This window comes from Gadus chalcogrammus, chromosome 3 (assembly GCF_026213295.1).
Source record: "Gadus chalcogrammus isolate NIFS_2021 chromosome 3, NIFS_Gcha_1.0, whole genome shotgun sequence".
NCBI lineage: Eukaryota > Metazoa > Chordata > Actinopteri > Gadiformes > Gadidae > Gadus > Gadus chalcogrammus.
The window spans coordinates 11,216,942-11,289,030 of NC_079414.1; the positions used below are offsets into that span (position 1 = coordinate 11,216,942).

The following is a 72,089-nucleotide window of genomic DNA, read 5'->3' on the forward strand; positions in this document are numbered from 1 at the left end:
ACCAAGGCGAAAAATTGCAGTTGGTTCAGACTGGGGGTGGAGCTGTGGAGAATATATGGAAACACAGAGAGACTGCGAGGCGCCAAGGCCAAACTACAAGGTGCGAAAGGTGAGGGGGTGGGGGGGGGGGTCTGCCTCTCTGACCCATGGGGAGAGCTGGTTCCACAGTAAAGGAGCCCAGTAACTGAATGCTCTACTTCTCAGTCTGTTTTTAGAGATACTGGGAGTCACTAACAGACCTGCATTCTGGGAGCCAATAAAAATCTTTGATAAGTCATAATAAAAATAATGACTCATTATTGTGCATTTAAAGATGTATATTATTACATTGCAGCATTATTTGGGGATGACAATACAAGACTTCCATGAATGTGCATTTGAAGGAGAGTTTGCTTTGTATTCCAGCTGGCAAATTTCTATAGGCTACTATAGATCCATTTCAAAACACGTTCCAAGTAGGCTATATGACAAAGCATAATACATCCTGGAATGAGTGAAGCTTGCCTGCCGACATGTTAAAATGACAACTGCCATGAGCAAAGAGCAAAACCATTTGTGCATAGTGTAGGCTATAGCCTATTCAATATTGAATGAAGTAGGTTACTGTACACTCTTTGTCACTGTACAGAGTAGTCAATATGATTTGCTTGTACAGCACCTTAAAAAACTCACTGTAGCCTATATTCATAGGCACACCCAGCCTCGCTTTCAATATAACACACACTTGCATTCTGTAATCACTGTCAGTAAATAATAATATGAAAACAATATAAAATATCTTCCAGCAAGAAAATATTATCGGTTTACTGTAAATGGATAAAGGTCAACAGATGCGCAATGCAGGGCTCTCCATTTTTGAACTGAGTTCAGAGTGAGATCTGGTCGGCGGGGGGGGGGGGGGGGGGGGGGGGGGGGGGGGGGATATATTAATATGTGACTGCATAGAAATTTGTCCACAGACATGGTGACTAATGTATGATAGTAGGCATTATTGGCCCTTAACACTAATATTCAGAAACAACACTGCCTCAAAAGGATATTGGCCTAAGCAACACCAGTAGAGGCATATACCTTTCCCTGAACTTTTAAACGTTGCAAACGTGCAAAACATATTTATGTGGCATTCAGTCCAATGCTTAAAAATATATCTGTGGCATTCAGTAGGCCAATGCTGTGGTAAAGTGTGCAAAGTATGAGTATGAATATTTGATGGAGTATGAGTAAGTGTTTCCTTCTGTTACATAGATAGAACTTTATCAATCCCCTGCAGGAGAATGGAGAAATGTGTTAATGTTTGTCCCTATAAAACAATAATGGTAAAAAAATAATACAAAACATGACGGTAACTCTAAAGTCAAACCGTCTGAAGGCTTTACTTAACCACTCCCCCTACTCACTTCCACCAATGCAAAGCGAACATAACTGAGTGAGTAGGGGAGGGCGTAGCCCAACTAGTTTGTGACAGACCCAGAGGAACGCAACGCAAATTAAATGTGAACATGTATTGAGGCTTTAATAAAATCCCGGACGATTTTGAAATTTCACCCGGACGCATTTGATTCCTACCCTTTCACTGTTAAATAGCGGCGCAAGTTGTGTGGCGTGTGAATGGGTTGAATTGCGTGCGTCTCACGGAGAGCCCTGCGCAATGTTCAGCTGTCAGAAATGTGTTGTAATCACTTGTATTCCTCATAGCTCTCAGGCTGTGAGGAAATCAGCAGCCCGCGATCGCAGCTCCTTTGATGTGAACGCGCACAGAGCGCATAGTTCAGAGCCGGACAATGATGTCGTAGTAAAGCCCTCAGGTCTATTAACTGTGGCTAAACATCAACTGAACTGAAGTCATCATAACTTCATAAGTTCTCATTTTCAAATGATTATGAATACTATTATTGTTATTTGAAGCCGTGTCCGTCTTGACTGTGGGTGGTGTGGTCCTCTGTGTCTGCTAGTGTCTATAATACAGTAATATTTTTGTCGACATTATCAAACGGAAGAACTTTTATTATGAAGAGCACAGGCCAATGAAGCACGCTAGCCAATAAGAGGACCCGCCCACCGGCGGAAACCAGATATTGAGTGGCAAATTCGTTTCGCTCAGTAAGAACCAAAAAACGAATAAACGAACTGAAATTTCGATTTTCGTTTTCTTGTCAAAACGAAAAAAACGAAAAAACGGCTTGTTTTCTGGTTTCTGCTTGCGTCAATTATTCCCAGAAAACAGAGTAATAAAACGTACCTTGCTCCATCAATGACCTAAAACAAAGAAAAGCAGTAGTTCAATATTACATTATATCATCTTTCAGCTCGGTCTCTGCTGATTGGACTACTGAAGGCTACCAGAATACCAGACATTGGAATGCAGTCTTACTGCACTGAATTGAGTTATGCTCTAAGATCAGGTGTTTTGAGAGCATAACGTTAACAACTCTGTCGGAGGGAAGAGCGTGAATTTTGCATACGGATAGGCCTATGTCTTGGCAAGTTTATTCATATTTGAAAAAGGGCATTTCGAAATATATATTGCGATAGGACACATTTGTTTGGCATCCACAATTAGCCTACCGGATTGATAAGGTAAGCATAATTATTTCCATTAAATAAAGTGTTATGTTCTACACTGTAGGCCTATGTGTTTGTATTTCATGGGATATCAATGTTTCAAAGGAAAGAATGTTTAAACGGCATACATTATCGAAATAAAGCCCGAATTACACGTCAGTAGCCTATGCACATTGCCTGTATCTGGGCCTTTATGGTAGGCCTATTAAGTCCATTCGACTTAAAAGTCTCAAAGTTGTATTTGTTGATGAATTATCATATGTGGAAGACAAAAATGCCTTCGCTCAGGGTAATTCAGTGAGCAATTGCAGATGTCAAGATAGAGCTGGCTAGACCAAGCAGAGCCGGTAGCCTACGTGTCAGCCTTCATCTTCTCTTTTGTCTGACCTTTGGCTTTTCGTTTTGAGTCTCTCTATGAAACCATGTTTAAAATGTACGTAATATAACATTTCAATGTATAGTAAGTAGGCTGCTGTATGCGTTGACTCCAATGGCATTCAGCGTGGAAGAGAAGGAGATTGGAACGCACCTGACACTGTCCTCGTCTCTTATCCCAAACTAACATGGACCGGCCGACGGTTGAAGGCTGTGCGCACTACAAATCATTGCGCTACATTCAGACTAGTAAGCCTATAGGCCAGTGGTTTTCAAACTGTGGGGCGCGCCCCCCCTGGGGGGCGCCAGAGTTCGTCGATGATTCAAATCATCAATCGTACTTCAACTGTAGAAGTAACCTAACTAAATCAATTTTCAACCGTTTATCTTCGTGCAAACCATTTAACAAATCTACACAATTGTATCTTCAATAATATCCAAACAGAATTTCGATATCATTTACAATTTCTTCAGAACCACCGTTTTAGTTTCATACCGCTTCGTTTTCAGCTGTTTTCATTTTTCAACCGTTTAAAATCGTTCAAACCATTGAACAAATCTACACACTTGTATCTTCAATACTATCCAAACGGAATTTTGATAGCATTTATACTTTTTTCAGAATCACAGTTTTAGTTTCAAACCGGCATCGTTTTCAGTTGCTTATAATAATTTAGGTCACCATAGCAACGCCGGTAAACAAACCACGCCGAATAGTCGAATCTCTGGACTGAAAAAGCAGATCTGATTCGACTCATTTAGAGTCGGGGACCCTGAAGGAATCTGTGTAAACTGGCAGTTTACACAGATTAAGATGTTCAAATGTATTTAAAAAAGGTTAAGCTAAAATATGCTTAGATAAAGTTGTTAAGAAATGTGTTTAAAAACGCAAAAAGATGTTGTAATGTTCAGAAATATGTTTAAAATGTTTAAAAAATATGTTTCAAATGTTTAAAAAATATGTTTAAAATGTTTTAAAATTATGATCAGTGATGTTTAAAATGTGTAAAATAATTAAGATAGCTTTCAAAACACAGGTCTTTAGAAAAAAGCTGAATTTTTTTCTCTGAGGGGGGGCTCACTCTCTCACACTTTGAAAACCCCTGCTATAGGCTATGTCAAATGTCTGACTAACGTCAATGAATTCAGTGTAATTTCAAAATGTTTGGGTTTCGTGTAGTAGGCTAGACAGACAGCTGCGATCGAACCTGAATTCGTTAAAGTGAATAAATGCGTGTGGTAACACGCCTGTGTTTAATGTACGAAATTAGAACAAATTAGTTCCAAATTAAAACCAAAAGCAATATAATCGAAAATGCAACACTTTTAAGGGTTTCCCAATATCGATAGTGCATTGCATTGTGTTCTGCTTAGATTAGGGAAGGCAATTATAATACATTATTTATGTAGCACTTTTCATACTTGAGGCAGACTCAAATTGCTTCATATACAATACAAAGGAAATAAAAGAAAAAAGATAAGTAAAAGAAAACAAAGTCAAATTAAAAGAAAACTGCATGCAATAAATTAAAAAATATCGTAAAATAGCAAAGTTAAGAAAGGCATTATAGAAAGTGATTTTTTTTTAAGATTTAGCAGAAAATTAAAGCAAACAGAAAAGTCTTCAGTCTTGTTTTAAAAGTGGTCAGATTTAGGGCAAGTCTTGATTAATCTTCAATGTGCCTACTTGTTTTGAATTAAAGATCGGCCTAATATTTAATGCAGTTATATAGGTTATTTTAATGCATCAATGACCTAAAACATAGAAAAGCAGTTGTCAAATATTATATCATCTTTCAGCTCGGTCCCTGCTGATTGGAAGAATACCAGACATTGGAATGTAGTCTTACTGCACTGCATTGAGTAATGCGTGATGCTCTAAAGATCAGGTATTTTGAGAGCGTAACGTTAACAACTCTGTCGGAGGGAAGAGCGTGAATTTTACATTCGGATATGTCTTGGCAAGTTTATTCATATTTGAAAAAGGGCATTTCGAAATATATATTGTGATAGGACACATTTGTTTGATAGGCTAAACCGACTGCTGCGATCGAACCTGAATTCGTTAAAGTGAATAAATGCGTGTGGTAACACGCCTCTGTTTAATGTACGAAATTAGAACAAATTAGTTCCAAATTAAAACCAAAAGCAATATAATCGAAAATGCACCACTTTTAAGGGTTTCCCAATATTGATAGTGCATTCCATTATGTTCTGCTTGGATTAGGGAAGGCAAGGAATCTTTATTTATGGAGCACTTTCCATACTTGAGGCAGACTCAAATTGCTTCACATACAATACAAAGAAAATAATAAAAGAAAAAGGATAAGTAAAAGAAAACAAAGTCAAATTAAAAGAAAACTGCATACAATAAATTAAAAAATATCATAAAATAGCACAGTTAAGCAAGGCATTATAGAAAGTGCAATGTTTTTAAGATTTAGCAGAAAATTAAGGCAAACATAAAAGTCTTCAGTCTTGTTTTAAAAGTGGTCAGATTTAGGGCAAATTTTGATTAATCTTCAATATGCCTTCTTGTTTTGAATTAAAGATAGGCCTAATATTTAATGCAATTGTATGTTATTTTAATGCATCACTGACCTAAAACATAGAAAAGCAGTAGTAAAATATTACGATATATCATCATTCAGCTCGGTCCCGGCTGATTGGACGAATACCAGACCTTGGAATGCAGTCTTACTGCACTGCATTGAGTTATGCGTGATGCTCTAAGATCAGGTATTTTGAGAGCGTAACGTTAACAACTCTGTCGGAGGGAAGAGCGTGATTTTTTTTATGCGGATATGCCTTGGCAAGTTTATTCATATTTGAAAAAGGGCATTTTGAAATATATATTGTGATAGGACACATTTGTTTGGCATCCTATACACAATTACTGGGCTGATAAGGTAAGCCTAATGATTTTCATGAAATAGGCCTACAATTTTATGTTATAGGCTACACTGTAGGCCAATGCGTTTGTATTCCATGGGGTACGGGAAGAATGTTTAAACGGCATACAAAATCGAAATAAAGCCCTAATTTCACGCTAGTAGACACAGTTCCTGTATCTGGGCCTTTATGATAGGCCTATTCACTCCATACGACTTAAAATGAATCTCAAAGTTGCATTTGTTGATTAATTATCAAATGTGGAAGAAATCAATGCCTTCGCTCAGGGTAATTCAGTGAGCCATTGCAGATGTCAAGATAGAGCTGGCTACACCAAGCAGAGCGGTTACGTGTCAGTAGCCTTCATCTTCTCTTTTGTCTGACCTCTATCCATTTTCTAGGCTTTTCGTTTTGAGTGTCTTTATAAAACCATGTTTAAAATATGCGTAATATAACACTTCAATGTATAGTAAGTAGGCTGCTGTATGTGTTTTGTTCATTTATTTAAAACTGACTTCAATGGCATTCAGCGTGGAGGAGAGGGAGATTGGAACGCACAAACGCGTCAAATGTCTGACTAACCAGTGAATTCAGTGTAATTTCAAAATGTTTGGGTTTCGTGTAGCAGGCTAGACAGACAGCTGCGATGGAACCTGAATTCGTTAAAGTGAATAAATGCGTGTGGTAACACGCCTGTGTTTAATGTACGAAATTAGAACAAATTAGTTCAAAATTAAAACCAAAAGCAATATAATCGAAAATGTACCACTTTTAAGGGTTTCCCAATATCGATTAGTGCATTGCATTGTGTTCTGCTTAGAATAGGCAAGGCAAGGACACTTTATTTATGTAGCACTTTTCATACTTGAGGCAGACTCAAATTGCTTCACATACAATACAAAGAAAATAATAAAAGAAAAAGGATAAGTAAAAGAAAACAAAGTCAAATTAAAAGAAAACTGCATACAATAAATTAAAAAATATCATAAAATAGCACAGTTAAGCAAGGCATTATAGAAAGTGCAATGTTTTTAAGATTTAGCAAAAAATTAAGGCAAACATAAAAGTCTTCAGTCTTGTTTTAAAAGTGGTCAGATTTAGGGCAAGTTTTGATTAATCTTCAATATGCCTTCTTGTTTTGAATTAAAGATAGGCCTAATATTTAATGCAATTGTATGTTATTTTAATGCATCACTGACCTAAAACATAGAAAAGCAGTAGTAAAATATTACGATATATCATCATTCAGCTCGGTCCCGGCTGATTGGACGAATACCAGACCTTGGAATGCAGTCTTACTGCACTGCATTGAGTTATGCGTGATGCTCTAAGATCAGGTATTTTGAGAGCGTAACGTTAACAACTCTGTCGGAGGGAAGAGCGTGATTTTTTTTATGCGGATATGCCTTGGCAAGTTTATTCATATTTGAAAAAGGGCATTTTGAAATATATATTGTGATAGGACACATTTGTTTGGCATCCTATACACAATTACTGGGCTGATAAGGTAAGCCTAATGATTTTCATGAAATAGGCCTACAATTTTATGTTATAGGCTACACTGTAGGCCAATGCGTTTGTATTCCATGGGGTACGGGAAGAATGTTTAAACGGCATACAAAATCGAAATAAAGCCCTAATTTCACGCTAGTAGACACAGTTCCTGTATCTGGGCCTTTATGATAGGCCTATTCACTCCATACGACTTAAAATGAATCTCAAAGTTGCATTTGTTGATTAATTATCAAATGTGGAAGAAATCAATGCCTTCGCTCAGGGTAATTCAGTGAGCCATTGCAGATGTCAAGATAGAGCTGGCTACACCAAGCAGAGCGGTTACGTGTCAGTAGCCTTCATCTTCTCTTTTGTCTGACCTCTATCCATTTTCTAGGCTTTTCGTTTTGAGTGTCTTTATAAAACCATGTTTAAAATATGCGTAATATAACACTTCAATGTATAGTAAGTAGGCTGCTGTATGTGTTTTGTTCATTTATTTAAAACTGACTTCAATGGCATTCAGCGTGGAGGAGAGGGAGATTGGAACGCACAAACGCGTCAAATGTCTGACTAACCAGTGAATTCAGTGTAATTTCAAAATGTTTGGGTTTCGTGTAGCAGGCTAGACAGACAGCTGCGATGGAACCTGAATTCGTTAAAGTGAATAAATGCGTGTGGTAACACGCCTGTGTTTAATGTACGAAATTAGAACAAATTAGTTCAAAATTAAAACCAAAAGCAATATAATCGAAAATGTACCACTTTTAAGGGTTTCCCAATATCGATTAGTGCATTGCATTGTGTTCTGCTTAGAATAGGCAAGGCAAGGACACTTTATTTATGTAGCACTTTTCATACTTGAGGCAGACTCAAAGTGCTTCACATACAATACAATTAAATAATAAAATAAAAAAGATAAGCAAAAGAAAACAAATTCAAATTAAAAGAAAACTGAATGCAATAAAGTTAAAAAAAATATCATTAAATAGCAAAGTTAAGAAAGGCATTATAGAAAAAACAATGTTGTTAAGATTTAGCAGAAAGTTAAAGCAAACAGAAAAGTCTTCAGTCTTGTTTTAAAAATGGTCAGAGTTAGGGCAAGTCTTGATTAATCTTCAATATGCCTACATGTTTTGAATTAAAGATAGGCCTAATATTTAAGGCAGTAACGCCTCGCTTCCACATACGTACATTCTCGTATGCGATCCAACCGCCTCCGACCGAAAGTCCATTCATTCCTATGTGATTCTCCGTAATGTCAGTTTTTCCTCCGAGACTCCTCCCCTCCGTAAAATTTCTGTCCGGTATGTCCGTAATATACGTTCAAAAAATTTAACTTTCGGCGTCGTTTTACGGAGATACCGTATGAAAGTTTTTATGTTTTTCACAAAATATGTAAGTACCTGGCAGGCCAAACTCCTCGCTGATCTCTTTCCAAGCCTGGTTGGTTTTGTTTTTATCTCTGTTGTCGATCCTCATGTTCCAAAGTACCGGTCTCCTAAAAACGGCCATTATCATACGTTCCCCCATCTTTTTGGCTGTCCGTAAATAAATTCATGTCCATACATAAAACACTAGCGACCCCTTACGTAAATCTACGGAAGCACGGATACGAAAAAACTACGTATGTGGAAACGAGGTGTTATAGCCAGTAGCGGTTCCTGGCCGAGCTCACCAGGGAGGCAAACATGAACGCGCATTCATGAACACACGCATTCATGAACACGCGCAGTGTACCCGCACATGCATGTCTTTTCTAACTGTGTGTTCACACCAAACGCAAATTTTTTTTTCCCGTTTGCGTTGTTGCCGAAGTTTTGTCGCGCCACACATCATAATCTGTCGCTGTGCAAGTTTTGTTGAATTTGTCGCGCCACAACAAGATAACCACCATTGCATGTCTTTACCTTTTGTGGAAGAGGGAGAGACGTTGGAGGACCCGACGCAGTATATTCATAATATTGTAATGATCACGGAAGAGGCAGTGAATGAAGTAATGAATAGACAGAGATTTATTGGATAGGCCTACCTAATAAACCGTTGGAACACACAAGACCGGAAACATAGCAACGTCGGTAAACAAACCCCGAGAAGCCCAATCCCTATGAGAGCTCCCCGCGCTACGGCCATCCGGAGGCGCACAGAGCTTTTGGCCGTGATATTATGCATACAAATATTATATTATATACTATTATATTATATATTGAGCTCCAGGAGTCGCAAACGGCAACATTCACTTTCTCCTCCATGCTGCAGTACACCCCGGACTGCACTGCACTGAGTTTGACGGTTGAACGCTGATTGGCTGTTACGTTACACATGTGACTCAGTGGTCACGCTTTTGAACGCTGATTGGCTATCATCACGCGAAATTCGCGTCAAAGTTCAAATATTTCAACTTGCGCGAAATTGTCGCGCCACAAATCCTCGTGAACGCACTCGCCTGTGCACTGTGAAAGTGTGGCGCGACAAATCAAAACTTGTCGCCGGTTCTATTTCATGTAGGCTACGCCGTCTAGGCTTCGCCTTATGGGCTTGTCCCGTGCGCGCGCCACTCGCTGAAAATTTCAAACTATGCACCAATCAGCGTGGGCACCGCCCACATTTCCCACGGTATCGTGTCGATATTACGCGGTGTATACCGTCGCTCATCCTCCCTTTTCTTTCAGCACTTGTGCTTATCAGCGGAAAATCGAGAATACATTAAGATGACTTAGACAAAACGGATCTCCCAAGCCGGTGGCAGCGGCTCAGGCGAGGCCTTGGACAAACGGCCCTCTTCAGGGCCACCTGAGAGCGCTCCTGGAGCTAGGTCCTTTTCAGGACCCCTATGCGCCTCCTGTCCCGCCTCCCTGGCACCGGGTGACGGGCACTTGGCGTGTTTTCGGTGCCTCGGCGCCGACCACGCCGCAGCTGCTATGGCGGCCCCCGTCTCCTGTGTCGCCTGCCGGGAGCTGCCTGAAGAGGGGATCCTCTCCAGGCATCTCTTCTTTTCTCCTGCGGTGGACCTCGCTGACGCCATCGACTGGACGGTGATGACGGCATCATCGACGCCGACAACGACGCCTCCTTGGACGACGTCTTCGGTGACTCGGCCACCGTCGTCCAACGTGGGAAACCGCGCCGGATGGCCGATCTCTTCTGGAGATCATGGGTGAGGCGGCGGCCATCAAGGGAATTCCCATGCCGGCCCCGCCTCTCGTCCCCCTATATGATGATATGCAGGGCGAGTGCTTTCGCGCCCCATCTTCTTCCCGGCAGGCTACCCAGTGCCCCCGGTTCCCGCCTGTGCAGCACCTGTTCAATGCTGCTGGTGGGGACCCTTCGACCCTGAAGGCCCCGGTGAAAATCCTTCACGGATTTCACCAACGTGGAGGGGTGGGCCGATACTCAGGCGAGGGTGATCCCTCGCCTGGAGCCTCCCCTGGCAGCGCTTCTCTGTCCGGGCGCCGGATGGCACCCTAACGAAAAGCCGCTGCCCCCCGACCGCCTCCAGAGACAGATTGTCGGCGGTGCGTTCTACCATCATGGTTGGACAACACGTTGAGATGGGGCCATCCCATACAGTTCAAGCGTCTTCCCCCACCCTTTATGGGGTTGGTGGAGACCACGCTACGGGACCCGGCTGCGAGCACGGCTCTGGCAGCAGAGGTGGCACGTCTCTTGGTGAAGGGGGCCATCACTGTCGTTCCCCCCCACGAGTCTCACCTAGGGTTTTATTCCCGCTACTTCCTGGTTTCCAAGAAGTCAGGGGAAAAGAGACCTATTCTGGATCTTCGCGTGTTCAACAGATTCGTTGCCGCGAGGAAATTCAGAATGCTCACTGTCTGAGCGTTGCTCCGGTGTGTGAGAGAGGGCGATTGGTTCACATCCCTGGATCTCAAGGATGCTTACTTCCACGTCCCTATTCAGCGTACTGATCATGGAGGCGGCCGCCCGGAACACTGGGACCTGCATGGACCCCGCATCCTCCCGGCCTGCTGGTGGGAGGAGCCCGTGAGAATCGCCCCGAACCGGGAACGATTCTCACGGACAGACTGTTATTCCTTAGGCCACCTGCGTCCTACGCTTGTGGTGCGTTCCTCCATGTTGCCTATTTCCCCCCCTCAGCCCGGTGGCTGCAGGGTGGCGGTCGGACGGCGTGTTCATATGGCCTCTGGTTCACCTGCTTCTAAGAAGCGGCATCCCTTGGAGCCTTGTGGACGGATCAGAGACTCGTTGCACGAGCCCGTGGACACGGCCGCTTGTACCGGTCTCCTGGTTCCCCACATTATCCCCTCTACCTTCCTTCAACACTTTGTGGGAGGTGAGGAGACGGGTCCGCGCGCTGTGGTTACAGCCTGCGGACCGCGCATGCGCACAGGTGCGGCGGCCGCACGGCTCGCTCCCTGTTCAGCGGGCACGAGCGCGACGTCTAGACAGCTCGTTGTTTTTACAGCCGCTGGTTCTGGTACGTCTCCTACGCTCGCTGAGCCTCCTCCCTTTCATGGGAAGCACCCCTTGGTTCACACGCAGTGTGGAGACGGCAGGGGCCGAGGAATATGGGTTATTCCTGAATGGTCTTCCTCAGCTGTCGGCTCGCCCTCTCTCCGACCGCTATGCGTGTTGGCAAGAGCGGTGCGTTCTGTCATCGTGGTTGGACACCATGTGAGATGGGGCCCTCCCATACAGTTTAACGCTTCGTCCCCGACCCTTTATAGGGTTGGTCGAGACCACGCTACGGGACCCGGCTGCGAGCACGGCTCTGGCAGCAGAGGTGGCACGTCTCTTGGTGAAGGGGGCCATCACTGTCGTTCCCCCCCACGAGTCTCACCTAGGGTTTTATTCCCGCTACTTCCTGGTTTCCAAGAAGTCAGGGGAAAAGAGACCTATTCTGGATCTTCGCGTGTTCAACAGATTCGTTGCCGCAAGGAAGTTCAGAATGCTCACTGTCGGAGCGTTGTTCCGGTGTGTGAGAGAGGGCGATTGGTTCACATCCCTGGATCAAAAGGATGCTTACCTCCACGTCCCTGTTCGGCAGGCGCACAGGAAGTTTCTCTGCTTTGCCTTTATGGGGATGGCGTACGAGTACCAGTGTCTGCCGTTCGGCTACTCCCTGGCTCCGCGCACCTTCTCAAAGTGTGCGGAGACGGCGTTGGAACCCCTCAGGCGTCAGGGAAAGAGGATTCTCTTCTACCTAGACGACCTGCTTATTCTTAGCAACTCAGAGGAGACCGCGAGAAGGGCCACCATGTTGGTGATAAACCATCTCCCCTTCCTGGGTTTTGCCATCAACTGGGAGAAGAGCTCCCCGCTCCCCAGCCGGCAGACAGTTTACTCTGGGCTTTGCCTAGACTCAGCCACCATGACTGCGATGTTTTCGCCTCCTCGGCGAGACGCCATCCTGTCGGCGCTCTCCCGTTTTCGCGTTCGCAGAAACGTGACCGCACTGTCCACCATGCGCCTGTTAGGGCTGATGGCAGCTGCCTACCCCGTGGTCCCCCTGGGTCTGCCTTTTATGCGCAGACTCCAGCTGTGTTTTGCTCGCCAACGGTTGGACCCCAGGCAACATAAGCTCAGGGTGCTCCTCGTTCCCTGTTCGGTGTTGCCAGATCTGGAATATTGGAAAAGACCCTCCGCCCTTCTCAGGGGTGTTCCCCTGGGCAGGTTGGCGTCCTACGTAATGGTCTTCAAGGACGCCTCGTTGACAGGTTGGGGAGGAACGTGCCTCTCTCACTTGGTCGGAGACCAAGTGAGAGACACATAAATGTAACACACATAAATGTGTTGGAGCTCGACGCTGTGAGGAAAGTGCTGTTGCATTTCTTTCACCTGGTGCGCGGCCGCCACGTTCTGATCAGGACAGACAGCGAATCGGCGGCGGCGTACATCAACAGACAGGGGGGAGTCCGCTCCCCTGCTCTCCTGCTCTCCACCGAAAGGCGGTCGAGCTCTGGCTTTGGGCTCATCAGTATCTCCTCAGTCTGAGAGCCCTGCATATCGCGGGTGCCCAGAACTTTGGGGCGGACCTCATGTCTCGAGGCGGTCCCCGCCGAGACGAGTGGCAGTTACATCCCGACATTGTCAGACTGATCTGGCAGAGGTTCGGGACGGCGCAGGTAGACCTCTTCGCGTCCAGGGAGAACACGCACTGCAGATGGTGGTTCTCCCTCAGCTCTCGGGATCTCCCTCCGTTGGGGGTAGATGCGTTGGCACACACACCTTGGCCGCAGGCTCTCTTGTATGCGTTTCCCACGCTCCAGGTGATCCTTCCTCTTCTGGAACGGTTCAGACAGGAGAGACTGTCCCTGATATTAGTGGCCCCGGAGAACCGATCAGCTCTGTGCTTTCCAGAGCTGGCCGCACTCTCGCGGTCGGCGCCCTGGCCGGTACCGTTCAGGCCGGATGCGCTTTCACAGGCCCACGGGACGGTGCACCACCCGCCCGATGTCTTGGGACGGCTGTTGGTTTGGAGAGGTTGATCCTGCAGGGCAAAGGTTTGCCTGAGACGGTTATCAACACTATTCAGAGTGCTCGTGCGCCTTCTACTTCTTCCCTCTATGCGGCGAAGTGGTGTGCCTTCTCTAATTGGTGTGAGAGGAACCACGCTGTCCCATCTCAATGCGAAGTGGGAAGCGTGCTTTTGTTTCTGCAAAACTTATTGGAGAAAGGTTAGGCCTTCTCCACTATCAAGGTCTATGCGACAGCCGTTTCGGCTGGCCATGCAGGCTCTGATGGTGGACCGATCTTCAGCCATCCACTGGTCAAGAGATTCTTGCGTGGGGCTAGACGGGTTGGGCCTGTTTTCACGCGTGCTTATTACACCACGCTGGGATCTCCCCACCGTGTTGCGCGGATTGTCCAGGGATCCTTTCGAGCCTCTTTCTCACGCCCCTTTGGATGCCCTGTCCTTTAAGACGGCGCTCTTATTGGCCTTGGTTTCTGCCAAGCGGGCCGGTGAGCTAACCGCTCTGTCTGTCAGCCCGAGTTGCTTGTTGCTAAACGAGGACAGCTCCTTCGCGTTGCTCAGACCTAATCCTGCGTTCCTCCAGAAGAACATCAATAGTTATTTTCGGTCGAGGGATATTGTGCTTAAGGCTTTTCGCCCCCCGCCTCATTCTAGTGAGGCGGAGGCGGAATTGCATCTCTAATGCAATTGCATTGGCTATGTACGTGAATCGCTCGGCCGCGTTCCGCTCCACACAACAGTTGTTTGTGTGTTATAGCGACGCTAGCAGGGGCCGCGCTCTCTCTAAGCAGCGGTTTTCTCGCTGGATATGTGAGGGTGTTTGCTTAGCCTACACACCGTTGGGTGTTAAAGCTCACTCCACACGGAGCGTGGCCGCTTCAACGGGTCTACTCAAGGGCGTTTCGGTGGAAGACATCTGCGCGGCTGCGTCTTGGTCTTCCCCCGGCCCCTTTGTCCGTTTTAACATGTTAGACATGTCCAGGGGTTCACTCGGCAACTCTGTGCTGGAGTCCGGGACATCTTTTACGGCTTAAGAATATAGACATGTTCTTTAAAGCGGCGTGGTTGGATTTCCTCTCGCCGGCTGGCGAGTTGGACTTGACTACCAGTCTAAAGGTGCGGCCACACCAGACGCGTATCTCGCGTACTTCGCGTCTCAAATCGCCATTTTTTCCATAGGGAACCATTGGTTTAATACGCGTATTACGCGTTTCACGCGTATTAAGCGTATAAGCAACATTGTACGCGCGTATAGCGCGTATGTGGCGCGTATATTTACGCGCAATACGCGCTATACGCGCGTATATCGCGTATATCGCGTACATTTCAAGAGTTCAAAAAATTGAACTTTTTACGCGAAGTACGCGAGATACGCGTCTGACGATAGCCGCGTTGCCCAATCAGCGTTGAGCTTGACCCGACGTCACTGGCAGAGAGTAGTGAGCTTGGACAGAAGCATACGGCCGACATCTTTCTTTATTCTGTGTGGAAATAGTAACATAGTTACGCCATTAAATGCTTTTATGGAAACATTTCTAGCGAGAAATGTGCATTTTACTTCCATAATGTTCGCTCGGTGAATGTGAAGGAAGTTTGGTTTGATAGTTATGACGAAGAGGGAACGCTCCGTTCACTTGCATGGACAGAGTCTCTGGTTACTAAGCAACCTCAACGTCTTGGCGGACTATATATCTGCTGATCAACACTACGAATGCTGGAAACACACCAGACACACCATGTGAAGTTATTTAACCCGATTATTGTTATTTATATCCGAGATTATTTAATCTAACCCGATCTAAACTCTATCACCCAAACACGGCGGCGTTTGGGTTTCCTACCTCGGACTCCAGCGCAGCTTATCCTGGGGCAACACACACACACACACACATACACACACACACACACACACACACACACACACACCCACACACACACCCAAGTGTTGGAGCCTTTACCGTGAGGAGCCTCATCCTGGGGCAAGACACACACACACACACACACACACACACACACACACACACAGCCACGGCCGACAACTTTCTTTATTCTGGGTGGAAATAGTAACATAGTTACGCCATTAAATGCGTTTATGGAAACATTTTTAGCGAGAAATGTGCATTTTACTTTCGTAATGTTTGCTCGGTGAATGTGAAGGATGTTTGGTTTGATAGTTATGAGGAAGAGGGAACGCTCCGTTCACTTGCATGGACATGGACTGGACTCATCTAGGCGAGTGACGTATGCGCGTATGGCGCGTATTGCGCGTATGTGACCATTTTTGACACAAAATGGTCAAGCAACATTTTACGCGCGTATCTCGCGTAAAAAGTACGCGAGATACGCGTCTGGTGTGGCCGCACCTTAACGCCCCGTGCCCACTACCTCCGTCAGTTGTCCGTTGCCCATTGACTTTGAATGGGGACGGTCGCGCAATGCATTGTGGATCCGTCCGTTGACTTGGAGCGTTCGCCACCGTCAAAAAGTTGAAAAATGTTCAACTTTTTCGGCAGCGACGGTTCCGTCATCCAATCAGATCGCGTATGCAAATTTAAGCACTGTGACGCGACTCGGGCTCTGACGATACTGGAAAGCGGGAAAGCGGGTCTTCTTGCCTCGCAACAAGCAGGAAGAAGCGGGAAGAACCCGGCGAAGCGATTTGATTGGCTGACGGTTGCCTCTGCAAAGACTACTCCCCCATCCGTCAGCCACGCCTTCCCACGTCCGTTGACTGACGGTGCACTGCACCGGATGGGTGAGTAGTCTTTGCAGAGGCATCCGTCAGCCAATCAAATCGCTTCGCCGGGTTCTTCCCGCTTCTTCCTGCTTGTTGCGAGGCAAGATGACCCGCTTTCCCGCTTTCCAGTATCGTCAGAGCCCGTGTCGCGTCACAGTGCCTACATTTGCATACGCGATCTGATTGGATGACGGAACCGTCGCTGCCGAAAAAGTTGAACATTTTTCAACTTTCTGACGGTGGCGAACGCTCCAACTGAACGGACGGATCCACAATGCATTGCGCGCCCGTCCCCATTCAAAGTCAATGGGCAACGGTCAACTGACGGAGGTAGTGGGCACGGGGCGTTACTCTCCCACCGTTTTCAAATGAAAAACAGGCTAGGGTTTTTTTTCTATTGGCCCGCCAATTGTCAGGTGGTTTTGTTTGCCAGTATGTTACTCCTGCCGTTTCTTTCAAATAAGAAACGGCCGAGAGAGACCCCTTATTGGAGAGCCGGATTCCGTAGCTCCGCCCCCGGTGGTAGCGGACCTAATGGAAACCGTGTTGCTCTGGTTTTTCTTTTCCTTTTCATGGGTTCCATGAAGAACGGATTAGAGCCGGAGTCTTTATAGACTCACTTTTTTCTCTGTTGATCATTGCCTTGCTTGATCTAGGAGGAATTCGTTTTTTATTAAGCTGTTGTGTTTTACACTTCCTTGGCTTTTTGAGTCTTAATGTGCTCTGGTGACTTAAGTCGTTTTGACTGGGGTCCAGCAGGAGTAGGCTCCATTGATCGGGCTCCGCTCGCAGCTTCACCTTAGCCCATAAGGCGAAGCCTAGACGGCGTAGCCTACATGAAATAGAACAAGAGTTATAATAACATAACTATCGTTTTCTCTTGCGAAAAATTCGCCCTATACGCGTCTATACGTTCACTTTGTATGAGATCCTGTCGCCCCGTCGCGGTTGGTGTGAACACACAAGCGTAGGCCTAAACAACTTTAAAAAAACATACTCGCGTGACGCGTCGTTTGGAGGCGCCGTTAGAGAGGATAATAACTAAAATAAACTAGACACTTAACAGTGTATCAGCAGAGTGCAATGCTTCTAAACTTTTAATCAAACGAGCAAACAAAGTTCAACTTCATGAAGTTAAGTGCATTCATGGTGCGTGCATGCTGCTTAAATGCAATGCATGGCATGGCAGCGTACAGGGTCAACGACACGTAGCCTATCTTCCAATCATATAAATATAATATTGTGGAAATTGCATTAAATCATCTTGATGTTGGTTCTGTTTGTCTTGTTTTTGTCCCTATTTTAATAATAATAATTAATAATAATTCATTTTATTTATATAGCGCTTTTCAATGACACAAAGACGCTTACAGAAGGGGGGGACCTAACTCACCACCACCAGTGTGTAGCACCCACTTGGGTGATGCACGGCAGCCAATCTGCGCCAGAACGCTCACCACACACCAGTTTAAGGTGGAGAGTGAGGGAATTGATGAGTCAGCCAATTGTACAGGAGGATTATTAGGGGGCCAGATTGAATGAGCCTGGTTGGGCCAGGACTATGGAAGCATATATGTAGCAAAATTCAAATGGCAATGCAATTTGGAATTACATTATGCATTTGACAATTCATTATGCAATTTTATAATGTAATTTGTAAATACGTTATTCAAAGTGTATTTTAACATGCAAAGTGACAATGCAATCCTCAATTAAATTTGCAAAAGTTATAACAATACAAATAGAATAACATTTTGTCAAATTCTTTGAGTTCCTTTATACAAATTGAAAAGCTATAGCGCCCCCTTGATTGCAATCCACTTCGCCACGCTCTGTGTGTTGCGATATTCAAATGACATTTCAATCCGCAAAACGGAATCCAAAGAGGAATCCAAAAAGTCAATATGCAAAGTGGCAAACGTATCAGCCAATCCGCGTCTGGGCGGGAACTACGTCACTTGCTCGTAATTTCCTTGTTCACTTCTAGTTCGTATGTATGGAAGCCCGTTTCCGCCACGTAAAAGAAAAAAAATGCAGGTCACAACTCATTATTTTGAGATAGTATCTCATTATTTTGAGATAGTATCTCGTTATTTTGAGATAGTATCTCGTTATTTTGACATAGTATCTCGTTATTTTGAGATACTATCTCGTTATTTTGAGATAGTATCTCATTATAATGAGATACTATCTCATTATAATGAGATAACTTCTCAACAGGACCAGACCAGTCATTGTAGCCTAATTGTAGCTTATCCATAGGTGCTACATATAGCCTATTATTACAGTAGATTAGCTGGAGATGATGAACTCGATTATTAAAGATTATTTCAGACGGAGGTATACAAATGCTGAAATTTTGGCTCGATTATCTATGGAGCACAACATAAACATTAGTAAAAGAACTCTAGAAAGAGTGCTTCATAGAAATCAGCCGTACACCACCAGCGTTCAATACGTTGGTTCCCCGTGCTTGGACCTAGAGGGACAGTCTGGGGAAATGCCGTTTTCACTGCTGTGAATAAAACTTTGCATTGCGGCAATGTGTGTGTTCGCCGTCCCGCGATCCAATCTCACTTTCAATGGGCGACCATGCTGCATCACTGAATCAATGAAATACCCCGCTATAAGACGTAGGTCGCTGTTAGTTGAGTGGGTGTTTAGCCAGATCATCTTTGGCGAGAACCCATCAATGCAACCACTGATGCATATCCCATACGGCTTCAATTTGTCATATCCATCTATGTGCCACACATAATTCGGGCCACGACTGACATAGACTCTACGTCTCAGACGGTGCCGTGCACGGAGATCCACGCCACCACCATCCATTTGACGCAGCAAGAGACGAACGGTCTCTCTGTCCGTGATGATCCCTGCCATCCAACACTTATGTTGCATCCACCTGTAGCCATGTTGTTGGCCAGAGGACTGTAATTGGCGATGTATGAAATCGGCTACTTCTCCGATGTCCGCCTTATTGCGTCTTCGCCACAGCTGATTCCTATGAAGCACTCTTTCTAGAGTTCTTTTACTAATGTTTATGTTGTGCTCCATAGATAATCGAAATTCCCATCACTACTCCCACCCCCCACACATAAAACAGTCAGACACAATAGAAAGTGAAGTAGTTCCCGCTCAGACGCTGATTGGCTGATACGTTTGCCACTTTGCATATTGACTTTTTGGATTCCTCTTTGGATTCCGTTTTGGATTCCGTTTTGCGGATTGAAATGTCATTTGAATATCGCAACACACAGAGCGTGGCGAAGTGGATTGCAATCACGGGGACGCTATAGCTTTTCAATTTGAATAAAGGAACTCAAAAGAATTTGACAAAATGTTATTGTATTTTTATTGTTATAACTTTTGCAAATTTAATTGAGGATTGCATTGTCACTTTGCATATTAAAATACAGTTTGAATAACGTATTTACAAATTACATTATGAAATTGCATAATGCATTGTCAATTGCATAACGTAATTACTTATTGAATTGCAAATTGCATTGCCATTTGAATTTTGCTACATATATGCTTCCATACAGGACACCGGGGAAACCCCTACTCTATAAGCTTCTACTTATGCATTAGCACTTTGTATTTATTGCATTGTTATTTTATCCTGTGTCCTTCCACTGCTGCTGGGCTGTTCTGCAACAAACACATTTCTCCTACGGGGGATTAATAAAGTTGTATATTATCTTATCTTAAATGGAAAGAGACAATTCCTCACGTTGGGCACACGAATGCGTGACTCGTTTATTTCGTTAGAAAACCAAAACATTAAACTAAGATTTAATGGGACAGCCAGCCCTGAACAACCAAGACAGAGTAAACGATATGCATACAACAGTGTAGATGATATTATTTTCATTCTTAATGTTCCCGCCGTTACAACTTCAGTTAAAGCCGTGGCATCTCTTTCTGCACAGACGTCCTCAAATCCTATCGTTTGCACACATTCCCTTTCTCATTCACATATCTAAGGATGACAGAGAACTGACACTGGCAGGACACATCAGTTGTATCGTGAGCTTGCACGGCGATGAATGGAGCTGCACTAATTTCGCGATCGATGTCTGCCTTATCACTATGCTATGCTATGAATGAAGTCGTTCTGTATGGCTTTTGATGTCCCTTTGAAAACTGTGGCTGATTCTAGATGTTGAGCTTGCAGGATCTACCTTACAGTAATACTCCCCCAATTCAACGTAATTGCCCTTAAGGCTATCCAGCTGACTCATTGTGCCCACGGAAGGCCTGCTCTTGCTTCCCAAGATATACCACTGCAATAATCATTTTACGTAGTATCTCCCGATTTCTTCTCACAAGTCCATTGTGGCGCTGGGTAGCGATGCTAGCTGCCTGGCTGAGGGCTTCATCAATCCGCACACGTCCAAACAGTTTAAACTTTAAGTTGGAATTAATGTGGCTACTGAATTATATTCTCCTGCATGGTGATATCGTTGTTAGTCGTTATCTTTGTTAGCCGCGGCAACTGACTAGAAAGAACGAATTTGCTCAGAACATTATTGAAAAAAATGCTGATTTGTGATTGGTTGCAATGAGTAGATGAGGCTGGCCTCCCTTCCTATGTTTAACATGGTATAGATGATTTACCTCGCGTCAGTGAAACTGAATTGTGATTGGTTATTTTTTATTCTCAAAGGCGGCAAAAGTGAGTTTTGGCCTCTTTGCCTCCGCTCCCTTCAGTGGCCATCCCTGGGCACAACATGCTGAGAGCAACGTCGGCCAGCCTCCGCGCTGGCAAAGGCACTTCGCAGTTGTTGTTTTTTTACATTTTCAACATTTTCATGTAATTATTCAGTAATAAACACACATTGCACATAGATCATTTGGAAAAATAAATATCTTTTAATAATAATTTATTTTATTGCTTTTACGAAAATCACGAGGAGGCGTTGCCTCCGTTGCCTCCTCTAAGGAACCGCCACTGGTTATAGCTATAGCCTATGTTATATTGCATCAATGACCTAAAACATAGAAAAGCAGGAGTAAAATATTACATTATATCATCTTTTAGCTCGGTCCCTGCTGATTGGACGAATACCAGACATTGGAATGCAGTCTTACTGCACTGAGTTATGCGTGATGCTCTATGATCAGGTATTTTGAGAGCGTAACGGTAACCAACCCAGCCTCACCAATATGCGTACAGATCGCACGGTTTGACACTTTCAAAATGCGTGCACTACGTACGCCAAATGACAATTTCTCGTGCATATGATGCTCAAAACGCAGCATTTACTTCTGTGGAGGGCAGATGCGTCTGCATAGCCTACCACGCATCACTTTATACGCATACCGACGTCACCAGCGAGAATTTCCGACGAAAGATGGGTACCTTTTTCGTCGTTTTTCAACGCAGGGGTCCGTCAGATAGACATTCATTTTATAGCCTACCTTTTGCTTCGTTTTTCAACGCGGGGGACAATCAGAATAGACATTCATGTTAATCCCTCACCGTCGGATATAGACGAATGGATATCATCAACGGTGATGCCGTCACGTTATGCAACTATTGATTTGTTTGACATGATCTAAAAAAAAAGCAACGCAGACCATCGGAGCAAACCTTTCTCATCAAAATTACGTTCCCAGAGAACTATTCGGCATTATCAATTACGTTTGACGAAAAACGTATTTGTGATTAGGCCTACGTTTTATTGAACGTATCGAAAATACGTTCGTTCTCAGCCTATTTTTTGCCATTTATTTACTTCTAGGAATATGTTTGGTTGAAACGTACCCCAGATATGTTAAATGTCAACGTATAGCACATTATTGCCATTAAAGGGACTCTCACCTTCGTTGCATTTTTACACTTTTTTTGGATAAGGTTAAATTGGTATTAATAAGGTAATAACACTCTAATATGCAAGACAGACCCACCAGGAGTAAAAACAAACAATTATTTCACTCTCATAATATTTAGTGAAAACTTCAACCAATAAAATTCTTCGGACCGAAGGACCTTATTGGCCGACAGACCTGTCTGTTTGCTGCATGGATATATAAGGTTTTCTGTCTGCTTCTTGTGGCGCATTCGGGCCCGCGTCATCAAGGCGCGTCCTCAACTAGAGGGTTAGTTTTGATTCCACGGCAGACAGTAGCGAGTAGCGACCGTAGCGACCGTAACGACCGTAGCGACTGCCGATGGCAGACCAAAGTGGTCCACGGCGTACTGAAACTGCACCATTCAGTCCGATTAGGGGACTCATCCTGGACTCAGACTCACAGAGTTACCCTCCTCTGGAGCCTCAGGAAGACCTCCAGACTGTTGGCCACCAACTGCACCATTCAGTCCGATTAGGGGACTCATCTCGGACTCGGACTCACAGAGTTACCCTCCTCTGGAGCCTCAGGAAGACCTCCAGACTGTTGGCCACCAACTGCACCATTCAGTCCGATTAGGGGACTCATCTCGGACTCAGACTCACAGAGTTACCCTCCTCTGGAGCCTCAGGAAGACCTCCAGACTGTTGGCCACCAACTGCACCATTCAGTCCGACAGGGGGACCCGATTCGGCCTCAGAAGCCAAGTGGTCCCGCTCCCCTGGATGATTCTCAGGACCTCCAGACCGTTTGCAACCAACCGCACCACTCAGTCCGATTAGGGGACCCGTTTCGGACTCAGACGCGAAGTTGTCCCGCTACTCTGGAGCTCCAGGAAGACCTCCAGACCGTTGGCACCCAACCGCACCACTCAGTCCGATTACGGGACCTATTTCGGACTCAGACGCGACGTTGTCCCGCTACTCTGGAGCTCCAGGAAGACCTCCAGACCGTTGGCACCTGTAATGAGTGTGCGACTGACTCCATTGATTGCTAAAACGTAATGCTTTAATGAAACGAAGAGTATACATCTTCCAGCTACTAGTGTGATCATTCATTATACAACAGCGCCCCCTTGTGTCCCGGGGGGCCTTATGATATCATTACATCTCTCCTTTTCTATGGTGACTTAACTGGAATAAAAAAGTAGCAGTATTGTGCAAAGTTTAAATTAAACAATAGCAGCATGTAAACAATCAGGATATTCTCTGTAACTTAGGAAATAACCATTCATAAAAATTGTAACATTCAGTAAGGCAGTATTTTTAAGTAATCACGTTCCCGGGTAACCTGTAAAGGAATAACAAAAGTTAAACTGTTCTCAGGTATCTGTAATAACATTCATAACAAATGTAATATTCAGTAAGGCCGTATTTGAGTAAGAACATTTCCGGGTAACCTGTAGAGGAATAACAAAGTTATGAGTTAAACTGTCATCGGGTATTTTATATTGTGTAAAATTTAACTTAAACATAGCAGTATTTAAACAATCAGGATGTTCTCTGTAACCTAGGGAACAACCATTCATACAAATGTTAACATTTAGTAAGGCAGTATTTAATTAAGAACGTTTCCGGGTAACCTGTAAAGGAATAACAAAGTTATGAGTTAAACTGTTCTCGGGTATCTGTAATAAGTTCAGTCTCTCTGTTACAAATTCAGTCTTTCATTGGGTTTGGGTTTTCTGGATGTGTGTCGTCTTTCTATTATCTCAGTGTTCTCTCCTTTCCACTGCTTGCCCTCCCTTAACCTCACTGTGTCTCCTGGGCTGAGGGCTGGCAGCATGCGTGATACTTTGTCGTAGTAGTGTCTTGGTTGACCCTCATTCTATCCTGCACCCCTTCCATTGTTCCTGGTTGGAGCAGTTTTTTTGTTGTGGGCAGTCTTGTCTTTGTTCTGCAGCCCATAAGCAGCTTTGCAGGTGAGGGTAGTCCATCCAGGGGTGTATTTCGATAGTCCAGGAGGGCGAGGTGAGGGTCTTGTTTGTCAGCTTTGGCTTTCTTGAGGTTCTTTGCTATCTGTACTCCCTTTTCAGCTTTCCCGTTGGATTGGGGGTATGTTGGAGATGATGTTGTATGTTTGAATCCGTATTCTTCACTGAATTAACTGAATTCAGCAGAGGAATACTGTTTGCCATTGTCAGAGCGGACTTAATCAGGTATGCCATGTCGGGCGAATTGCTGTTTGCAGATATTGATGACTGCCTGGCTTGTTGTGGTGTTAAGTTTGCTTACCTCGATGAAGTTCGAATAGTAGTCCACCAGGACGAGGTAGTGTTCTCCATCGAGTTCGAAAATATCGGTAGCTACCTTTTGCCATGGCCTTTCCGGTAGGTCATGTCCAATCATGGGCTCCTTTCTATTCTGCCTTCTGTATGTGTTGCATATGGCACATCTTGAGACTGTGTCAGCTATCTGGGCTTGCATCCCCGGCCAGAATATGACATCTCTTGCTAGCCTCTTCGTTTTTTCGATCCCTTGATGGCTGGAGTGCACTTTTTTCAGCATCATTCTTCTCAGGGTGTTTGGTATCACTAGTTTGTTGCCTTTGAATATCAGCCCATCTTCAACTGTCATTTCACTATTGTAGTCCTGTCCCAGTACACTTTGGCCTCGTCCGGTGTTTCTGATCTTTTATCTGGCCATCCCTGGAGGATGAATTTTTTTACTTCTGTGAGGGTTGGATCCTTCTCGGTTTCTGTGAGTATCTCCTGGAGTCTGGCGGGTGCTATGGGTAAGCACATCACTGCACACACTTGTATATCATCCTTATTTTCATTTTCATCTGTATCCTTTAGATAGTTCCTGCTCAGGGCATCAGCCACGTAAAGTTCCTTTCCTCTTTTGTATTTCACAGTCATGTTGTATTTCTGGATCCTGAGGAGCATTTTCTGAAGTCTTAGTGGGGTCTCGGCCAAGGGTTTTTTCATTATGGTTTCCAAAGGTTTGTGATCTGTTTCAACTTCGAACGCCCGTCCGAACAGATACTGGTAGAACTTGTCACAGCCAAACATGATGGCGTCAACTCCTTTTCTATTTGTGCATATCTTTTTTGTGCGTCGGTAAAAGCTTTTGATGCGTAAGCTATGGGACATTCATCTTGAAAAAGCACAGCTCCTATTCCACAACTAGAGGCGTCCACGCTCAGTTTGACTGGCTTTGATGCATCATAATATTTTAGTACTGGAGCCTCTACCAAACCTTTTCAGTGTACATACTGTAGATAGTTCTCTGTAAACATGGTGGCATCAGGCCTTCAGCTGCATATTGTATATAGTCCTCTGTAAACCTATTCAGTGTACATACTGTATATAGTTCTCTGCAAACTTATGGTTGCTTCAGGCCTTCAGTGTTCATATTGTATATAGTCCTTTGCAAACCTATTCAGTGTACATACTGTATGTAGTCCTCTGAAAACCTATGGTGGCATCAGGCCTTTGGTGTGCATATTGTACTGTATGTAGTCCTCTGCAAACCTATGTTGGTATCATGCCTTAAGTGTGTCCTCAACAACCACACACAAAAGCACATTTACAAGAATTTTGTGGAATTCATATTTCATTGTATTTGTCTAAATGTATAATAATGCAGACTTATATATTTATGAGTGACGTTTACCAACACAATGGCTTGGCCGTAACACACTCACCCATTATCTCTATCTCTCTCTCTCTCACTCACACAGAGAGAGAGAGAGAGAATGTTACCTTGTGTGTAATTCAAAGTTATTGTTGATGTATCTGCAGTCTTAATGTTGCTGATTTCTACAAGGCAAAAAATAACTTAAAACTTAGTTCCCTGGCCCCATTCGTCTTTGCAAGTAAATGTTTTTTTTTTTGCCGTTACTATTTTGTCAGAATGCACCAGAATGCTACGTTTGTTTGTAAAAATCACAAAAAAATCTTGTGGGGGAGGATGCCCCCAGACCCCCCCACAGGGGTTTGGAATGCAAACGCTCAGCCGCCCCTCAAATAAATTCCACCAGCCACAATTGGTTGGTCGACATCGCAAGGCGTGTTCAGGGTCACGCTTTGCCGGACCAAAGCGTGAGGAGCACACGCTTTCTTCTCCATTCTAAATTAATGGAGGAATAGCACCAACAGAGATGTTCTCCTAGCATTTGGTGAAATTGTTACGTAGCCTATATTAATCTTTATTATCTGAATGGGAAATGCAATATTTTAGGACAGATACACCATTAAACGTGTTTCTAATAACATTTCTAGAGAGAAATATACCTTTTCCTTGCATAATCTCCAGTAAGTGAATGTGTATGATCTTTATTAATCTTAATTATCTGAATGGGAAATGCAATATTTTAGGACCGATTCACCGTTAAACGTGTTTCTAATAACATTTCTAGCGAGAAATATACTTTTTTACTTGCTACTTTACTTCAGTCAGTGATTGTGTCTGATCTTTAGTTTTATAGTTATTGAGAAGATTTTATCGGCTCGCTCGCATGTTTCAACAACGTCAGGTTGCTAGGGACGCTGCTTTTGCTAAACTAGAAGCTCACGTGTTTCCTGCGTTTGTGTTTTAAACCGTTACTTTATGTAACTTTTAATGATATCATCTTGCTAGAAGCACGTATATCTGACCCAGCCAACCCAGTCGCCAAAAGCATACGTTGACAACGTTTTCGTGAACACTGGATTACGTCGCATTTCAACATAAAATAGCGTGTTACACACACACACACACACACACACACACACACACACACACACACACACACACACACACACACACACACACACACACACACACACACACACACACACACACACACACAATGCATTTCGCTGCTAAAACAAACAAAATAACAAAAATAAAACACAAAATATATTCCCTCAAATATTATTACTGTCAAAACATTGGCCAAAATGGAATATCTTTTTTATTTGGGCTGCTAAAAGACTGGCCAAAAGACTTGTATGCTATGGCAGAATAAAGAATAAATTCATGCATTATCATTCAAGAACATGTGTTTTTACAGTAGGCCTATAGAGTGGTGGAGGGATGACGTATGTTGACACTTAAGTGAGTGTCGTCCTGGGTTCCCTTGACACAGAGCCAACGGGTTTTTCCATTGGATTTTGGATTATTGCAGAAAAATTAGCATCTTTGAAGCACCTCCTCAAAAACTAAAAATAAATAAAAATAACCGTGCTCCGAAGAACGAAATGTAAACCCATGCAAATAAAGGCTCCATGGTCATAATAATTTAAATATAATTAATCTCCTGAGTGTGCAGGGTGGTATTCTATTTTTTTCAACGGGGCTGCATCCAGTCACTTGACTGTCATGGTTGCTATGGTGGATGCTATCGACTGCCCCCTCTAATATGGCTGTAAAAACCACGCGGCAAAGGAGCTGCCGTCAATTGTGTTGTTTTGTCGTAAACCAGGATCCGATGGTTTAAAAATAGACAGATATTCCAAGGTATCCTTAACAGGCAGCTTGGATGTTTTTATTTTCTGCAGTTTAGACTTCTTCCATAACCTATTTTTGAAAGCAAAACACCAAGCTCATTGATATAACGAGGCAGGGTTATTTGAAACAATTTATTAAATAATTATTTATGAGAGGTCATTCCTTCTCCTGAGTTTGCTTCCTATTTATGTCTAGTGTACACCCCTACAGTCCACAAGCATACGTCCCCCCCTCCCCCTATGGATTTGGAGAATTGTTGCCACGTCCCAGTGGTGGAGGTATCATATATATAAAAGAGGGCATTCAATTATACTGCAATGATCAATTAGGAGGCCGAAGCCCTAAAGGAAGTGATGCAATACGTGACTGAGTCGAGAAGATTTTCAAGTAAGCTATACCTTAGGGTCTCTTATATATCAAAGGGGGTCACAAAGGACGCATATATGCTTCAACCTGTGGCTCCAGCCATACAGGAAATAACTCAGCAAGTGCTCCATTTCGTTGCACCTCACCCAGCGGCTCGCTTGCAAGATTTTGGCCTGAAGTTCTTCCCAGACCTACACCGTAGCCATCCAACATGTATATCTGTGAATCAGGCCTCTCTTTAATAATGACAAAAAGTTACGGGAGAAATAACCATTAACTTTTTTATCTCATAAGCGGCGTGGTGCCGGCTCCTTTTGACCTTTTGACCCCAGACTTCTAGAATGTGGACACAGGCCACAGTTCAAGTTGAATGACAGCTGTGTCTACACACCTTAAGCCACAAATGTACACCTCCATCCCACAAAAAATGGGGACTAGAAACAAACCTCTGTCTTATGTACATTTACCCTACTGTTGGAGGTCACGCCCCCTTCCCGGCCTTTTCGAGATAGCTTAGAATGCTCAAATGTTTACAGAAATCAGAAATTTGGAGTTCTAGCCCTTAGAGTTTTCCCAAATGGACTGTTATTTGGACAAAGCCCCTCAGAAGTGTTGCCTGCAAGACTTAGTAGTTCAGAATGTGATGGAAAAACATTTTTTGAGATAAGGAGGTCCTACCCCCCTGAAATTTGAATACCTTATTCTAGGGCCTACCTGGGACCCTCACACCGAAACTTGGCCCGGTCGGACCCCGAGGGCAGAAATTCTATGGCCTAACTGGGACCCCCGCACCAAAACTTGGCCCGGTCAGACCCCGAGGGCAGGAATTCTATGACCTAACTGGGAGCCCCGCACCAAAACTTGGCCCAGTCGGACCCAGAGTGCAGGAAGGGGGGGCCTGCCCTCGGGGTCCGACCGAGGGCAGGACTTTCATAATCTTCGCTCGGTGAATGTGAAGGATGTTTGGTTAGATAGTTATGACGAAGAATCATAATGTGAATGGGAATATTCTATAAATGTCTTGATATCATCTTTCGTCTCAACACTTCTGCTGCAGCCGCTTAAAGTCTCACTCCGAGAACCTTAAAATATGAATCAATCCATTAGAAGTATGAAAATATCTTCCCGGTGGCGTAACGGGGCAAACAAGGTGTCCTTTGACATCTATGTTTTGAGGCGATTGCACCACACATGATCATATTTGAATATGTTTCGGGGTTGTAATTAGCTGTCGATTTTGGAGGCCTTTATCAATAATGACCAGCTATAGATTTGCTTCCCGATGGAGATTTTTGACAAATTACATGTTATTTAGCATCTACACGTAAGCTGAGTCCAATGAGATCAAGCTTGCCCTCTTGCCACACCGAGATCATGTCCTAGACCATAGGTGTACCATGTAAAATACATGTTACCATTTGCTAGAGTGTCATGCTTGGTGTCATTGGACTCATCTCAACGTGTAGATGCTAAATAACATGTAATTTGTCACAAATTTCTATCGGGAAGCAAATCAATAGCTGCTCATTATTGATTAAGGCCTCCAATTTCGACAGCTAATTACTACCTTTAAACATGTTCGAATATGCTCATGTGTGGCACGGTTGCAATTTACATTTACATTTAGGGCATTTAGCAGACACTTTTATCCGTAGCGACTTACAATAAGTAAATTTTTCATAAGAAGTGCATCAATATATCGCTGTCGGTACCAATCGCCTGGAAGCGTAGATGTTGAAGGACACCTTGTTCGCCCTCTTACGCCACCGGGAAGATATTTACATACTTCTGATTGACTAATTAATTGATTCAGCTATTCCCCCAGAAGTCTGGGGTCAAAAGGTCAAAAGGAGCCGCCACCACGCCGCTTATGAGATAACAAAAGTTAATGTGTATTTCTCTCATAGCTTTTTGTCATTATTAAAGAGAGGCCTGATTCTCAGATATGCAGGTTGGATGGCTACGGTGTAGGTCTGGGAAGAACTTCAGGCCAAAATCTTGCAAGCGAGCCGCTGGGTGTGGTGCAACGAGATGGAGCACTTGCTGAGTCATTTCCTGCAGGGCTGGAGCCACAGGTTGATGGGTATGCGTCCTTTGTGACCCCCTTTGATATATATGAGACCCTAAGGTATAGCTTACTTGAAACCATCAGGCAGTAGGGGTGTACACTAGACATAAATAGGAAGCAAACTCAGGAGAGGGAATGACCTCTAACAAGTATTTATTTAATAAATTGTTTCAAATAACCCTGCCTCGTTAAATCAATGAGTTTGGTGTTTTGTGTTCAAAAATAGGTTACAGAAGAAGTCTAAACTGCAGAAAATAAAAACATCCAAGGTGCCTTTTAAGGATACCTTTGAATATCTGTCTATTTTTATAACCATCGGACCCTAGTTTACAACAAAAATAACACAATTGACGGCAGCTCCTTTGCCGCGTGGTTTTTAGAGCCATGTAAGGATTAGAGGGGGCTGTTACACCTTTCCTGTTCCTTGGCTCTCAGACCGTGTTCGGGGAGCACAGGCGAGACGTTCCCTCCAGGGCCGATGTACTTTGGGGGGGTAACACCCTTCACTATAACTGTCAGTGGGTCTGCTTATAGGTCGGAAGACACGGGCACGGATTCTTGGCGTTTGGTACTTTATTTAACAGTACACGTTATTCGAAAAATAAACAACCGGACTTGTTTAATTCCTCCTAGACCAGCCATCTCCAAACGGCGGACCGCGGTCCGGGTCCGGACCAAGTGACGGTCCTATCCGGACCCATGACCAATTTAAAATTATTAAAAAAATAATAATAATATATATATATATATATATATATTTTTTTTTTAATGAATTCTCTATACAAAGCATGATTATGTTAGTAAAATCATTTCTCACTGAAATACAAATTGAAAGGCAGAATAGTCTGTAGTGCAGCGTAAAAACAGCAAAAAGCAATGATCTTCACAGAGCGAAGATCATGCACTCACCGAACTCCCCCCCTCCCTCCGTCTGTCACATGGGCGTAAAAGCGTCACTCAGAAAATAGCCAATCAAATTTTTTGTTTACCGGAAGAGCGATTTGGAAGGAGAAAATGGCTTGCTCGAAAATAAGGAAAGTTTAACCCGAAAACAGACATTTCAAAGATGAATGGACTGACCAATGCATGTTCATTCTCCCGCAAGGCAGTACAAAACCTTTGTTGTGTCTTTTATGTGTTGAAACCGTGGCGCTGATAAAAAGCGGGAATATTAAGCTGCATTACGAATCCAAACACAGATCCTTAGAGGAAAAGTATCCCCAGAAGTCAGAAGTAAGAGAGTGGAAAATATCCGAGCTGAGAGCTCAGTATGAGAGGTCTACGCGTGTCTTCACACACTCATTTACAGGCCAGCAACGTGCAAATGAATGCTCACTTAAGATTGCATGGATTTTGGGGCAACATAAAAAGAAATTCTGTGACACGACTGTTGTGAATGAGCTTCATGCGGCTGTTCAGAGTGCCCCATCCTTAGCCATTGATGAGTCTTCAGATGTAACGGATAATGCCCAGCTTTTGGTTTAGGTGCGATTGTTTCATCAAGACAAGAAAGAGATCTGTGAGAACCTGTTGGGTCTAACACCACTTGAGACAGTTTTGCTTACTTGAAATGAAGGCCTAATGCACTTTGTGTTTATTTGAAGTGTAGGCCTAGTGTTCCTGTTCTGCTTACTTCACATGTAGGCCTTATGCACTTTTTATGTTTACTTGTATTGCAGGCCTAATGTACCTGTTTTGTTTACTTGAAATGTTAATATGCGTTACTTTGTCTTACTAGTTTTTCATGGTTAAAAGTAAGCTATTTGGAAATTGAAAATAAATACATCTGAAATGATAAGGTAATATGCCGTGTTGATTGTATTTGACAAAAGAAGGCTATTAGGACGTGGTTGGTTCGGACCTTTCTTGGAAGGAATTTTTAGTATCTGGACCTTGTTCAATTTTAATTGAAGACCCCTGTCCTAGACTGATGCTGCGTTTTAATATCCATCCGTCTCGGAGGTCCGAGGACGTTGCCTAGCGACACTCACAAACACGCCCCTTTTCCTCGGACGGCGAACTCGCCATCTCAGTTGAACTCAGCGGTGACCGAGCAAAATTCCGAGACAGAATTCAAGATGGCTGCGCCCATTGTGACTTGAAGTATGAACTGTTTTCATTGTGCTTCGACCACTTTGGTGGTTTAAATGGCAATTTCAATCACTCGTATTACTGCAATACCTTACTGCGTCCGTATCTCTGCCTATGTAGACAAATATATGGTATTTGTGTGCAGCACTTTAGTAAGTAAGTAAAATGTATTTATAAGGCACATTTAAAAACAGTTTTCACTGGCCAAAGTGCCGTACATGGTGCAAAGAGGCATATAAAGGAACACATACCACATACATAGACATAGATAAAAACATATAAAATAAACGAGATATCACAAAAGGGGAGGAAAGGCCAGGGAGAAAAGGTGTGTTTTAAGCCTAGATTTAAAAATGGTGATGGAAGGAGCGTTTCTGACTGCAGGCGGCAGCTCGTTCCAAAGGCGGGGGGCAGCCACAGCAAAAGCCCTGTCACCCCTCTGTTTTAGCCTAGTGCGTGGAACGTGTAAGAGACCCAAGCTACCTGATCTTAGGGACCTGGGTGCTGAGTGGTGGTGGATGAGCTCTGTGATGTAGGGTGGGGCCAGGCCATTTAGGGCTTTAAAAACCATAAGTACGGTTTTAAAATGAATTCTGTGCTGGATGGGCAACCAGTGAAGGGATGCTAGGATGGGGGTTATATGATCCCGCTTTCTGGATCCAGTCAGCAGCCTTGCTGTGGAGCTCTGGACCAACTGAAGGCGAGAGAGGAGTGATTGAGGGAGTCCTAGGTAAAGGGAGTTGCAGTAATCCAGCCGTGATGTGATGAAGGCGTGTATTACTATTTCCAGATTGTGAAGTGATAAATGGGGTTTCATCTTGGCAATGACTCTGAGCTGGTAAAACTGCTCTTGACCACAGCAGCAATTTGCTTGTCAAAGCAGAAATTAGAATCAAAGATGTCACCCAGGTTTCTGGAGTGGGATTTGACGTAGGGGGAGAGAATACCTAAGTCGGCCGTGCGAGGGGTTTTGGATTTGGAAGGCCCAAAAATAATGACTTCCTTTTTGTCATTATTAATTTGGAGGAAGTTACTACCCAGCCAAACTTTTACCTCCTCAAGGCAGTCAAGGAGGGTCTGGAGCGAGTCTGCAGATTTGAGAGGGAGATATAATTGCGAGTCATCAGCATAAAAGTGAAATGCAATGTTATGCTTCCTGATTATATTCCCTAGAGGGAGCATTTATAGGCAGAAGAGGACAGGGCCTAAAATGGACCCCTGGGGAACCCCACAGGACACAGGGGCAGAGGGTGAGGAGAACTGTCCGATAGACACTGTGAAAGATCTATTGGTGAGATAGGAGGAAACCATTGAAGAGCTGTGCTACTAATACCAACCCACTGCTCTAGGCGCGACAAGAGGGTGTTGTGGTCGACAGTGTCGAAGGCGGCACAGAGGTCTAGTAAGATCAAAATGGCATTTTCTCCAGAGTCTAGAGTGAGGAGCAGGTCATTTGTTACTTTCAATAAGGCTGTCTCAGTGCTGTGACGTGATCTAAAACCTGATTGGAAGGGTTCTAAAATCTCGGCATGGTTTAAAAAGGGCAATAGTTGTGATAAAACCACCTTTTCCAGGATTTTTTAAATAAAAGGTAATTTAGAGATTGGACGGTAGTTTCTTGGACATTTTGCATCCATGTTATGTTTTTTAAGCAGTGGCTGGACAACCGCCTGCTTAAAACTTGCAGGAACAAAACCCCTGGTCAGGCAAGAGTTGAGGATGCCCTGAATACTTGGGCCGATTGAGTCAAAGACGTCTTTTATTATTTTGGAGGGGACAGCATCGTTAGGAGAAGTTGAGGGCTTCATGACCCTAACAATGTCCCTTAGTTCCTCTAGTGACACTGGTAGGAAATTGTCAAAAAGAGCTGAAGGCCTAACGCCTAAGTGATGCAGGGAAGTGACTGGTGATGAGGGGGTGAAAGACTGCCTAATGTGATTGATTTTGTCAATAAAACATTTCATAAATGTCGTGCAGGATGTCAGTGGATGGCTCGACTTGTGAGGGGGCTTGTGGATTGATGATTGAGTTTAAAGTGCTAAAAAGGATTTTGGGACGATGGACGTGTTCACTGATAATATTGGAAAAGTGTATAACTCTAGCTGCTTTAGCTGCTGTTTGGAATGTTGCTAGAGAGTTCTTGAAAATTTGGAAAGAAACAGTGAGGTGATCTTTCTTCCACTTTCGCTCAGCTGTCCGACAGGCTCGCCTGAGAGAGCGGGTAGTGTCATCCAGCCATGGTTGTGATATGAGTTTGGGGCGTTTGAGCTTAAAGGGGGCAATGGAATCTAAGATTGCTGAGCATGAGGAGTTGAAAATACTCAGTAGTTCATCTGCACAAGGGGGGGGATCAGTAGTAGTCATCTACTGTTGTTTTAAATGTGCTATATAAATAAACTTGACTTGACTTGGCTATGGCCTATAGCCTACTTATTTTGGAGCGCCTGGTCCTCTGCCAATGCTACCGCGACAAGAGCTTTCCGGGTGGCGTCCATGTTTTCCTCCAACGACCGAGCGAATTAATGCTGCTATCCATTTGGATGGTACGCTGGTACGAACGACCAGCTTCAGCGAGAACGTGACGTATTTCCCTTGCTCCAGCCTTCCTGTTTGTCATTTGTGTTTCTGTCAAACCACGAGGGGGAGTAGTAGCAGGCTATTCATCATTAGAAACCTCTTTAGCAAACCAGCTTGAAAACACAACTTTACATTGAATTGCACGCAAAGCATGACCGTGCAATGCATAAATTGGTGACCGGATTAAAGCAGCAATGAAATCAAGTGTGTAAGAGGATTTAAAAACGACATTAAAACCTCTAACGTGGTACAAATACAAAGAAAATACATCTCAACCCCCATTAACTATGGGCGCAGCCATCTTCTTTACAAGTTGTACAGCTCTGCTTGCTGTACTTTGAAAGCGACGAGATACTACGACCAAAGGGGGGCGTGCCTCAGTGAAATGCCGCAAGAAAGCTGGGAGATTTGCGACTTTACCACTTCGTACATCCAAATGGATAGCAGCATAATAATACGCTTGAAGTGTGGGCGTGGCGTCAGATCTCGAACGCAGCATGACACTCGCTCAATCGGTCGTTCACTCTTTCGTCGACTCATTCGCTGACGTCACACACACACACACACACAGACATTCTCGCGCACACACATACACCACTCGTAACAGGGCGGTCGATAGCAACATCCATAGCAACCATGACAGTCAAGTGACGTGGACGCAGCCCTGTTGAAAAAAATAGAATACCACCCTACACACTCAGGAGATCAATTATATTACAATTATTATGAACATGGAGCCTTTATTTGCATGGGTTTACATTACGTTCTGTGTAGCATGGAAATATTGGAGAAACACTCCCATTCAGAATGCTTTGGTTTACATTTCGTCCTTTGGAGCACGGTTATTTTTATTTATTTATTTTCAGTTTTTGAGTAGGTGCTTCAAAAATGCAAAATCTTCTGCAATAATCCAAAATCCAATGGAAATACCCGTTGGCTTGTTGTCAAGGGAACCCAGGGCGATGCTCACTTCCGGGTTGGCCAACATATGTCATCCCTCCGCCATATATACTGTAAAAACACATGTTCAAGTAGAATGATAATGCATGAATTTATTCTTTATTCTGCCGTAGTATTTATTGAAGGGGGGGGGGGGGGCATACAAGTCTTTGGGCCAAGGATCCAGATCTGTTCCGGAGCATTTCAGCTCCTCGGGCAACCGCGCAGGGTTGCCAGGTCCTGCAAAAAACGTCCTGCCCACATACCTTTCAAAATCCACCCAAAATGTCCTAGAAGCAGCCCAAATTAAAATGGGAATATTTGTTGTTGTTGTTTTAGCAGCAAAATGCATTGTGTGTATGTGTGCGCGTGCGTGCGTGCGCGCGCGTGTGTGTGTGTGTATGTGTGTCCACTGCACAACCCCGCCCATACTCTGGTGTTTAATAGTTCTGACTGTTTTCATCAGAGGTGTTAAAAGTATTCACATTCATTACTCAAGTAGAAGTATAGATACTAGCGTTTAAAAATACTTTTGTAGAAGTTGAAGTATCAACTCAAGCTTTTTACTTAAGTAAAAGTATAAAAGTACTGGTTTCAAAACTACTTAAAATATTAAAGTAAAAGTAATGCAAGGGGAAAAAAAATGCCATTAAGGACAAAAGCTTAGGCCGTGCCACAGGGGCCTATAGAATTACAATCAGTGTTTTTGCCAAGTATGCTCACACATACAAGGAATTTGGTCTCTGCATTTATCCCATCCGTGAATTTGTGACACACACACACAGCACACCTCTATAGCACACTGCTCCACTTCCCCCCCAAAAACCTTTTTCTAAAGGCCACCTAATGACTATAATGTTAATGTCAAAAAAATTGGGATGCACCTGTTTCAGACACATTTATGCCCATTGAAAATGAACGCATATTAGTACAATGCAAATACAATAAAGAACCATATGTGCACTACTGAGCATTAACATGTGTTTCATGGAGCGGATGATATGATGACTATTTCCCTGTAAGTATTGGAATGGTGCAAAAAGTCAAACTTCAGAGGCATGTTATCAAAAGCCTTTATTGGGAACGTAAATGTATGTATCCAAGCTTAGCTGCAGGAAATTAAGATAACGAGTAAGAACTTGGCGAACAGGGACGCACCATAAAAAATTGACTAAACATTTCCTGAAAAAAACCCACAATATCTACACCAGGATCTACATCAGTTAAGCACAGACTATGAAACAAAGAATTACCAATAGGCTTTGTTCAGCTGCAAAAGCAACTGGTTCTCAAAGTTCTTCAAGCCAATGCATGCTCTTTTTGGGCTGAAGATCAGCCTTGCAACACTAAACAGTCTTTCAAAGGCTGCTGAGGCAGGGAGTGCTGTATTAAGCTTGAGTGATAGCTGGTACACAGCTGGGAAGGTCTTCAGTACCTCTACTGTGTCTCCTTGGCACCCCTGGTATGCATCCAACTGCTGGGACGTTTCAAGAGGGCCAGTCTTCTTCAAGGAGGAAAATAAGTCCTCTTCCTCAGATGATTGGGAGCCCTCACTGCCTGACAGTCCAAGTGGCTTCTGATATAGTCAAGACCTGTGGAATAAAAAACAAAAATCAGGACAATTTAGACCATGTCAGTATTGTGTGTGTGTGTGTGTGTGTGTGTGTGTGTGTGTGTGTGTGTGTGTGTGTGTGTGTGTGTGTGTGTGTGTGTGTGTGTGTGTGTGTGTGTGTGTGTGTGTGTGTGTGTGTGTCCCAGACCTAGTACTGAAGGGAAATTTAAATTGAGCGGAAGTACTAAGAAATGACACGTATTAAGGGGAAGTTGAGAAGTGAGACACTTACCACATTTGAGGATATTTTCCTCACTTGTCCAGCAGGTCTTAAATTTCGGAACCAGAATGGCTGCGGCGATCAGCTCTGGATCGGCAAGCATCTCTCCGAAGCGTTTGTTCAGGCCTATGAGAAGTGCTGCAATCAAAGGCTCACAAAACTTGGAGGCGACGCGAAGGTGATGGAGCTTGGATCCAAGTAGTGTCAGGGCTGTACGCTTACTTTTTAAAATGGTAGCACTGGTGGTAGCAAGCAAAATTCAATAGCACAAAAATAATTTTGGTAGCACACATACTATAGTGAAAGTAGTATGTAGCCCCTATAGCCAAAGCAGTCAAAACTAAGCCTTCCTCGAGGCAATATTTACAAAACATAGACTTCTTGGATTGGTCGTAGACCAGCCAATTGAACGTTTTTAACCACTGGGGGTTAAACCTGTACGTTTTCCCGTTTGCCGAGACATGTCATGGGTGGAGTCGGCTTCGTCCGAAGGTGCCGGTTGCGTGCTTGTGGTCGCCTAGTCAATCTCTTCCATACGTGGATTTTTTTCCAAGTTTCCATCTTTATTTAATGAAGAAGAACTTACGAATACAGAGAATACCTTTCCATTTTTCTGTTTTGCTTAAAAAGTGAATTTCACGCGACCGTTACAAAGCCTCTTCCTCAACATGCGAATCTTCGGGAAATGTAGTTCTTTAGTAGTTGAGCGGAACTGGCGAGCCTATAATTCAAAATACATTTCCCTAAATGCATCGCTCCCATCATGCTCCCACACACTCGCACTTAGCAATGCGAAAGCCGTACAGAAAGACGTATTTTTTTTCCTTCTCACCCTTTCGCTGCGGTGCAAGTGGACTTGTATTTATCTTTGCACGTTATATATTTTAATAGCAAATGCGATCAAAACTGTCGCACTGTACAGCCCTGAGTGTAATAGTGGGGACCAACCATCCCATCTGCACACTTGTTTCTCCTTGGAGAACGTCAAGTGCCTTCGCAACTGGAGACATTGTCTTGGCATATTCTGCAAGAAATGCGAGTTCCACTGGAGTAAACCTGTACAAAGAAGAAAAGAAAAACACAACATGCAACATTCAGCCTACTTGATGTAGCACCTTCAACTGGAGGAACTGAGAAATTAAAGAGGAAAAATAGTAATCTGAGACCTTTAGAAATGAAATTGTGTTGCTTGATACAAATCACATCCATAGTAAATAGGGAGACTGCATATTGGCATAGTGTTGTACGGTATTCAAAGTATAAAACTGACTTAATCTATTGTTAATCACTTCATTAACTGAAAGGCAGAAAAACAAGCACTTACTTATGTGTATCTAATTCAGTGCAGACAGCTGCAAGGGCTCCTTCTCCTTGTTCTCTTGTGATTCTCACTATTCTTTCTACAGCTGAAAAGAGTGAATTCCACCTTGTCGGCACAGGCCTTACGAGTTGTAGTTTACAGTGGTCTTCAATTACTTCAGCTGCAGTGCTTGATCTTGAACTTTTGATCCATAAGCTAGAGCATTTGGAAAATGTGGACCTTGCCACACACTTGTACAATGGGTTGCTCTCTGCTTTAGAAGCATCAACTGTTGACACAAAATTGAGCAGGTGGCAGGCGCAGCGATGGTGCTTGGGTAGCTGGTATTCCAAGTAGTCATCTTCTTTTAACAGGGTTCCGGCATCAACAAATTCAACACCCTCAACGCTTTCCTCTTCATTGGAATCATAATTTTGGCCACCGTCATCCTCTTCTCCATCACCCTCTCCTACAGGTTCAGGATTGTTGTTCTCGTCAGACTGCCCATAAACTCTGAAGGCTTTCAGGAAGTTCGATCCGTTGTCGGTTGTAGTGTGAACGATCTTCTCTCTGTTATTGAATTCTGTGTGAATATCATTTAGGGCACCAGCCAGGGCATAAAAGGTGCGTGACCCTTTGAGTTGCTTGCATGCCAGGGCAGCACAGGATCTCTGCATGGTCTGGGGGTTAAACCAGTGCGCAGTGACACCAATGAAACCGCGACGGTGTGCCGTCCAGCAGTCTGTTGTTGTTGCTATGAACTCAATTTCACTTAGGGCAGGTTTCTTTTCATTTCAACAGAGGCCTTTGTTTACAACCGTATTGCGCGTCATGACATTTGTATTTGGCTGAAGATGTTGCACAAGCTCAATGAAGCCCTGTTTATTTTATTTTATTTTATTTTATTAAAGGATCCCCATTAGCTTATGCCATAGCAGTTTGCTAATCTTCCTGGGGTCCACATAAAATCCACATTACAAGTAATACTATTAAGTGTATTCAAATACAGTTCATACATACACAACTATAATAACAGTATACATAATACATCACAAAAGTTCAGCAATTATTAATACAGTATAATAAATAACTAAAACAGTACAGTTTAAACCAGAATACTTGATAGTAATCCTAGGCAACATGAATGAAAGCATACATTGTTCCTACAAAAAGCAGCGTCCATATAACCACAAAGAAAAGTGCACCTTTATTCTCCTTTTGAAGGATATTTTGCTTTTTTCTTGACGGATATCTTGAGGCAATTCATTCCAAATTTTACTTGCTCTGTAAAGCACTGTTCTTTTCCGAAAATTGGTTTTTGGATGAGCTTGCACAATATCACCATTGCTAGCCTTTCTTGTATTGTGTTTAAGCACAGTATTACAAAGAACAATTTGCTCTTTCAAGAACTCAGGTCTGTGTGTCCGCAATGTGTTGCCAAGAAATGTCACTGTGCTTGAGGCAAGCCTATTTTCAACACTAAGCCATGATAAACTAGACTGCATCTTACGAACGCTAGTTCTTGACGAGCAACCTAGAACAAGCCTAGCAGCCCTGTTCTGGGCAACTTTTTGTGGCTGAGGCCCATACCACTGAACAGTAGTCCAGGTGGGATAGTATTAAAGATCGACACACTTGTTCAAGAATATGAGATGGTACATATGGTTCACATCGTCTAGTCATATGAATGCCAACACCCATTTTTCTAATGACGTTATCAATCTGTTTTGACCATGTCAGATGGTTATCAATGACCATGCCAAGTAATTGTACCTTCTCCACTTCAATTGGTACTTTGTCCACATACAAGTCTAATTTTGGCCTAACAGACAACCTGTGTCTAGACCCAAAAATAATGCCCTTTGTTTTAGATATGTTTCAGACAAGCTTGTTTGATGTAATCCAATCATGCACAGTTTCTAGTTCTTGTGATAAAACTTGATTGAGTTCATTATGAGTGTTAGCTGCATAATACATTGTAGAATCATCAGCATACATCACAATACTAGCATTTTTTACAGCGGAAGACAAGTCATTAGTGAAAATAGAAAAGAGGAGAGGTCCCAGACAACTTCCTTGAGGCACACCATAAGTTAAATGGCTGCTACTCTGAGATAAGCTGCCATTTTAATAGACTCTCTGTGTTCTAGAAGAGATATAGCTCTTAATCAAGGTAACGGCAGTGGGTGTAAACTCATAAGAGATACGTTTTTTAATCAACAGCTCATGATCGATAACATCGAAAGCAGCGCTAAAGTCTAGCATAACTGCAGCCACTACCTTTGAGTCGTCAATTTCCCTTAACCAATCATCGGTCATCTGTGTTAGGGCAGTGCTAGTTACTGATGCTGAACAATGTGTGGTGGGTGCAAGCCTTGGACAACGAATTTGAGGACTACTTTATCCACACTTGCCTGGGACACTCTTCGAGTCTCCCACAGCTTGGTTTGTTTGGAGGGTGGTGTCAAAGAATCTTCGGTGGATGGCTTCCTTTTGAGGGTTGATGGAGAAAGTTGTGTGTACCTCTCTAGACGGGTGGGGTGTATCTTCTGTGGAGAAAATTAATGCAGAGGCACATATTGAGATTCATATAATTTCTCTCAAACCACAAGCTCAGACTATCTAGGACTTCCGTTGTATTCCATTTCATGGGGAATCATGCCCCATGTCCAAAATTCCAAACTACCCCTTTAACTTACAAATATATAGGGATGGGCATGATTAATCGACGATCGATTAATTTATCATTAAGAATTTCGTCTGACGTAGATTTTTAATCGATACAACTTTTTTTTTATTTTACCTTTATTTAACCAGGCAGATCATTACGAACACGTTCTTATTTAGAGTGCTAATTCTAAAAAATATCTTCACACGGTGTGGCTTTTACAATTAGCATTCGTAGTGTTGTTCAGCAGAGAAATAGTCCGCCCAACCCCGTCAACCCCAGCGTGTCCGGTTACTTAGCAACCGGACACGCTGGGGTTGACAAGTTACGGTACTTGCGGAGTGAAACCAAAGACGTCATTAGAGGCAAAAAAATCCTTTGTTTTCCTTGTCAATTATACTCATGATTATACTTAGCAACGGTGAATTATCAAATATATTTCACCGCTGGAAGTTGTGAAGGGCCCATGCAAGTGAACGGCGCGTTCCATGGCATTGAGAAGACCTGTGTAATAAAGCGCACTACTACACCACCTTCTATTCCGCATGGAATTCTATTCCGATTGAGCTGTTCTTCCACTTCTAATTGGACCAGAATTGTCCATAAACGCGGGAGAATGAACGATCAATTGTCATTGGATTTTGAATATAGCATATAAATAGTTAATTTTAATATAAAAATATTAACGATTAATCGATTAATTGATTGTTAATTCTCCCGACGATCGACTAAGGCAATTTCATCGAATGCCCATATAAACTCATAACATTTTGCTAAAGTTGAATTTCAAATCTCACAGAGCCCACCAAATAAACATGCAACATTGAATCATTGCCTTGCTACTGCTAGAAAGCAAACCATGACATGGCTTGGCATGTTCCTAGCCATAGCATTGGCAAACATTGCAAATGTACCATTAGTACATTACTAGGTTACTACAATATTTTGTCAATAATCGACAGATAATAACAAACTCTCTGCTTACCTCAATATGCTTTTTCAAATTAGATGGCGAGTTTTTGAAAGCCATTAGCTCGTGGAACTTGGGTGCACAGAGCTTGCAGCGCATTCGAAATGAGTTATTTTTGCATCCAACCATTTCAAACAGTTCTTCCAGGTACGGCCAGGGATGTAGAAGGGTTGGCTGGTCTTCTTGGCCACCAACTGCCTCACTGGTGCTAGGTTGGGACATTTTGCTCGTCTACATCTGCTATTTCGTAGCTGGAATGTGGCGCAATTTATGTCATGTCAGAGAATGTAGACGGGCTCTGGTCATGCGCAGGTGCCATGGATCGCGTATAAACCAATAGGGTGTCAGAATGGTACATGTTTATATTCTCATCCAACCAATTAAATTCACTCTATGACGCGAATTATCTGGATAGGTTTTTTTGTTTGTGTTTTTTGAACGCCAGCGGAATAAAAACAAGCCGAAATTAAATAGGAGTAACGAGGCCATTTTTAAATAGTAAGGAGTCGAAAGTACAGATAAGTGCGTGAAAATGTAAGAAGTAAAAGTAAAAAGTAGTCTGAAAAATAATTACTCCAGTAAAGTATAGATACCCAAAATTTCTACTTAAGTAAGGTAACGAAGTATTTGTACTTTGTTACTTGACACCTCTGGTTTTCATAAAGATTAAACAATACATATTACCATAGGCGCCGGAACCTATGTGGCCGCGGGGCCAATGGCCACCCCCCTTTTCGTGAAAAAAAAATATATATATATTTATTTTCTTTTTCTTTGGCCAGAAAAAAAAACAATATTTGGCCAAAACATTACTAAGAAACGAAATAGTTAATCAATACAGGCAAAGAAAAAAAAATATATATATTTTTGCCTGTATTGATGAACTATTTCGTTTCTTAGTAATGTTTTGGCCAAATATTGTTACTATACACTAATCCGGCGAAACAGGAAGTAAAGCAGCCCCGACATTGCTGAGTTGCTGGAATCACCAGACTTTCCGTGTTTTGCTACAGAAGTAGTGTGTTGGTCCCCGTAGGCGGTTGTTGCTAATGCGAAATGTTCTCCCTTTTCTTTAGTTTTTTTTTAGTACATAAGCTGTTCAATTATGCTGGGAATAGGGGTGTAACGATATGACATTTTTAGTACGATACGATACGATATCAAAATTAGTATCGCGATATTACGATACGATATTAACTTTTAGCTGTCAATTAGATGTAGCATTGCTGATTAAAATAAGACAGAAAAATGTATTTGCTCTGAAGAAAATATTTATTAACAACTTAAACATTTAACAACATTGAGAATAATTATTCAAACAACTAATTACCAAAAAAGATACTGCTTCTCTACTGCTTTTTTACCTGAGAAAAAAAAAGCAGCAACTGAAGTGACACTCACTGTAGTCTGCCCTCAGCTTAAAGCCCACTGCTCTCTTTCCCTCTGAACTACTGACACTGTAAAGTATCTGGTTAATGGCCAGTCATGTATTTATTAAAGTTAAAGGTCCAATGAATTGATTGCTCTGAGGAGTCTTTCGACAGGTTGTTGTGCAGGAAGGACAGCATGTTTACATTTGAAACTGTGAGTCCGGACCTTTTGGGGAGAGAGAATGTGCCCACTTGTGCTGAAGGCCCTCTCAGATGGCACGCTTGTTGCAGGGATACAGAAGAACCTTTTCACCACATTAGCTAGGAGTGGAAGCTGCCGTTGGTTGTAGTTCCACCACTGCAAGGGATCAGCAGCTTCGTCTATGGATGGCATGGACAAGTACAGGGTTATTTCATTCCTCAGCGTCTGCTCAGGTGTCATGGGTCCCCTCTCATCGATGTTGTCATCCTGTCTAGCTCTAATTGGCTTTATGTGCTTCAGGATCCCAGACAAGGTTTTCTTGCTGCCTCTTCCCTCACCGTTTGTAGCTCCTTCTGATTGTGCTGCTGGAGCAAGCAAGCAAAGCAAGAAAGATTAATTTATACAGCAGCAGCACATTTTCACATATTGATTGCAATAAAAGTGCTCTACATAAAAGCAGCAAAGATACAATGTGGTACATACAAGATGGTGTAGGAGGCAGCAGAACAGATGTTTCTTCTGTCCCTGGAGGTGCGGCTGTTGGAGGAAGAAGCTTCATGGCTTCTCCAATGCAGGCCTTCTTTGTTTCGTCAATGTTGGCACAGAAGCTTTCCTTAAATCTGGGATCTAAGAAACAGCACATTTCCATCATTTGTTTTGCCTTCTCTGAGTACCTTGCCACCAAGTTGCCTCTAATTGCCTGCTTCATTGCCTTGGTGTCAGCTGAATTTGCACCATCAATGAGAAGGATCTCGCCAATGACGTGCTCCATTATTGGTTTCACAGCTGACATGGTGACCCTTTTCTCCGGGGCAAGGGCATCTGTGAAATCGTTAAGGGGGGAGAGGAGCTGCCTAAGATTCTCCAAAATGGTGACGTGGTGTTCCTTTGGCATCAGAGCCCATGAGCTCCGGTCGTCAGCTAAAACACTGCTAACAGGTTGCTGCTGCTCCAGGAATCGGGATACCATTTTGAAGGTGGAACCCCACCTGGTTACCACATCATGTATGAGGGCATGGTTTGGGAGCTCTAGGTCATTTTGCTTCTTTTTGAGTGCGCGTTTCTTCTTCCAGCTTCGTGAAAAGGCTTCCACCAGGTGCCTGCATGCATTGACTGCCAGTTGCACTTTCTGTATGCCCAAGGCTTTTGAGATGGCTAAAGTTAGATTGTGCCCAAAACACCCTAACCACACCCAAGGATGTTGGTCATCTTCAAATGCCTTCCTCATGTTGGAGGCATTATCTGTTGTGAAACAGACAATCTTCTCTCTCTGTATTTTCCAAGCCTAGAGAATACTGTAGATAATTTCTAAAATGTGGGCGTGGGTGTGGTCTTCCGGGAAATACATTGTTTCCAAGCAGTGGGACATCAGCTTCCAATCCGGGGAGATGTAGTGGATGGTTAAACTGATGTAGGGTTCACTTCCACCACTGCTGCTCGTCCACAGGTCTGTGGTTGCTGAAAACCACTCTCCCTCAGACACCATTTTCTGAACAGTCACACGCACCTTTTCAAACATCCGGGGAATCTCTGATTCCGAAAAGTAAACCTGAGATGGCAGCTTGTAGTGTGGGGCCGTCTTCTGCATCAAATGCTTGAATCCAGGCTTTTCAACCAATTGGAAAGGCATCATCTCATCTCATCTAATTTTCGTCCGCTTATCCGGGGTCGGGTCGCGGGGGGAGCAGCTCAAGCAGGGGGCCCCAGACTTCCCTTTCCCGGGCCACATACACCAGCTCTGACGGGGGGATCCCGAGGCGTTCCCAGGCCAGTGTTCGAGATATAATCTCTCCACTTAGTCCTGGGTCTTCCCCGAGGTCTCCTCCCCACTGGACGTGCCTGAAACACCTCCCAAGGAAGGCGCCCAGTGGGCATCCTTACCAGATGCCCGAACCACCTCAGCTGACTCCTTTCTAATGCCTTTCCAACCTATTGGTTGGAAAGGCATCATGTCCTTTGAAATAAAAAATGCCACTGCTTCATCTAATTCCTTTGCCTCTTGATTTGGGAGCATATTTTGCTCCTTTGGCAAAGGATTATTTTATATTAGGTTGGCTGCTTGATGGCGCACTTGAAGGACTTGCTTTCTCCTAATAGAAACACAAAACAGAAGCCCATATTACAGATACAATTTCAACAAGGTACACACAACTTGGTTATGCAACTTAATTTAGGCACTTTTAGGTCTGCATTTTAAAATTATCTTTAAAATTAAAATCACTTAACAATAGTGTGATATATGTTGGCCTATTACCCTATCAAATCTATTTTTATTTAACGCTGTTTTTATCTTAATACATTCTGAATTAATGAAATAAAAAAAGGATTACGATATTTTTATTTGTTTATTATTATTAAAACAATTCTGTCCCAAAATGTATGTTTTTACAGCGCACTCTTCTCACGCCTCCCTCCCTCTCATTATCGGAGGTGGGCAACGTCACCTAAGTGTGACCTAGTAATGATTCCATACTTTTGCGCAACATGCCGTAGTACACAAGCTAACGTAAAGTTATGGTGAACATTTTAAGGATCATTGGACATATTTATATCATCTGTCATGGATGTTTGCCAACCTTACCGTGGATTTGATGATTTTTGAATGGTCTTGTGGATGTTTCTCACGGAGATGATATGCCATGTTGGACGTGTTTGCCGCTTTGCAAGGCACTATCCTCTTGCAGCGTTTGCAAGTCGGCCTTCCATCTAGAAGAATTTTGCCGTCTTCATCCTTTGGATAGACGAAAAATTCCCACACTGCTGACCTGGGCCCCGTTTCCCGAAAGCATCTTTAGCCTAAGTGGATCGCAGAGTGGGTCGTACGAGCATCGTACAGTTTTCACACCGTTTCCCGAAAGCATCTTTGGTAACGAACGTCTTGAAAACGCTCGTAGCTAACGAGTGCTCCAGGGTACTCGTAGGACGCTAAGAGCCTCGTTAGCCTACTATACCCTCAGCGGCGGAACCAGCGGACATTCCTAGTATTGGATGCGTTTTATTATAACACATTGGTAATGGTGTATCACGTGCGTCTGAGCCTAATGTGGGCCATTATGTACTTAGTTTTGAGAGAGACAGTCCAGGAAATGTTTGAGCAGGCAGGGCACTTAAAATGTGTGAGAGAAAGTGGGGGGGATTTGTGCAGACTGACATAGGCTACTCATAAAACGTAGCTCATAAAAATATTAATTATAAAAAAAAAAATAATAATGCAAAGGAGCAGGCAAAAGGCTGGGATATGGTGGGGATTGGTCACGTTGACGGGAATGTTTAGTGACATGTGGGAGGGTGGAGGGTGTTAAAAAAAAGTCTATTAATTTACAGAACAAATCCCAAAAATGATATGTTTTTTAAGATTTAACGTAATTTGAAATCAACAACCCACGCCCCCGTCACTATTACAGAAAAAAAATTAAACATTTGAAATTCGCCGCATCTCAGGAGAAGGAAGAGAGAAAAAAACGTTAGGCAAACATGTCAAAGAGACAGTTGAATTTACTGTCCTTTTTCAAGAAAAAAGAAGAGTTGCATGTCTCAAAACGAGTCAGAAAAGCCGGCGACGAGGGCAGCTGCAGCGGTCACGTTGAAGGTAAAAACCGGCTGCAGCAGGAGGCTAGCGCCGCTAGCCGGGTTCACACACAGCTAGCCAAGCCGGGGCAGGAGGCTGGCACCGTGGCAGCAGCTGGTCAGGTTCACCGCCAGCCGGAGCAGGAGCCAGCTACAGCGCTAGCAGTCAGCCAGGTGGACCACCAACAGCCGGAGCAACAGGCGGGTACCCTGGCATCAGCTAGCCCGGTACAACAGCCGGAGAAAGGGGCGGGAACCGCCGCCATGACATCAGCTGGTTCACAGGAGGAAGATTCGGAAGGAGAGGGGAGCGCACTGAGCGGAGATGGGACGTCCGGGATGGGATGCACAGTTTGGACAGCTACTCAGTTCAAAGTTAAGCAGAGCTACTACCCCTGGCTTCTTATGAAAAATACAGGTTTTGGCTGCACAACGTGTAAGGCGGTGGGGACTTTGGGAGCAGAGAAGACAGGGGGGATGAAACTCGCAAAAGAGTGGGTTTCATGCACAGTAACCTCATCTGCTCCAGATATTAAAAACAGCAACGCGCAATCAGAATAAAAGTATTTGAACATGCCCGTACCAAGGCTCACCTAGCAGCAGCAAGCATTCTTGAAAAGGCAAAAGTGGATACTTTAGGACAGTCTATAATTAATAGTCAGTCTGAACAGATAGCCACTACAGCTCGCGTATTTCGCACAGCGTACAAGGAGGCTAAACGCCACCGTCCCGCATATGGGTTCGAACATGAGATTGATTGCCAAGAATTAAATGGACTCGATATGGGGAGGATTTTACATTCCAATGTTGCGTGTGTAAACATACAGAAACATATTTCTCAAGAAATAGGATTTTCTCTCTAAAACCCTCATTGGAGTAACTTGTGATGGTGCTTCTGTTATGTTAGGGCGTAAAAGCGGAGTGGCGAGTCGGCTCCAGGCCATTTTCCCTAACATTACTGTGTGGCACTGCTCAGCCCACAGGCTTGAACTTGCAGTCGCAGACGTAGTGAAAGAGATGGGCGCCATAAATCACTTTAAAATATTGATGGACGGATGGAAGTTATACGCAATGTATAGCACATCTAACAAAAACCTAATGGAGCTGAGAGAGTCTGCTGAGAGCCTGGATGTCCGGCTATGCAAAATAGGTTGTATTTTAGACACTAGATGGGTGGCATCGAGTTTTAGAACCGTTGAAGCAGTGTGGAAGAATTATCCAGCACTTTACAAGCATTTCAAAACTGCATCAGAAGATCCCTCCCGTGATAGTGTCACAAAGCAAACATACAGTGGGCTTGCTATGCATATATCATCGCATGCATTTGTTAACAACTTAGGCATAATGTGCGATGCATTGCAAGAATTATCCGAGCTCTCAGTCGAGCTTCAAAAACGAGACATTACCATCATTTCAGCACACAAGACAATTTGTCGGAAAATCAGGGTACTTGAGGCCATGTCGGATCGGCCAGGGCGCTACACTGAACTGAGCCAAAGGGGAATTGGGGAAAACTCTTTCCATGGCATCACGCTGAATGGAGGAAAATCAAGCGACAAAACACTCGACCCCAAGCAGTTTTTCCTAACTGTGGCCAAAAAACTTGGAGGATCGCATGTTATCTCAAGGAGGCCGGATGCCAGATAAAACTGGATATAACAAGTTCATTGAGGAGTTGAAGGTGCTTTACGCACAGTACTGGCCCGAGGACGCAGGTGCGCTGTATGGAGAGACTGAGGTTGAGTCACTGTGTCAGCGCTTCAACATTGACAACCCGCGAGCAGTCATACGGGCCTACAGAAAGTACAGAGACTCAGATGGAAAAGACACCCCCGATGAGCTGATGGAGTTACTTGTTGCTGTCAACAGCATCCCCATTGCAAGTGCTGAATGTGAGCGCGGATTTTCTCAAATGAACTTGATTTGCACTGCCAACCGTGCCTCACTGCTCACATCCACCATATCATCTTTACTCTTCCTAAATCTTGTTGGACCCCCCCTCGCTAAATTCAATCCAGTCCCGTACGTGAGGTCGTGGGTGGCCAAAGGACACAGAACTGCCACAGACACACGCAGCAAAGCCCGAAAAAAAGAGGAGGAGAATCCGGACATGCTCGTGATGTGGGGTGTTTTGGACAACTAAATGGTGAGCATACTTTATATTAATAGGCCGCCGTGCCAATCTTTGAATACTAATAATAATGGAAGATTTGTGTGATTTATAAAAAGCTCTTTTTTTTTTTGACCTGTTGAGAAATTAATTGCTGACTGTAGATACTGTAAGTCCCACCTTTGGTGATGTGGGCATTTGCCTGTGCTGTGCGGAGTATAGCCTAAAATAATTGTAAATTATCGTCATAACATTTATACCATGGATATAATTTGAAATTGAGTCTTTTTTGAATTAAGTCCCACGGCGTGGCAAGTGGGCATTTGCATGTTGTTTTCAGCACGTTTTGTGTATGCGTTCCGGGACCTGTGCCCGTCTCGTCATTCCGAGCTGTTATATGTACTTTGCGTTCCGGCACCTTATGATTTACAAATTAAGCACTGCTTAGCTGCAATGTTGTGCAGCATAGCTGTCACACATATCACAGCGCATGACTTGGCCGGCGAAAACTGGAGCCCTCCGCTGGAATTGTGAAGGCATCTAAAGCGCAACTTCCACCTCCCGATCGTGCGCTCAGGATTAGGACTGATATATATGTCGGCCTAGGCTTAATCAATTGTGTTTTAATATCTTTAGCATTCATATTATTGCAATCTATTCTTTTCATAGGCTACTCTGCGGTTGGCCTTGATGGGGAGATATCTTAACCCTTTTTAACCCCATTTTCCTCCGACATTCCTGCGTCTCCCCCTGCGTCATAGCCCGTTTCAGCACCATGTCAGTGGAAAGGTACAATCCTACGATCGTCGTGAGTGCAGCGAATGCGCGTTCACGTTAAGAGGAGTTTCGGGAAACGCTCCAAAGAAATTATCGATGGTTCGAAAGATCCATCGGGAGAATGATCTTACGAGTGAAGATCCATCGATATCGGGAAACGGGGCACAGGTTCGTTTTGGTGGCCTAAATAGCGGAGATGCGTCCTCTCCCTCTGCAACTTCTTGTTCGCCTGAATTCATAATCACTGACCCGTGATGAACCACTTTCTGCTCCAACAGGTAAGCTAGTTTCAATCGCTATTCTTCTCTTTTTATCTCTGCTAGCGTTTTCTCTTCTTGGCGACAGTTTGCATAATGTTGTTGTAACGGCAAGTGCAACACTGAGCTGGTTAGTGTTTACAAACAAAGGTCCACGTGAGAGGGGAATTTTTGATTTTCAAATTAGGAGTCATATTTCAGTGGTGTTGTGTCAATGCTTTATTATTTTGTGTGGTGTGGGCTGCCTGGGCATACAGGGTTAAGTTGATTGGAACGTTTTAATGACAATGTCACTCACCAGACTCCCCACAATGACAGTGCGCATTTACCATGCAATCTCGCAGCTATACCGCGACACGGTATTACATGAAAAACGTACGGTTGACATTCGTGGCCTTTTCATATCGCGATATACCGTTTTACGGTATATCGTTACATCCCTAGCTGGGAAGAGCATCTTGTGTCTGTGCAGGCCAGGCCTGTAAACCCTCTTGCTGTTGCATCTTTCATTTTGTACAGTAGTCCTGCTGTATGGCTACAACACTTCCCTCGGCCGGCCACGCAGTCAGAGAGAATTTTGCCATCTTTGTCTCTGTATGGTTACTGACACATTATGGTACGAGTTCACTGCCTGTGGTAACCTCGCAACATATTTTTACCTGATGAGCTGATCTGCGATGGCGTGTAGTATCTGGCCAATCCATCTGGAGCTCATATTATTCTGACCTTCAATCAGTGCCCTGAAGTTTGATTTCTGAAGCTCATCGCATGCCAGACGATTAATAAAATAATCCTGAATACCTGTAAGGACATGTATTTTATTGCTACAACTGCTACAACTGGTCGTGGCTATTTGCAACTTGTGCAGCTTGTGAACATATTAGCAAACACAGCTAGTAATGGCAGTTAGGTTTTATTGTTGTCATCAATTAACACACATCTTAATTCATTACGTTGTCAATAAATTACCTTCATCGGTAAGTTTTGGCCATTGCCTGACATCATCCATCCAATTTTCTATGTTGTTGTTTATACCTATCACTACGAAAAGTCCGCGAACAGGATGCTTTTCACTGAAAAACCATTAGAGGGCAGCGGCAAGTAATATTTCAGCAACGCAGCGATGGCGACAGGCAAAGATGGCGGCCCCCATAGATTTCGCGGCGGATTAGTGTCTACAAACGAACAGTGCTCCGCCTCCCCGCAACCTTATATTGATTGAGTCTAAAGGTGCGGCCACACCAGACGCGTATCTCGCGTACTTTTTACGTGAGATACGCGCGTAAAATGTTGCTTGACCATTTTGTGTCAAAAATGGTTGCATACGCGCCTACGTCACTCGCCTAGATGAGTCCATGTCCATGCAAGTGAACGGAGCGTTCCCTCTTCGTCATAACTATCAAACCAAACATCCTTCACATTCACCGAGCGAACATTACGAAAGTAAAATGCACATTTCTCGCTAAAAATGTTTCCATAAACGCATTTAATGGCGTAACTATGTTACTATTTCCACCCAGAATAAAGAAAGTTGTCGGCCGTGGCTGCGCTGGAGTCCGAGGTAGGAAACCCAAACGCCGCCGTGTTTGGGTGATAGAGTTTAGATCGGGTTAGATTAAATAATCTTGGATATAAATAACAATAATCGGGTTAAATAACTTCACATGGTGTGTCTGGTGTGTTTCCAGCATTCGTAGTGTTGATCAGCAGATATATAGTCCGCCAAGACGTTGAGGTTGCTTAGTAACCAGAGACTCTGTCCATGCAAGTGAACGGAGCGTTCCCTCTTCGTCATAACTATCAAACCAAACATCCTTCACATTCACCGAGCGAACATTATGAAAGTAAAATGCACATTTCTCGCTAGAAATGTTTAATTTAATAAGCATTTAATGGCGTAACTATGTTACTATTTCCACACAGAATAAAGAAAGATGTCGGCCGTATGCTTCTGTCCAAGCTCACTACTCTCTGCCAGTGACGTCGGGTCAAGCTCAACGCTGATTGGGCAACGCGGCTAATCGTCATGCGTATGAGCGTAAAAAGTTCAATTTTTTGAACTCTTGAAATGTACGCGATTCACGCGCGTATAGCGCGTAAATATACGCGCCTCATACGTGCGTTACGCGCGTAAAATGTTGCTTATACGCGTGAAACGCGTAATACGCACGTAAACCAATGGTTCCCTATGGAAAAAATGGCGATTTTATACGCGAAGTACGCGAGATACACGTCTGGTGTGGCTGCACCTTAAAACGTTCAACAATTCAGCCAATCAAAGTACTGCAGCAGGTAGCAATCTATGGAAGTAAATCTGTGCCATCGGGTTTTGAAAATAAAAACACATTGAATTATAAGCACTGAATATTTATGCATTGAAATAACCTATCTGAATTTTTTGCCTCTGAATTTAACTCTTTACATTTTCAATATATCATGTTCACCTTTATTTTTCAATGTTAAAAAATTCAACGTTAAAAAATTCAACTTTAAAATATTCAACTCAAATATTTTCAGCGTCCAAAAATTCAGTCCGCCAAAGTCACCATCAAAATTCAGTGTACGAAATTCAGTGTTAACATCCGGGGACCCAAGAAAGAGCAATCGATCCTAGATGCTAGATCGCGGTCAAACAAGTGTGCGCGTCGTTGGATACCTGACTCTCACGCGGGAAGGCAAAACAGATTTAGCCATGTCCAAGGCCAACAGCAGCAGTAATAGTGCTTCGGTGAGTACATTTTATATATATGCCATTCGTATGGGTTGTTTCTGTAAGATTCAGCAATGGACCATACTAACGGACACTTGTACATAAGAAGGACATCGAATTGAAAAATAGGGGTAGTTCGGAATTTTGGACATAGGGCCTGATTCCCAAGTTAGCCTTGGTGTTCTTTATCATTGGAGACTAGGCTAGCTAGGCCAGCCACAAGTCAACGGGCATATTTTGATGCTGGTTTATAACGTCTTTATTGAAGATTTCAGGGGTACAGTTCTAACAGTCAGGTTTATAATATGTAGCGCCACTAGGTGGCGCCTCCCTCTTTTTCACGTACAGTGAAGAAGTGCGTGCTCTTTCGCTCGGCTAGAATAAACAGCTGTATACGTTATTTAGTTACTGATTTGTTGTAGGCAGGAATCCCGGACTTTCCACTTGTGTGTTAAATATAGTGCCGTGGAGACCTGGCGTGGTATGGTCAAAAGCTTATAGTATACTAAAAGTACCGTGAGGAGAATCTCGCATGTTGTCTCCTTCATGCTAACCCTGACCTACTGTACCATCGCACGTTACACAGTATGTGGATGGACCAATTGGCTCTATCAAATAATGCTCCCACTGCAGAATTGCGTTATTTTACACCACTACTCACCCCATGTACATTGTTTTATAACGTATATATTGAAGATTTCAGGGGTGCAGTATGTGCAATGTATGTAATGTAAAAAAAATAGCACTTCAAGAAAAAACATAAATAATCAATTAAACTAAATAAATAACATCAACTACAAAAGTGTAGCAAGTATTGTTAAAACTTGTACATATTTGTGAATGGGATTTTGCATGGGTTTATATATGCAATAGCTAATAATTATTCAAAATATCCAATAATACAAACATTTTATTTTGAGTTAGGTTATTTCAATGCATAGATATTCAGTGCTTAGAATTCAATGGGTTTTTATTTTCAAAATCCGATGGCACAGATTTACTTCCATAAGTGATGCACAACACTGCTTAGAGGGCTCAAAATTAACACTCGCCAAACTGGGTAAAGTAGCCTTAAGTTATTGAGTCCACCCGCCACTTTGGCTGGACACATCTTGTCCTTCAGCTGCAGAGAGCTGAGAGCAGTCAACAGTAGCCTATATAGACACATTTTGAAATAAGCCATGGAAGAACTACTCCAAAAACATTCACAACAATCTATTTAATTTATCCTAGATTGTAGAAATATGTATACTAATTAATTGAATAGGCTGTGTTCAATGTATAAAGTTTGGTTTTAATTAAAAGGAAATGTTCTAAAAATGTTTATCATTATTATGATTATGTGTATAGATAAACAATATACAGATATAGATATTAATATTATTGTTCTATGGGCCAATGGACCAAGATGACATGCTCAAAGGTAATTAGAGTGAAATGCAAGGGTTATGGTTATGCAATATCACACTGTGCTACAAAATTTATTTTTATGCTACTGAATTTTTGTGCTTGCTGGCACCAGTGCTACCACTTAAAAAAAATAAGCAAACAGCCCTGGATATGCATTTATAGTTCTTCCTTAATGTATTTACTGTTTTTATATTCTTGCTTTTAACAGGATGAGTTGGATGACACTGCACAGGCCTGGAACACACACACCATCAGGCCATCGAAAAACCTTAACGTCCCCAGCGGTCGGCCGAACGTGATGTTTGCATTACCTGAACTCTATGGGACAAGAGACTTCCTTTCCCCAATTGAAGATTATGATTTTCAACTGTGCAAAAATGTATGTATCTTTCGCCAAACCAAACCGTGTGATCCAGATCTATATGAACTATGCAACATCTTTATGGCTGAGTCCAATCTCACTCTAGCAACAGATTCATATCAGGCAGTGAATTTGTACATGCACCTCAGAGAGGCCATCAGGGCATGTGTGTAGGTCAGGCGTATTTAGTTGTGTCTTGTGTTGAGCTTCGAAGTGGCAGGATTTTTTGGTCACATAAGTAATTCACCTTGCTGTCCTTTTCCTTTATAAGTTTCCTTTAAAGTCATAGCTCAACATCTCTAGCTTTTGGCAAATGTTATATTCCTTTAAACGATAGTTTAGAAACACAGAAATTAGGGGGGGCTTTATAGACAAAGCCTGTAAAAAGTAAATCAAATGTGTATCAATTTCAGAACTTTACTTTAACAAATGTATCACTTTTTTCAGTTAGAATTGTATTTAACAAAAAAGGTAACTGGCTTCAGTAACTAAATGTGAATACTTTCTTTCATGATAGAATATCATTGGATTTCAAATGATGGGACCAAAAAAATGTATGTATCTATCGAACTCTGAACTTCTGATGGCCAATCAGTACAAATATTGACATGTTACCGACAGAAAAGCATTTTGAAATTATCTGCATTTACAACCTGTCGTTTCAAATACTGAGAGAGGGGTTAAAAAACGACAACACACGCTATTCATGTTTTTGTTGAGAATGGAAGATTTTTTATTACTGTAACTATATTGCTATCCCGTATGTGGAACTCTGAATAAACAAAAAATTGCCAAACAAGTTTAGTGCTGTTTCCTGATTTTTTTCTCCATATTTTTCACTGGCCACATTAGCTAGATGAAAAACTTAATGAATTAATGATTGTATTTGTTCAAGAACAATTGAGTTAATTATTCTTGTAATCAAACTAGTATTACTTTTCATACCATGACAAGTTCCTGCAGACTTCTTCTTAATGTCACATAAATGTTGCTAAGGTGTCAAGACAGCTGATTGTATACAGCAGGGGGGGCGGTCGTCCTGCCGGTTCAAGTAGGATGACCTGAAACCTGTATAAAATCAGCTGTCTTGACACCACAGCAACATCATGTGACATTTAGAAGAAGACTGCAGAAACATTTACAATCAAAACATGTCAGGGTATGAAAAGTAATACTAGTTGTATTATTATGTACACTATTATTATCTACACTGGAGTTAGCTTCGTCGTCTGAGACGTCTCGCCCTTCGTGACACTCATGAGATCGACCTCTTTCAACAACAACCACACATCCTCTTTCCTCACACGCAGTCGATGCTCCCTGCATTTAGCGTACATCCATCGGTACCCGTGAAGCTGTCCAGAGTACTGCAGTTGGTCGCTAATAAAATCCCCCAGGACCCACAGGTCAGAGTACGCCTTGCGGCGAGAGTGTCCCCTATCTCGCAGTATCCTCTTCAGATGTCTCTCACTTATGTGGAAGGCGTGCCTACTGGCAAGTATTGATTTGATGTCCGAATATTTGAGGCCAAGCTCAAAATAAACATTGATAAATCCCCCAAACTCCATCGTTGTGGTGGTTAGTTTTTTCCTCTGACCCGAACACTCGTTTGACCGCGATCTAGCATCTAGGATCGATTGCTCTTTCTTGGGTCCCCGGATGTTAACACTGAATTTCGTACATTGAATTTTGATAGTGACTTTGGCGGACTGAATTTTTGGACGCTGAAAATATTTGAGTTGAATATTTTAACGTTGAATTTTTTAACGTTGAATTTTTTAACATTGAAAAATGAAGGTGAATATGATATATTGAAAATGTAAAGAGTTAAATTCAGAGGCAAAAAATTCAGGTACGTTATTTCAATGCATAAATATTCAGTGCTTATAATTCAATGTGTTTTTATTTTCAAAACTCGATGGCACAGATTTACTTCCATACAGGTAGCAATCGGGTTGCCATGGTCCATGGGTAAACAAATGAGCACCGCACCGCCATACAAGTTAACTAACGATCGCTGTAGGCTTCAATATCATGCAAGCACTTTATTTTTAGGGGTCCAAGCCAACAGGTTGGATCCCTATTGTTTTTGTAAGGATTATTATTAGGGGTCCAAGCCAACAGGTTGGATCCCTATTGTTTTTGTAAGGATTATTCCTATTATTATTATTATTAGGGGTCCAAGCCAACAGGTTGGATCCCTATTGTTTTTGTAAGGATTATTAGGGGTCCAAGCCAACAGGTTGGATCCCTATTGTTTTTGTAAGGATTATTATTCCTATACTTGCCCCCCTAAAAGTGATACCACAGCCCAAACCGTAAATGGTGCCGACACGCGAATTGCATGACTAGATCCAGATCTGTTCGGACTAAGCAGACGACAAAATCCAGACACGCCGGTCACTAGGTGGCGCTATACCAAGGAATACGCGTTTGGGGCTATAACTCCCACACCGAACCTCCCACAGTCAAAAACTTGTACCCACATATTCACTGGAGTCTGCTGCATCTTTTGGCATAGGCCACGCCCATTTGCGTCTATGAATATTTTTCGCAAAATCGCAAAAACCGCAAAACAGTTTTTTCCCTACTCCTCCCACATTTTTTGACCAATCAACACCAAACTTTGCACACGACATCTTCAGACGCACACGCAAAGAAATTATCGGACAGTTTTTTGATCCGACCGTCGACGACGAAACGGTAGCGTTTTGAATATTGGTATATTAGCTAAATTAGACGTGGAAAATCAAAAATCCAGAAAAATCCAAAAGTAGACATCGGAACGAGTCCAAATTTTACAGACATGTTGGTGCTAACCTTAATGTCGTTCAATAAAATTTTCGGAATATTTCGCCATTAGGGGGCGCAATAAACGAGGAAATTGTATATCTTCTTATTGGCCAAAGGAATGTTCTTCAAACTCAAAGGAAACCATCAAGGGGCAAACCTGAGTCTATATAAAAAATATGGCCAAGAATTATTAATGTGGGCGGGAGTTATTTGGCAAAGGAAAATTGTCTTTGGAAAATTTCGCCACAAGGGGTCGCAAATAAACGACGAAATAATATATCTCCTAACTGGGCAATGGAATGTTCTGAAAACGCGTTTTGGGCTATAACTCCCACACCGAAGCTCCCACAGTCAAAACCTTTATATCCACAGATTCACTGGAGTCAGCTGCATCTTTTGGCATACGCTGTTTCTCAATTTTTGAACACATGCTTCGCGTTGTGCCGGCGAAATGCACACTTCTTGGACCCCTGCATAACTGCTTGCAGTTCTAGTTAGGGGTCCAAGCCAACAGGTTGGATCCCTATTGTTTTTGTAAGGATTATTATTATTTCGTACGCCTTAGAAGTGGTACCACAGCCCAAACCGTAAATGGTGCACACGCGCCAATTGCATGACTAGATCCAGAATCGGCACCGCTACTCAGATAACAAAATCCAGACACGCCGGTCCCTAGGTGGCGCTATACCAAGGAATACGCGTTTGGGGCTATAACTTCCACACCGAACCTCCCAGAGTCCAAAAACTTGTTCACACAGATGCACTGGAGTCTGCTGCATCTTTTGGCCTAGGCCACGCCCATTTGCGTCCATGAATATTTTTCGCTAAATCGCGAAAACCGCAAAACTGTTTTTTCGCTACTCCTCCCACATTTCTCGCCCGATCAACACCAAACTTTGCACACGACATCTTCAGACGGACACGCAAAGGAATCATCAACAGTTTTTTGATCCGACCTTCGACGACGAAACGGTAGCGTTTTGAATATTGGTATATTAGCTAAATTAGATGTGGAAAATCAAAAATCCAAAAAAATCCAAAATTAGACATCTGATCGAGTCCAAATTCTACACACATGTTGGTGCTAACCTTATTGACGTTCGCTAAAAATTTCGGACAATTTCGCCGTTAGGGGGCGCAATAAACGAGAAAATGTTATATCTTCTACAAAATTTCGCCGCGAAAACGCTACACTGACTTCTCGCTACTCCTACCAATCAAATCCTTTGTATCCACAGGTTCAGGGTAGCGTTTTGAACACATGCTTCACGTTGTGCCGGCGAAATGCACATTTCTTGTTATTATTATTAGGGGTCCAAGCCAACAGGTTGGATCCCTATTGTTTTTGTAAGGATTTTTCTTATTATTATTATTATTATACTTCCTACCAAGAAAGTGGGAATACAGCCCATACCGTAAATGTTGCACACACGCCAATTGCATGACTAGATCCAGGTCAGTGAAGACTATGCAGACGACAAAATCCAGACACGCCGGCCACTAGGTGGCGCTATACCAAGGGAAAATGCGTTTGGGGCTATAACTCCCACACCGAACCTCCCACATTCAAAACCTTGTACACACAGATTCACTGGAGTCTGCTGCATCTTTTGGCATAGGCCACGCCCATTTGCGTCTATAATTTTTTTTCGCAAAATCGCGAAAACCACAAAACTGTTTTTTTCGCTACTCCTCCCACATTTCTTGACCAATCGACACAAAACTTTGCACACGACATCTTCAGACGCACACGCAAAGGAATCATATACAGTTTTTTGATCCGACCTTCGACGACGAAACGATAGCATTTTGAATATTGGTTTATTAGCTAAATTAGACGTTGAATAACAAAAATCCCAAAAAATCCAAAATTAGACATCGGATCGAGTCCAAATTTTACACACATGTTGGTGCCAACCTTAACGTCGTCCGTAAAAAAATTCGGAAGATTCCGCCTTTAGGGGGCGCAATAAACGAGGAAATTGTATATCTTCTAATTGGCCAAAGGAATGTTCTTCAAACTCAAGTGAAACCATCAAGGGGCAAACCCGAGTCTATACAGAAAATATGGCTTATAATTATTAATGTGGGCGGGAGTTATTTGGCAAAGGAAAATTGTCTTTGGAAAATTTCGCCAACAGGGCGGCTCCAAAAAACGACGACATTGTCTATCTCCTATTTGGCCAATGGAATGTTCTGAAAACGCGTTTTAGGCTATAACTCCCACACCGAAGCTCCCACAGTCAAAAACTTTATACGCACAGATTCACTGGAGTCAGCTGCATCTTTTGGCATAGGCCAGGCCCATTTGCGTCAGTATTTTCTTTATGCAAAATCGCAAAAACAGCTAAACTGCCTTTTCGCTACTTCTCCCACATTTCTTGCCCAATTGACACCAAACTTTGCACACGACATCTTCAGACGCACACTACAAAACTATTTTGATCCGACCATCGTTGACGAAACGGTAGCGTTTTGAATATATGTTTTGCGTTGCAAATCAGTAAAAACTATTTTGATCCAACCGTCGACGACTAAACGGTAGCGGAAAATGCGTTTGGGGCCGAAACTCCCACACTGAACCTCTCACAGTCAAAACCTTTATATCCACAGGTTGTTCACGGTAGCGTTTTGAATACTTGGTTCGCGTTGTGCCGGCGAAATGCACACTTCTTGGACCCCTGCAGTTCTAGTTATTCTTACCCCCCTAAAAGTGGGACCACAGCCCAAACCGTAAATGGTGCCGACACGCGAATTGCATGACTATATCCAGATCTGTTCGGACTAAGCAGACGACAAAATCCAGACATGCCGGCCACTAGGTGGCGCTATACCAAGGAATACGCGTTTGGGGCTATAACTCCCACACCGAACCTCCCAGAGTCCAAAAACTTGTACACACAGATGCACTGGAGTGTGCTGCATCTTTTGGCCTAGGCCACGCCCATTTGCGTCTATAATTTTTTTTCGCAAAATTGCGAAAACCGCAAAACTGTTTTTTCGCTACTCCTCCCACATTTCTTGACCAATTGACACAAAACTTTGCACACGACATCTTCAGACGCACACGCAAAGGAATCATCAACAGTTTTTTGATCCGACCTTCGACGACGAAACGGTAGCGTTTTGAATATTGGTATATTAGCTAAATTAGACGTGGAAAATCAAAAATCCAGAAAAATCCAAAAGTAGACATCGGAACGAGTCCAAATTTTACAGACATGTTGGTTCTAACCTTAATGTCGTTCGATAAAAATTTCGGAAAATTTCGCCATTAGGGGGCGCCATAAACAAGGAAATTGTATATCTTCTAAAAAAAATTGCCGCGAACTGACTTCTCGCTACTCCTACCACAGTCAAATCCTTTGTATCCACAGGTTCAGGGTAGCGTTTTGAACACATGCTTCGCGTTGTGCCGGCGAAACGCACATTTCTTGTCGCGTTGTGCCGGCGAAATGCACACTTCTTGGACCCCTGCATAACTGCTTGCAGTTCTAGTTATTATTCCAGCACTAAAAGTGTGCCCACAGCCCAAACCGTAAATGGTGCAGACATGCCAAATGCATGACTAGATCAAGATCCGTGGCGACTACGCAGACGACAAAATCCAGACATGCCGGCCACTAGGTGGCGCTATACCAAGGAATACGCGTTTGGGGCTATAACTCCCACACCGAACCTCCCACAGTCAAAAACGTTATACCCACAGATGCACTGGAGTCTGCTGCATCTTTTGGGCTAGGCCACGCCCATTTGCGTCTATGAATATTTTTCGCTAAATCGCGAAAACCGCAAAACAGTTTTTTCCCTACTCCTCCCACATTTCTTGACCAATCAACACCAAACTTTGCACACGACATCTTCCGACGCAAACGCAAAGGAATCATCAACAGTTTTTTTATCCGACCTTCGACGACGAAACGGTAGCGTTTTGAATATTTGTTTATTGGCTACGTTTTACGTCGAAACGCAAAAATTCAAAGAATACCAAAAGTAGACGTCGGATCAAGTCCAGATTTTAGACACATGTCGGTGCTACCCTTAATGGCGTTCAATAAAGAATTCGGAATATTTCGCCATTAGGGGGCGCAATAAACGAGGGAATTGTATATCTTCTAATTGGCCAAAGGAATGTTCTTCAAACTATAAGAGAACCATCAAAGGGCAAACCCGAGTCTATATAAAAAATATGGCCGAGAATTAATAATGTAGGCGGGAGTTATTTGGCAAAGGAAAATTGTCTTTGGAAAATTTCGCCAACAGGGCGGCGCCAAAAAACGACGAAATAATATATCTCCTATTTGGCCAATGGAATGTTCTGAAAACGCGTTTTAGGCTATAACTCCCACACCGAAGCTCCCACAGTCAAAAACGTTATACGCACAGATTCAATGGAGTCAGCTGCATCTTTTGGCATAGGCCAGGCCCATTTGCGTCAGTATTTTCTTTATGCAAAATCGCAAAAACAGCTAAACTGCCTTTTCGCTACTCCTCCCACATTTCTTGACCAATTGACACAAAACTTTGCACACGGTATCTTCAGACGCACACGCAAAGAAATCATCAACAGTTTTTTGATCCGACCTTCGACGACGAAACGGTAGAGTTTTGAATATTTGTTTATTAGCTAAATTAGACGTGGAAAATCAAAAATAAAAAAAAATCCAAAATTAGACATCGGATCGAGTCCAAATTTTACACACATGTTGGTGCTAACCTTAATGTCGTTCGATAAACATTTCGGAAAATTTCGCCATTAGGGGGCGCAATAAACGAGGAAATTGTATATCTTCTACAAAATTTCGCCGCGAAAACGCCACACTGACTTCTCGCTACTCCTACCACAGTCAAATACTTTGTATCCACAGGTTCAGGGTAGCGTTTTAAACACATGCTTTGCGTTGTGCCGGCGAAACGCACATTTCTTGTCGCGTTGTGCCGGCGAAATGCACACTTCTTGGACCCCTGCATAACTGCTTGCAGTTCTAGTTCCTATTATTATTATTAGGGGTCCAAGCCAACAGGTTGGATCCCTATTGTTTTTGTAAGGATTATTCCTATTATTAGGGGTCCAAGCCAACAGGTTGGATCCCTATTGTTTTTGTAGGGATTTTTCTTATTATTATTATTATACTTCCTACCAAGAAAGTGGGAATACAGCCCATACCGTAAATGTTGCACACACGCCAATTGCATGACTAGATCCAGGTCAGTGAAGACTATGCAGACGACAAAATCCAGACACGCCGGCCACTAGGTGGCGCTATACCAAGGGAAAATGCGTTTGGGGCTATAACTCCCACAACGAACCTCCCACAGTCAAAAACTTGTACCCACATATTCACTGGAGTCTGCTGCATCTTTTGGCCTAGGCCACGCCCATTTGCGTCCATGAATATTTTTCGCTAAATCGCGAAAACCGCAAAACTGTTTTTTCGCTACTCCTCCCACATTTCTCGCCCGATCACCACTAAACTTTGCACATGGCATCTTCAGACGCACACGCAAAGAAATCATAGACAGTTTTTTGATCCGACCTTCGACGACGAAACGGTAGAGTTTTGAATATTTGTTTATTAGCTAAATTAGACGTGGAAAATTAAAAATCCAAAAAAATCCAAAATTAGACATCGGATCGAGTCCAAATTCTACACACATGTTGGTGCTAACCTTAATGACGTTCGATAAAAATGTCGGAAAATTTCGCCATTAGGGGGCGCAATAAACGAGGAAATTGTATATCTTCTACAAAATTTCGCCGCGAAAACGCTACACTGACTTCTCGCTACTCCTACCACAGTCAAATCCTTTGTATCCACAGGTTCAGGGTAGCGTTTTCAACACATGCTTCGCGTTGTGCCGGCGAAATGCACATTTCTTGTCGCGTTGTGCCGGCGAAATGCACACTTCTTGGACCCCTGCATAACTGCTTGCAGTTCTAGTTAGGGGTCCAAGCCAACAGGTTGGATCCCTATTGTTTTTGTAAGGATTTTTTTTATTAGGGGTCCAAGCCAACAGGTTGGATCCCTATTGTTTTTGTAAGGATTATTAGGGGTCCAAGCCAACAGGTTGGATCCCTATTGTTTTTGTAAGGATTTTTTTTATTAGGGGTCCAAGCCAACAGGTTGGATCCCTATTGTTTTTGTAAGGATTTTTTTTATTATTATTATTATTCCCCCCTAGAAGTGGGTCCACAGCCCAAACCGTAAAAGGTGCCGACACGCCAATTGCATGACTAGATCCAGGGCCCTGAGTTCTAAGCAGACGACAAAATCCAGACACGCCGGCCACTAGGTGGCGCTATACCAAGGAATACGCGTTTGGGGCTATAACTCCCACACCGAACCTCCCAGAGTCCAAAAACTTGTACACACAGATGCACTGGAGTCTGCTGCATCTTTTGGGCTAGGCCACGCCCATTTGCGTCTATGAATATTTTTCGCTAATTCGCGAAAACCGCAAAACAGTTTTTTCCCTACTCCTCCCACATTTTTTGACCAATCAACACCAAACTTTGCACACGACATCTTCAGACGCACACGCAAAGAAATTATCGGACAGTTTTTTGATCCGACCGTCGACGACGAAACGGTAGCGTTTTGAATATTGGTATATTAGCTAAATTAGACGTGGAAAATCAAAAATCCAGAAAAATCCAAAAGTAGACATCGGAACGAGTCCAAATTTTACAGACATGTTGGTGCTAACCTTAATGTCGTTCAATAAAATTTTCGGAATATTTCGCCATTAGGGGGCGCAATAAACGAGGAAATTGTATATCTTCTTATTGGCCAAAGGAATGTTCTTCAAACTCAAAGGAAACCATCAAGGGGCAAACCCGAGTCTATATAAAAAATATGGCCAAGAATTATTAATGTGGGCGGGAGTTATTTGGCAAAGGAAAATTGTCTTTGGAAAATTTCGCCACAAGGGGTCGCAAATAAACGACGAAATAATATATCTCCTAACTGGCCAATGGAATGTTCTGAAAACGCGTTTTAGGCTATAACTCCCACACCGAAGCTCCCACAGTCAAAAACGTTATACGCACAGATTCACTGGAGTCAGCTGCATCCTTTGGCATAGGCCAGGCCCATTTGCGTCAGTATTTTCTTTATGCAAAATCGCAAAAACAGCTAAACTGCCTTTTCGCTACTCCTCCCACATTTCTTGCCCAATTGACACCAAACTTTGCACACGACATCTTCAGACGCACACTACAAGAAATCAGCAAAACTATTTTGATCCGACCATCGTTGACGAAACGGTAGCGTTTTGAATATATGTTTTGCGTTGCAAATCAGTAAAAACTATTTTGATCCAACGACGACTAAACGGTAGCGGAAAATGCGTTTGGGGCCGAAACTCCCACACTGAACCTCTCACAGTCAAAACCTTTATATCCACAGGTTGTTCACGGTAGCGTTTTGAATACTTGGTTCGCGTTGTGCCGGCGAAATGCACATTTCTTGTCGCGTTGTGCCGGCGAAATGCACACTTCTTGGACCCCTGCATAACTGCTTGCAGTTCTAGTTATTATTATTCCCCCCTAGAAGTGGGTCCACAGCCCAAACCGTAAATGGTGCCGACACGCCAATTGCATGACTAGATCCAGGGCCCTGAGTTCTAAGCAGACGACAAAATCCAGACACGCCGGCCACTAGGTGGCGCTATACCAAGGAAAGACGCGTTTGGGGCTATAACTCCCACACCGAACCTCCTACATTCAAAACCTCGTACACACAGATTCACTGGAGTCTGTTGCATCTTTTGGCATAGGCCACGCCCATTTGCGTCTATAATTTTTTTTCGCAAATTCGCGAAAACCGCAAAACTGTTTTATCCCTACTCCTCCCACATTTCTTGACCAATCAACACCAAACTTTGCACACGGCATCTTCAGACGCACACGCAAAGAAATCGTATACAGTTTTTTGATCCGACCTTCGACGACGAAACGGTAGAGTTTTGAATATTTGTTTATTAGCTAAATTAGACGTGGAAAATTAAAAATCCCAAAAAATCCAAAATTAGACATCGGATCGAGTCCAAATTCTACACACATGTTGGAGCTAACCTTAATGACGTTCGATAAAAATTTCGGAAAATTCCGCCATTAGGGGGCGCAATAAACAAGGAAATTGTATATCTTCTAATTGGCCAAAGGAATGTTCTTCAAACTATAAGGGAACCATCAAGGGGCAAACCCGAGTCTATATAAAAAATATGGCCAAGAATTATTAATGTGGGCGGGAGTTATTTGGCAAAGGAAAATTGTCTTTGGAAAATTTCGCCACAAGGGGGCGCAAATAAACGACGAAATAATACATCTCCTAACTGGCCAATGGAATGTTCTGAAAACGCGTTTTGGGCTATAACTCCCACACCGAAGCTCCCACAGTCAAAACCTTTATATCCACAGATTCACTGGAGTCAGCTGCATCTTTTGGCACACGCTGTTTCTCAATTTTTGAACACATGCTTCGCGTTGTGCCGGCGAAATGCACACTTCTTGGACCCCTGCATAACTGCTTGCAGTTCTAGTTATTATTATTATTAGGGGTCCAAGCCAACAGGTTGGATCCCTATTGTTTTTGTAAGGATTATTATTATTTCGTACGCCTTAGAAGTGGTACCACAGCCCAAACCGTAAATGGTGCACACGCGCCAATTAGATGACTAGATCCAGAATCGGCACCGCTACTAAGATAACAAAATCCAGACACGCCGGTCCCTAGGTGGCGCTATACCAAGGAATACGCGTTTGGGGCTATAACTCCCACACCGAACCTCCCACAGTCCAAAAACTTGTACACACAGATGCACTGGAGTCTGCTGCATCTTTTGGCCTAGGCCACGCCCATTTGCGTCTATGAATATTTTTCGCTAAATCGCGAAAACCGCAAAACTGTTTTTTCCCTACTCCTCCCACATTTCTTGACCAATCGACACCAAACTTTGCACACGACATCTTCAGACGCACACGCATAGAAATCTTAGACAGTTTTTTGATCCGACCTTCGACGACGAAACGGTAGAGTTTTGAATATTGGTTTATTAGCTAAATTAGACGTGGAAAATTAAAAATCCAAAAAAATCCAAAATTAGACATCGGATCGAGTCCAAATTCTACACACATGTTGGTGCTAACCTTAATGACGTTCGATAAAAATTTCGGAAAATTCCGCCATTAGGGGGCGCAATAAACGAGGAAATTGTATATCTTCTACAAAATTTCGCCGCGAAAACGCTACACTGACTTCTCGCTACTCCTACCACAGTCAAATCCTTTGTATCCACAGGTTCAGGGTAGCGTTTTCAACACATGCTTCGCGTTGTGCCGGCGAAATGCACATTTCTTGTCGCGTTGTGCCGGCGAAATGCACACTTCTTGGACCCCTGCATAACTGCTTGCAGTTCTAGTTATACTTCCCGCGCTAAAAGTGGGTCCACAGCCCAAACCGTAAATGGTGCCGACACGCCAATTGCATGACTAGATCCAGGTCCGGCACCGCTACTCAGATAACAAAATCCAGACACGCCGGCCACTAGGTGGCGCTATACCAAGGGAAAATGCGTTTGGGGCTATAACTCCCACACCGAACCTCCCACATTCAAAACCTCGTACACACAGATTCACTGGAGTCTGCTGCATCTTTTGGCATAGGCCACGCCCATTTGCGTCTATAATTTTTTTCCGCAAAATCGCGAAAACCGCAAAACTGTTTTTTCGCTACTCCTCCCACATTTCTTGACCAATCGACACAAAACTTTGCACACGACATCTTCAGACGCACACGCAAAGGAATCATATACAGTTTTTTGATCCGACCTTCGACGACGAAACGATAGCATTTTGAATATTGGTATATTAGCTAAATTAGACGTGGAAAATCAAAAATACAAAAAAATCCAAAATTAGACATCGGATCGAGTCCAAATTCTACACACATGTTGGTGCTAACCTTAATGATGTTCGATAAAAAATTCGGAAAATTCCGCCATTAGGGGGCGCAATAAACGAGGAAATTGTATATCTTCTACAAAATTTCGCCGCAAAAACGCTACACTGACTTCTCGCTACTCCTACCACAGTCAAATCCTTTGTATCCACAGGTTCAGGGTAGCGTTTTGAACACATGCTTCGCGATGTACCGGCGAAATGCACATTTCTTGTCGCGTTGTGCCGGCGAAATGCACACTTCTTGTTATTATACTTACCCCCCTAAAAGTGGTACCACAGCCCAAACCGTAAATGGTGCACACACGCCAATTACATGACTAGATCCAGATCTCTTCGGACTACGCAGACGACCAAACCCAGACACGCCGGCCACTAGGTGGCGCTATACCAAGGAAAGACACGTTTGGGGCTATAACTCCCACACCGAACCTCCCACATTCAAAACCTTGTACACACAGATTCACTGGAGTCTGCTGCATCTTTTGGTATAGGCCACGCCCATTTGCGTCTATGAATATTTTTCGCTAAATCGCGAAAACCGCAAAACTGTTTTTTCGCTACTCCTCGCACATTTCTTGACCAATCAACACCAAACTTTGCACACGGCATCTTCAGACGCACACGCAAAGAAATCATATACAGTTTTTTGATCCGACCTTCGACGACGAAACGGTAGAGTTTTGAATATTCTTTTATTAGCTAAATTAGACGTGGAAAATTAAACTAGAACTGCAAGCAGTTATGCAGGGGTCCAAGAAGTGTGCATTTCGCCGGCACAACGCGACAAGAAATGTGCGTTTCGCCGGCACAACGCGAGGCATGTGTTTAAAACGCTACCCTAAACCTGTGGATACAAAGGATTTGACTGTGGTAGGAGTTGCGAGAAGTCAGTGTAGCGTTTTCGCAGCGAAATTCTGTAGAAGATATACAATTTCCTCGTTTATTGCGCCCCCTAATGGCGAAATTTTCCGATATTTTTATCGAACGTCATTAACGTTAGCACCGACATGTCTGTAAAATTTGGGCTCGATCCGATGTATAATTCTGGATTTCTTTGGATTTTTGATTTTCCACGTCTAATTTAGCTAATATACCAATATTCAAAATGCTATCGTTTCGTCGTCGAAGGTCGGATCAAAAAACTGTATATGATTCCTTTGCGTGTGCGTCTGAAGATGTCGTGTGCAAAGTTTTGTGTCGATTGGTCAAGAAATGTGGGAGGAGTAGCGAAAAAAACAGTTTTGCGGTTTTCGCGATTTTGCGAAAAAAAATTATAGACGCAAATGGGCGTGGCCTATGCCAAAAGATGCAGCAGACTCCAGTGAATCTGTGTGTACGAGGATTTGAATGTGGGAGGTTCGGTGTGGGAGTTATAGCCCCAAACGCGTCTTTCCTTGGTATAGCGCCACCTAGTGGCCGGCGTGTCTGGATTTTGTCGTCTGCTTAGAACTCAGGGCCCTGGATCTAGTCATGCAATTGGCGTGTCGGCACCATTTACGGTTTGGGCTGTGGACCCACTTCTAGGGGGGAATAATAATAATAATAATAATAACTAGAACTGCAAGCAGTTATGCAGGGGTCCAAGAAGTGTGCATTTCGCCGGCACAACGCGACAAGAAATGTGCGTTTCGCCGGCACAACGCAAAGCATGTGTTTAAAACGCTACCCTGAACCTGTGGATACAAAGTATTTGACTGTGGTAGGAGTAGCGAGAAGTCAGTGTAGCGTTTTCGCGGCGAAATTTTGTAGAAGATATACAATTTCCTCGTTTATTGCGCCCCCTAATGGCGATATTTTCCGAAATTTTTATCGAACGACATAAAGGTTAGCACCAACATGTGTGTACAATTTGGACTCGATCCGATGTCTAATTTTGGATTTCTTTGGATTTTTGATATTCCACGTCTAATTTAGCTCATAAACCAATATTCAAAACGATACAGTTTCGTCGTCGAAGGTCGGATCAAAAAACTGTATATGATTTCTTTGCGTGTGCGTCTGAAGATGCCGTGTGCAAAGTTTGGTGTCGATTGGGCGAGAAATGTGGGAGGAGTAGCGAAAAAATAGTTTAGCGGTTTTCGCGATTTTGCGAAAAATATTCATAGACGCAAATGGGCGTGGCCTAGGCCAAAAGATGCAGCAGACTCCAGTGCATCTGTGTGTACAAGTTTTTGGACTGTGGGAGGTTCGGTGTGGGAGTTATAGCCCCAAACGCGTATTCCTTGGTATAGCGCCACCTAGGGACCGGCGTGTCTGGATTTTGTTATCTGAGTAGCGGTGCCGATTCTGGATCTAGTCATGTAATTGGCGCGTGTGCACCATTTACGGTTTGGGCTGCAGTTCCACTTTCACCGCGGGAAGAATAAGAAGAATCGCTACAAAAACAATAGGGATCCAACCTGTTGGCTTGGACCCCTAATAATAAAAAAAATCCTTACAAAAACAATAGGGATCCAACCTGTTGGCTTGGACCCCTAACTAGAACTGCAAGCAGTTATGCAGGGGTCCAAGAAGTGTGCATTTCGCCGGCACAACGCGACAAGAAATGTGCATTTCGCCGGCACATCGCGAAGCATGTGTTGAAAACGCTACCCTGAACCTGTGGATACAAAGGATTTGACTGTGGTAGGAGTAGCGAGAAGTCAGTGTAGCGTTTTTGCGGCGAAATTTTGTAGAAGATATACAATTTCCTCGTTTATTGCGCCCCCTAATGGCGGAATTTTCCGAAATTTTTATCGAACGTCATTAAGGTTAGCACCAACATGTGTGTAGAATTTGGACTCGATCCGATGTCTAATTTTGGATTTTTTTGTATTTTTGATTTTCCACGTCTAATTTAGCTAATATACCAATATTCAAAATGCTATCGTTTCGTCGTCGAATGTCGGATCAAAAAACTGTATATGATTCCTTTGCGTGTGCGTCTGAAGATGTCGTGTGCAAAGTTTTGTGTCGATTGGTCAAGAAATGTGGGAGGAGTAGCGAAAAAACAGTTTTGCGGTTTTCGCGATTTAGCGAAAAATATTCATTGACGCAAATGGGCGTGGCCTAGACCAAAAGATGCAGCAGACTCCAGTGCATCTGTGTGTACAAGTTTTTGGACTGTGGGAGGTTCGGTGTGGGAGTTATAGCCCCAAACGCGTATTCCTTGGTATAGCGCCACCTAGTGGCCGGCATGTCTGGATTTTGTCGTCTGCGTAGTCCGAAGAGATCTGGATCTAGTCATGTAATTGGCGTGTGTGCACCATTTACGGTTTGGGCTGTGGTACCACTTTTAGGGGGGTAAGTATAAAAATAATAATAATAGGAAGAAAAATCCTTACAAAAACAATAGGGATCCAACCTGTTGGCTTGGACCCCTAATAATAAAAAAAATCCTTACAAAAACAATAGGGATCCAACCTGTTGGCTTGGACCCCTAAAAAACAAAAAATTCCAAAATTAGACATCGGATCGAGTCCAAATTTTAGACACATGTTGGTGCTAACCTTATTGACCTTCGATAAAAATTTCGGAAAATTTCGCCATTAGGGGGCGCAATAAACGAGGAAATTGTATATCTTCTACAAAAATTTCGCCGCGAAAACGCTACACTGACTTCTCGCTACTCCACAGGTTCAGGGTAGCGTTTTGAACACATGCTTCGCGTTTTTCCGGCGAAATGCACATTTCTTGTCGCGTTGTGCCGGCGAAATGCACACTTCTTGGACCCCTGCATAACTGCTTGCAGTTCTAGTTATACTTCCTACCAAGAAAGTGGGAATACAGCCCATACCGTAAATGTTGCACACACGCCAATTGCATGACTAGATCCAGGTCAGTGAAGACTATGCAGACGACAAAATCCAGACACGCCGGCCACTAGGTGGCGCTATACCAAGGAATACGCGTTTGGGGCTATAACTCCCACACCGAACCTCCCACAGTCCAAAAACTTGTACACACAGATGCA

General features: G+C 43.3%; 1 protein-coding gene across 1 annotated transcript; it reads right to left on the bottom strand.

Moving 5' to 3' along the window:
• Window positions 1-10,533: 10,533 nt before the first annotated feature.
• Window positions 10,534-45,158, bottom strand: LOC130380029 (zinc finger BED domain-containing protein 4-like). The gene is made up of 4 exons (XM_056587214.1): window positions 44,672-45,158; window positions 44,239-44,553; window positions 11,221-11,303; window positions 10,534-10,656 (listed from the first exon to the last, which is right to left on the bottom strand). The coding sequence occupies exons 1-4, from the start codon at window positions 45,156-45,158 to the stop codon at window positions 10,534-10,536; spliced, it is 1,008 nt and encodes a 335-aa protein (XP_056443189.1).
• Window positions 45,159-72,089: the final 26,931 nt, after the last annotated feature.

Coding starts and splice junctions, on each gene's coding strand:
- LOC130380029 (XM_056587214.1), bottom strand. CDS start 45,158: ATGGTATCCCGATTCCTGGAGCAGCAGCAACCTGTTAGCAGTGTTTTA. Junction 44,554..44,671: donor GCTGCCTCCTACACCATCTT/GTATGTACCACA, acceptor TGCTTGCTCCAG/CAGCACAATCAGAAGGAGCT. Junction 11,304..44,238: donor TGAGAGGGCCTTCAGCACAA/GTGGGCACATTC, acceptor TCCCACCAGCAG/GCCGGGAGGATGCGGGGTCC.